The sequence below is a fragment of the Cupressus sempervirens genome, chromosome 5, assembly GCF_028749045.1.
Source record: "Cupressus sempervirens isolate cs-2001-9-10 chromosome 5, ASM2874904v1, whole genome shotgun sequence".
NCBI lineage: Eukaryota > Viridiplantae > Streptophyta > Pinopsida > Cupressales > Cupressaceae > Cupressus > Cupressus sempervirens.
The window spans coordinates 347,863,351-347,935,439 of record NC_143122.1 but is presented as its reverse complement, the minus strand read 5'-3'; the positions used below and the strand labels follow the sequence as shown (position 1 = coordinate 347,935,439).

Genomic DNA, 72,089 nt, shown 5'->3' with positions numbered 1-72,089 from the left:
TCCAATAATATGAGAATCATATTACTTATCATGAGAAAGCCTATTTTGGTAATCAAGTCACCTCTTTTAGTCACAAAAGTAAAAAAGAAAAAGATAAAAAATGAATCAACAACATTCCCTAGTGAAAACCTCTTTGAGGAACCTTTATATGAAGAAAAAGTAAAAATAAAGGATGTATCCTCTAGTGAAAACCTCCCTAAGGTGCTAGAGGAGGGAGAGGCTAAATTTCCACATCGATTTTGACCTCATGAGAAATCATCTATCCTAACTAAGGACATTATTAAAGTCAACATTGGAACTGAAGAGAATCCAAAAGTCATAGATGTAACAACATCCTTGAGCAAAAATACAAATAAACAATTATTAAGTTAATTAGAAAAGTATAAAAGAGTTTTGCATGGTCTTATAAGGATATGCCTTGATTAGGTTCTAACTTAGTTATTAACCATCTTGTAGTAGATCCTAAGATCAAGCCAATAAAGAAAAATAAATGTGCAAGATGCATCCTAAGGTGACATTATTAGTGAAAGCTTAACTTTAAAAGATGCTAGATGATCTAAATTCATCCACTAGGCTATCAATTATCCTGAATGGGTATCTAATATTAAACCAATAGATAAACCTATTGGGGGCATCTACATCTGCACTAATTTTTGAGATTTAAATAAAGCAGGTCCCAATGGTGATTTTTCACTCCCAAACATTAACATCATAGTGGATTTGACAACAAAACATGAGATGCTTTCCCTTATGGATTGTTTCTTTGGTTACAACCAAATCAAAATTACTAAGGAGGATTAACATAAAATTGCATTCATAACTCCTTGGGGTATATTCTATTACAAATTCATGCACTTTGGTCTAAAAAATATAAGTGCAATATATCAATGTGTAGTGACTACCATTTTCCATGATCTTCTTCATGACATCATAGAGGACTATGTGGATATTATTTTGGAAAAATATAAAACAAGGGAAGCTCATATCAATGTCTTGACAAAACTCTTTGATCAGTTGGAAAGCTATAAGGTCAGACTCAATCCAAAGAAATGTTTATTGTACAATCAAGAAAGTTGTCAGGATATATTGTATGTAGAAGAGGAATTGAGGTGGATCCCAAAAAGGTGAAAGCCATTTTGGAGATGCCACCTCCAATGACACTAAAAAAAATCTACTATTTACAAGATAACTTCAATCCATAAGGAGGTTTATATCCTAGTTGGTAGAAAAAACACATCCTTTTTCTCATCTCCTAATAAATAGTACCAAGTTTATATAACATTCCTCATGTCAAAAAGAATTTGATAAATTAAAACAATATCTAGAAAACCTAGAAATGTTAGTCTCAAGCCTCTCCCAGGTAGACCTATCATCTTGTATATTTCAAAAATATTGGTAGCACTTGGAGAAATGTTGGCACAACTTGATGATCATGGAAAATAATGAGAAATTTATAACTTGAGTAGAACATTTGTTAGTTATGAGTTGAATTACACAACAAAGACATGCTTGGATATGGTTTTCAATGTATAAAAGACGCAACATTACAGTCTTAGTCATAAGGTTCATCTCATTACTAAGATACATCTACTAAAATATTTACTTTCTAAAGAAGATTTGGCTCACAACATATTGCAAAATGGATAATGATATTAAGGAAAAGTTGACATTGAATATTTGGATTGAAAAGCAATTAAATGAAATGTAATAATAAATCAACTAGAAGAAGCTCCTACAAAATTTGATAATCCCATAGTAGCTGATCTTATAGATGAATCCATATTTTTTGACATACCAAGTATAACATGGAAACAATACTTTGATGATTATTTTGCTCAAAAGGGCTTAGGGGTAGGAATCCTAATCATTACAAAAAAAGGAATTTAATCCCTATGTAATACAAGCTCACTTTTTAGTGCACAAAAAACATTTTTGAATATGAGGTGTGAGTCAGAGGATTGCATCTCATGATTCAATAGAACATCACAATTCTCTTGGCTTTTGGTGATTCTTAGTTGGTTAAAAAAAAAGGTGTTGGGTGAATATCATAAAAAGATGAAAATCTCCTTCCTTATCGATAAATGGTCAAATATATTTATAAAAATTTCACAACATTGGAATTTCATCTAATCCTAAGAAAACATAATAAGGTAGCTGATTCTATGACCAATTGTATCTTTGGTTGCTATCCCTAAAAATTATAAATGCTATGAATTTCTTGTTGAGAATCTCATGGTTCTCACTTATGACTAATCAGAATTAGAGATGTTGTGTACAATTATTATTTATGAATCTCCTTGCTATAAGTAAATCTTTGACTACTTTTGAAACCAAACCATCCCTATCCAACTCACTCCAAATCAATGAAATACATTTATCTGTCATGCCTCCCACTATACTACAGACTCAGTGACACTCTATTTTGGGAGAACCTTGATAGAACTCTTCTTAGGTGTCTAAACTCAGAGGAATCTAAGATTGTGTTAAAAGAGGTGCATCAAGGAATATGTGGTGCTCATTCCTATGGTCTTACATTGGCTACTTCACACTAGATACTACTAGCTGACTATGGACGAAGATCATTTAACCTTGTCAAGAGATATGTTCCTTGTTAATAGTTTAATATATGCACTTTCCCAATAAATCCAACCCACCATATCCCCTTGGCCCTTTTCTCATTGGGGATTTGATCTTGTTGGTTAGATATTCCTTAGCTCATCTAATGGACTTAAGTACACCCTTTCTGCTACTAAATATTCACTAAATGGGTTGAAATAGTGTCTCTCAAGTATACTATTGACAAGTAAATATCCAATTTTATTCTAAACTATATAATTTTTAAGTTTGACATTGCTCATGATATTTTGATAGATAATAGACCCCAATTCAAGGATAAAAATGTCATCGAGATCTACAAAAATTTGGCACTACCCAACATTGCTCATCTAGATACTTCCCACAAGAAAATGGTCAAGCTAAGGCTACAAATGAAACCACCCTTCGGATTATAAAGAAAATAGTTAATGACGTTGGTCATGATTCACACCTTAACCCTAATCTTTCCCTTTGAGCCTATCACACCTCCATCAACATACCTACTAAAGCCACTACATTTTACCTTGTCTATGGTACTGAAGTCATTCTTCCTATTGAATTTGAACTCCCCTCGTTCAAGGTCTCTCTAAAAGACCAAATATGAAACAAAGAGTAATGAGTTTCTCAACTTCAAGAATTGCAACTCCTCTTAATGAGAGACACCCAAATTCCCTTAACCACCTCCATGTGTATCAAAATAATCTACATCTTCAATTCAATAAGAAGATCAAACCTTGTGAATTAAGGGTTAGTGATCTAGTGATACACCATAATATGAAGAACCTCTAGAATAGAGAAGAAGAAAGGAAATGTTGAGCCTAATTGGTTGGATCCCCTACATTATTAAACATAAGTATGGCTCTAGGGCATATCACATTTCTATTTCAGATCTAGTCAAATTTGCATTTGAAGAAGTTCTATGGCTGAAATTAGTAATAGTGTGCATAACTATTTATGATCCTGAAAAACACAGAAAATAAATCCAAAACCTTTATAATATAATCCTTAAAAAATCTTAAAAATTATAAAAAGTTTTAAAAAGAAAAAGATATCATAAAAACTCAAAAATAATAAAAAATTGTCTAATGGTGAAAACCTGACAAACATGCACCTTGGATAAGTGCCATTGTAAAATCTTGTTATTAGTGCCATCTGTAGTTAACCTAGATCCACCATCTATTAGGATGCTTCCTCCTTTGCATCTATTTATTCCCCACCCATGTATTTACGAGAAGCTAACCTAGTTCATCCTCCATCTCACTCTGTCTATACACACCCACGTGATGCCTCTTAGTCACCATAGTGTGAATAAGGATCTACATGTATAAATGATCAACTCTTTCTAATCTCTATCAATCATTAAAACCCTTTCAAATACATGTATCGTACTTGTGCTATATAAAAATCATGTTTAGACTAATTGTCCTTTCTCTCATTCGATCTATTGTTACTCTCTTGATCCATCCTAATGATATTTTCTAATCACTTATTATCTAAGATAGCTCATCACCATCGCAATCCTAAAACTGAGATATCAACTCTGTTTACGACAAGATCTTTGGACGAAATGGCCTCTTGGTTATAAGGCCTTCTTTATGATATTATCTTCCATGATCAATCAAACATACTCTAAATAGCCTTGATCTCTATATATTGATTTTTTTAGATGAGCCTTTGATCGTTTACTAATTTTTGTATGGTAAGATGCGTTTGTTTGCTTGAGCATTTGGTCTATGAAGCACGATTATCTCACCCTTATTTATCTAACATGTGGTGCATGATTTTGCATTGAGGTTCCTTTTTATTTCCTACCCCTACCATTTGTGTCCACTTCCTCTTCATTTTGAGAGAATACAATCATTCTCTAAATCTGCCTATCCTCTTGAAGGGGCATACCTCTACCTCCTCGTCGTCCTCCCATGTCCTTCTATGACTGGGGCATCTTTTTTTTTCTTCTTTGATGCAATATCGATTTTGACAGTACATCAAAGAGGGGAAAAATATAGAAACCTTAAATTATCTTTTGCACTCTAATATTAATTTTTATTAATATTTTCCCTTAATATTACAGTTGATTTTATTACTTAGCTATATTTTGATATTCTTCTATTTATTTAATAAAATTCTTAATTAAATAAATTCACTCCCCTCTTTGTATTTAAATTCAATTTAAATACTATACTCTCAATATATTAAATTAAATTCAAAATATAGTTCCTCCATCTCCTTTATTTAAATAAATTTTATTTATTTAATTTCGTCTACCTAACTAATATTCTTGTAAATCTATTTGAATTAAATTTATTCTAAATTAAAATTTTCTTTATTCACTAATTCTTGTCTCCACCTTAATCCTCTTCTTAATCTTTGTTAAAGTGCATTTAATCTTGTACTATCCAAAATCATGTACACAATCACTTCTTAGAAAGTGGCCACCTCTCCATCTTTTTTCTCATCCAATCATAGATCAAACTCTACTCTTTTATCCACAGAGGTGGAATATTTTACTTTTGCATATTTTTTTCTCTTAATCGTAACCACTCATTCTTTTTGCTTCTTTATCTTACCCTCTTCCATTTTTGCCTTTGAATTCTAGTCACTCATACTTTTTTTCCTATTAATCTTACTTTTGGCCTCTTCATCTTAGCCCTTAATCATTTAACCTTTTAATCTATACCGATAATTTATATCCATTTTATATAAAATTAAGCATCTCCTTCATTAGTAGGTTAGTAATCAATCATAATATTCTAAGCATAGTCATCAATCACTTGAGAGCACTCACTTGAGCACTTAGCATACTAGCCTTCAAGAATTAGCATCTTGGTATTTCAATTCCATAACATAGTTGTTGCACTTTCATTCTTACCTTAGATTTCAATTCTTGCATGGTAGTATAGTTTTAATTTCATATTTTAGTTTGAATCTTTCATTTTCATTCTTAGTATCTTGCATTGGATAACTTATTCAAAAATTTAAAAAATCCCACATTCATCTTGCTTGTGCATTGTTTTTTCATAGATCTTGCTCTTGCACATCTTGTGAGATTTTTGGCAAGTCCCTCATACTTGTCCTCAAAACCCTCAATTTTCATCTTGTAGTATTTTCATTTGTTTTCATTTCATTGTGCTAGGAGGGAATACCCACAATAATATTGAAGAGAATAGAAGCAAGGTTTTGGGTGCCCTAGTTCTAGCTCAATTGAAGGTTGTAGTAAAAATTATTGAATTTGTTGCATTTGAAATGGATAACATCTAATGTGATTTTTAAATTTTTTAAAATTTTTATTTTCAGAAAATAAGTCCTATTTTTACTACATACATTTTATTAGTTTCATTTTGTATCCTAGACTAATTCACATTTTGTTAGTTTCAATTTTCATTTCTCATCAAGGCTCCTTTTTATTTCCTATCCCTACCATTTTTATGTACTTCCTCTTCTTTTCGAGAAAATACTCATGTTATCTGAATATGTCATCCTCTAGAGGGGTCATTTCTCTACCTCCTTATCATCATTTCTCATGATTCCCTAATTGGGACATCTCATTCTCTCTTCTTTGAAATGATTCTGATTTCAACACCACATCAAAAAGGGGTAAAATGTAGATACCTAAAATTGGTCGTTCTATTTAATTTTAATATTTATCAATATTTTCTTTTAACATTATAATAAATTTTAATAATTAGTTGATTGGTTATATTCTTCTATTTATTTAATTAAAAAATCTCATTTTCTCTTTAGTAACTATTTAAATTTCATTTAAATACTACCCTTTCAATATATTAAATCTATTTTAATATATGGTTCCTCCATCTCTTATTTAAATATCTTTAATTTATATAATTCTCTCCATAAGGCTAATATTCTTCTAAACCTATTTAACTTAAATTAATTTTAATTCAATTTTTTTTGTCCTATTCACCAATCCTTGTCTACAACTTAATCCTATTCTTAATTTTAGTTAAATTGCATTTAAGCTTTTCTTATCTCTAATCATGTGCACAATCATCTTTTCCAAGGTGACCATCACTCTACTTGTTTCTCCTCTAATCATTTCAAATTATTTCTTTTCTCCATAGAGGTAGAACCTTTCACTTTTGTATATTGTTGCCTCTTAATCCTAGTCACTCATTCTTTTTGTATCTTTATCCTAACCTCTTTCTTTTTTGCCTCTTAATCTTAGCCACTCTTTATTTTTTACCTGTCAACCTTAACCTCTCCCCCTTTCTCTCTTTATCTTAGTCATGCATTGCTTTGCCTCTCAATCTCAACCGCTCACTTCTTTCTATTTTTTATCAAAAAGCCTCTCCTTTATTTATAGGCTAATCATTTGAAAATTGACATTTTCATACTAGAGTGCTTGAATACTTGAGAACATAGAGAAATTCACATACTTAGCATCTCTTACATTTCTTGCATAGCACCTTGATTTTATTTAGCTTAGAGTCATGGTATCCTTAGCTTAGTTTTTTTTCCCATTGAATCTTATTTGTTAGTCTTGCACATTCATTCCTAGTTTAGCTAGCATCTCATTTCTTATCCACAAAATCCAAAAAACTTGCATCTATCTTTCTTGTGAATTGTCTTTTCCATAGATCTCACACTTGCAGGAAACATTATGAGATATAGGGAAAGTTCTTTATAGTTTTGCTTAAATACTTCACATTTGCATTTGTTCAGTTTGCACATTATATTACATATTATTGTGTTGGGAGAATACACTCACAAAACAATCAAAAAAAAAAAAAAAAAAGGTTATTGGGTGCCCTTATTTTAGCTCATTGAGGTTGTAGTAAAAAATACTTATTTTTTTGCATTTAAAATGACTAACATTTAACATGATTTTGTTTGGTTTTTTGGTGTTTTTCATTTGTAGCAAATTGGTCCATATTTTTATTGCATACATTACCCATGAACATTTACTTATTTAGTAGGTCAATGACACCACCAAAATTTCTTTGACTACAAGGGATAATGAATACATTTTTTTTGGTTAAAATGATAAAATTGATATTTACTATAGAGTTTTGAGAAAGTATCAACTTGAAGGTGGAACAACCTCTTTGTCCTACTTTCAAGGGCACAAATATCATTAGATTACATTTTTCTAGTTGGATGATTTGAAGGGGTCCATATTTTATTTTGGGAATTTCCAAGATTACCATTTTATGGAAAATATTAAAGTCTCTTTTTCCATATATTTTAAGGTAGGAGCCTCTTAGATTGGGAAACATCAATTGATTGGGGAGGGAATTTGAGTTAATGTTTCTAAGGAACGATCCTTAATTTATTTCATACATAGGCACCAAAAATAAATCTTGCAAAGGTTAAGGTAAAGAAAACATTGGGTATGTTGAAGGCTACCAATTTGAATGTTCATTGTTTCTTTTAAATCTTTGGACAAGTCAATGCCACTTTATAAATTTTTTTAATGGATAAGCCTAGTAAAAAATATTAGGCTTAAAAATAGAAATGCATTTCCCAAAGCAAGAAACAATAGTATGCCAAAAATTCCAACGTGGAAGGGGTAAAGTCAATAACTCAAGCCAAAATTGAATGTAAAGCTTCATTTCATCTAAGATGTTGAGATCTTGTGTCTAAGTCTGTAAGACCAACAATTATGCATGGACATACTATCTTCCATTCTTGAGCATAACCTTAGCATGGTAGGAATTAGAAAAATGAGAAAATAAGAATAAGTTTTCAAAGTTAGAAAATAATATGAACGAAAACCCCTTACATCATTGAATGCTTTCTTATTAATTCATTCTTTGAATTGTGGGTTTAGAGGCAGTTTTTCCAATAAATAATCATATTAAAATAAAACTCTCTAACAAGGATGGTAAAAATTTCATTCATTGGGAAATTAGAATGCATGCCTCATGAAGTTTTTTAGAATAAACTTTTGTAGATGTTTCCTTGAAGGAGCCATTGTGTGAAGCTTTCATTTACCAACATTGATATGTACCACTAGGTTAAAGTTGTTTGAAGCTATTTAAATTATGAAATAAAAAATTTAAGAAATGTAGAAGATAAAATAGTTTCCTTTCTAATAGAAATTTTAAAAAATGAGAGCAAAGAATAGTAGAAAAGAAACAAATTGTAGAAAAGATAAAACCAACAAAACTTCCATTTTTTGTGGACATTCACCAAAAATAAAATTTATGAGGATTTCATGATAATTTATAGGACTTACAAAATTTTATGTCATCTTACTACATAATATTACATGATGTTCAAATATTTTTCTACATTACAATCATTTTTGAGAAAATGGATTATCCAAAGATTGATGGTTGCATTTGTTTTGTAACTTCAAAGGAATTCTTGTGCATGCTGCTTTTTTATATTGAAATATGAGTGAGATTTTCTTAGAATAAGAATAAGTAAAGAAAGATTAATATGATAGAAATTTATTTAAACATTATTACTTTTAAATTGTATATTATTGCTCTTATATTCTCTTTGTCTAGAAAGAACTTATATATATATATTTTAATCCAATTTATAACATATTAAAATTTATTTGAATGTATTATATTTGTAATACATATTAGTTTTTAATTTTTTCTTTCATAAATTACCATTATTTTTTTGACAATTCTCTAGTTCATGAAAAATGCTAAGAAAATGTCACAATTGAAAATTAAATTTAGTATCAATTTTGGTATTTCTGCTAGTTTGTAAATTGAAAGAAAAAGTCTAAAAATATCACTTGTTCAAATTTATATCATTTTTTCCCATCTAAAAGCCTCATCAACATAAACACTAGAAGCAAAATCTATCCCACACCTTCTCATCCGCTACCCTTTTGCGTCCAAGGTTTGAAGGGGAGTCCTTGCACTATGGGAAGTCTAGTGGTGTGCCAATGAGAACTTACACCAATTTTTTCACTGGGACAGGCCGATAGATCACCCTTATCTCAAAAATCTATGGTGAGTTATCCCCCCATATGTCTTGTGGAAAATCTAGAAGGAGCATAATAATAGAATCTTCAGGGACAAAGCCACTACCAGTTTGGTTGTGACCCAACAAATTATTGGACTCTTAAAGGAATGTAGTGGGATCTGGTGATGTAACACCCCCTCGAACCCCTCAAGAAGACTTGATATGAAGTGGGTGTTTTCTTGGGACTTAGGTTCAATGGTGGCACAATTTGATAATGCCAAAGTTATGGCTAGGCATAGAACTACGTGGCATCCCCATCCTGAAACTTAGATAAAACTTAATTTTGATGGGTCGGTCGTGGTTGGTAGTACTGTAGCTAGGGGTGTCCTCTAGAATAGTATGGGTGAGTTGGTGGTCGCTTACACTGGGAACTACAAAGGGGGTTCAAAAAATGAAGCAAAATTCGTAGCCCTTCTATGGGGATTGAGAATTATGAGAGTTAGAGGAATTAATAGATTAGAAATCGAGGGGGATTTGATGTTGATTATTAGCATAGGTCAAGGAGAGGGCTGAAGTAGTTGGAAGATCAAAATAATAATAGATGAAATTTTCAAGTTGATGGAGGGGTGCCAAGAGATCCACATGGGCCACATTTACCATGAAGGAAATAGAGTGATAGATGAGTTGGACAAATTTGGCCATAATACCATGCAAATTGTTGAATGAGAGGATGTCAGCCAACTTCCATCATCAACTCAAGTGATGATGGAATGTGACTACACTTCACACAAGGTAGTATGAGTCATTTCAAAAGGTGGTGCACCTTTATGAAGCCGGGTGGGCGGGAAGACTAGTAGATTTATTTTCATAAAGTTGATTTTTTTTAAAGATTGCATGAGGATTTTCTTTTATGATCCCCTCACCACAAGCTTTAATTATTATTAAAAAAGGATGAGTGGCGTGTATTCCTCCTCCTATCTCTTCTGATCCAGCTTGCCCAGATGAGAGATCTGTTCCTAATGATGCTTGTGGGGCATCTCAAGTTGTAGTATATCAGAATTGTGAGGTTCCTGTAGCTCTTGTGACAGCGGCTCTGGTGACTCCTGCAGTGTTGGAAGATGATGATGTTGTTTTGGCTGACTTGGTTAAGGATGTGCTACCATCAGGTAAGGGCAAGGGATCTCCTCTCCCCTTGGGGTTGCTGCCTTGACCCTTTAAGCGGGCTTCTTCTTCTCCCCCTCTAAGGAGTGGGTGCAAAACAGACCAAGAGAAGATTAAACTCACAGGAGATATATTGATTGAGTCTGGTTCAGTGAAACCTTTGGATTCTCATTTTCCCAATTCTACCCAATGATGATTATTCTCTCATGGAATGTAAGGGGGTTGAATAGCATCCCTAGACAAAAGGCTATTCATAACTTGGTGGTTGATCATAGTCCTGATGTTTTTTGTATCCAAGAGACTAAGCTCTCTGTGGAGTCTATGGTCCAACATGCCTCTAGTATTTGGTCTCGTGGCCAATGCCAGTGTGTTGGGGCAACATGCAGTGCTAGTGGTTTAGCTATATTTTGGGATCCTCAAAAAATTTCTCCTCTTGGCTGGATGTCTTCTCGCTCAACTCTCTCTATGGTAGCTTCTGCTCTAGACTCAGGAGAGGTAATCATGGTTACTAATGTGTATGCACCTGTTGATCTTGTGGGAAAGGAGGAACTTTGGGAACATATTCAATATGTTAGAAATTGTCATCCTTATCATCCTTGGGTGTTAGCAGGGGAATTCAATTCAGTTTTAAGTCTGGAAGAGAAGCATGGTGGTTTGGCTAGATTGGGGCCTTCTTCTACTCTTCTTCGGCAACACATATCTCTTTTGCATCTCTCTGATGTTAAGCCTTCTAATGGCCTCTATACCTGGAATAATCGTAGGACTGGTGTTGCTGTTATCTCAGAACACTTGGATAGATTTCTTGTTTCTTGCTTTTGGCTTAGTGGCACCCTTACTATCTCTTCAGAAATCCTTGATTGGAGGGGTTCAGATCATTGGCCAATCAAATTTTCCGCTATAGGGGCTTATGTTCCGAAGCATCCTCCTTTTAAGTTCCAGTTGATGTGGCTTCGTGACTCCTCTCTTCATGATTTTGTTTTTTGTTGGTGGAAAGATGGTGCCCCTGCATATGGTACTGCAATGTTCTCATTTTCTAAAAGGCTTCAATATGTTAAAAGGCAGCTCAAGATATGGAATAGGGAATGCTTTGGGAATCTTCACTTTATGAAGAGGCTTGCTCAAGAAAATCTTGATGTCATCACAAGGGAGATTAGAGATCAAGGTTTCTCGGAGGATCTTGGCCAGGCTGAATCCCTTACTTCTAGAGCTCTAGAAGAATGGGAACTTCGAGAGGAAATTTTTTGGAAGCAAAAGGCTCAAGTTGATTGGCTCCAGGAAGGTGATCGAAACACTGCCTTTTTCCATAAAACAGTGCAATCTCGCCAGAATTAGAGCACTATCTCTTCTTTGGTTAATTCTCAAGGTATCCAACTGAATTCCTTGCCAGCTTTGTTCCAGGAGGCTATTTCGTACTTCTCTACCCTCTTCTCCGAGGACTCTCCTCCTGCTGATAATGAAGAAAATATTATTTTGTCCTGTATTCCTTCCCTTATCACTCAGGAAATGAATGATTATCTCATGCGTCCTATCTCTTTGGAAGAGCTAGAGACGGTGGTCTTTGGCATGCCTAAGGGGAAGGCTCCTAGTCCTGATGGTTTTCCAGTTGAATTCTTTCAGGAATTTTGGGACATCATTAATCATGATTTGTTGGAGGTGGTTAAAGAATCCTATGCTAGCAAGCAGATGCTTCGAGCTTTGAACTCTACATTCTTGACTCTTATTCCTAAGAGAGAGGGTGCTAATCAATTGGAGTTTTTTAGACCAATTGCCTTATGTAATGTGGTCTACAAAGTTATTACTAAGCTGATTGCTGAGAGACTGAAAAGGTGGCTTCCCATTATTATCTCAGAAGAACAAGGTGGTTTTGTTGCTGGAAGATAAATTTTGGATGGGGTGGTCATTGCTACTGAGGCTATTCACTCTATGGCTACTTCAAGGGAGAGAGCCATGTTTGTTAAGCTGGATATGGCTAAGGCCTATGATAGAGTTAAATGGAGCTTCCTAAGGAGTATTCTTCTTTCTTTTGGATTTAGCTCTGACTAGGTGAGTTGGATTATGAGTTGCGTTACTTTTGCCTCTTTTTCTATTCTTATTAATGGTCAACCTTCACAACTATTTGGTGCTTCTAGAGGCCTCCGCCAGGGTGACCCTCTCTCCCCATATCTATTCATCATCATGGTTGAAGGCTTGGGTAGATTCATTAAGCATCAGGTGTCCCAGAATTCTATTCAAGGCTGGCGGTTGGGTAATGGCTTACCTTCTCTTTCCCATCTTCAATTTGTTGATGATTATGCTCTTGCCGGTCTTGCTAGGATCAAGGAAGCTGAAGCCTTTCGACATGCTTTGGACATTTATTTGGCAGCTTCAGGCCAGAAAGTTAATGAGCACAAATCTTTCATTTACTTTTTTAACACTCCTGATTCTATTCAGCACAGGATTGTTGGTATCCTACGGTTTCAGATAGGTTCATTTCCTCTGATTTATCTTGGCATTCCTATTGCTGTTTCCAGGCAGCCATGTCTCTTCTGGAAAAATTTGATTACCAAGCTTCAGGATAAGGTTAATCATTGGACTCATAGATGGCTTTCTACTGCTGCCCGAGTTATTCTTCTTCAAGCTGTTATCCAAGCTCTTCCTACTTATAGAAGCATGGTTCATGCTGCACCTATTTACTTTCTCAAGGAGTTTGATGCTCTTTCTCGACAATTCCTTTGGAGTGGTAATTTGCGTAGTACTAAATGGAGCTTGGTTAATTGGGCAACTGTTTGTAGGCCTAAAAAGGAGGGTGGTCTTGGTCTTCGTTCTGCTCTATTGAGTAGACAAGCTTTGGCTGCTAAACTTTATTGGCGATGGTGCTCTGGAAAGCATCAACTTTGGGATCATATTATCACTCATAAATATTTTCATGGTGCTGATCCTTGCTCTGTTTCTGCACTTCCTCTTGAAGGTCGCGGCTCAATGGTTTGGCATACTTTGAAGACAGGTGCGATGTTGGTGAAGAGGGGTCTGTTATGGATATGTAAAGGAGGTTCTCAGGCTTTGTTTTGGTCTGATGCTTGGGATGGATTCCCTTCCATTTTATCCATATACCCTCATCTTCAGCCTCTTTGTGACTCTTTTCTTGCCGCTGGATGGGATAAAGTCGCTCATTACAAGACTCCTTATCAATTGGGACCTGTTGTTGGTTATAGATGGAAGCATTCCTCTAATTGGCCTCCTGGAGGTACAGACATGGATCGTCAGGAGCTTTCTCAAATTTTGGCCTCTAGAGAGTGTTCCTCTTTGCTTGGTCCAGATGTATTGGCTTGGGGTGGTACCTTGTTTGGTAAATATCATGTCTCTGCTGGGTATCAGGAGATAACTAGACAATTATTTGGGGATGCTGAGGTCCCTTGGTGGAAGCAAGTCTGGAATAAAGTTTCTTGGTCCAAGTGCAATTTTTTCATGTGGCTAGTGGCTCACAACCGTTGTCTTACCTAGGATAATCTTTGTAAACATGGATTTCAGGGCCCCTCTTATTGTGTTTTGTGTGGTAATGGAGAGGAGTTTGTCTCCCATCTGTTCTTCCATTGCTCCTATTCTACTTAGATATGGCACCTTTGGTGGAGTGCTTGGGGTTGCTCTTGTCGGCATGCTTCCTCTTTGCCTGAGTTCTGGGCTCGCTTGGGTAGTGCTCCCTCCAAGTCTTCTTCTCTCCATGCTGCTTGGATTGCTGGCCCATCTTTTATGCTTTGGCATATCTGGTTGGAGAGGAATCGTCGCATATTCCAAGATGTTCAGCTTGGTGTTTTGCATCTTTGGTGGAAAATATCACATTCTCTCCAAGAAACTATTCTTGTGAAGTGTGCGCTTGATGGGGGTATGGATCTGGTTGATCTTGCTATCTGTAATCACCTCAATTTTCATCTGCAGGATGGGGTTGTAGCTCATAGGTTTCCTTCTATGTCCAGGAAGCTTCACCATCAGAGGAAGGGTCGGGTTAACTGGGATGGGCACTGGACTCCTCCTCCCTGTGGAGTTCTAAAAATTAACACTAATGGTTCTTCTCGTGGGAATCCTGGTCCGGCTGGTATTGGCGGAGTGGCTCGTTGTAGTTCTGGGAATGTTAAACTTTTCTTCTCAATTCATAAGGGTGATTATACTAACAATCTCATGGAAGCTCAGGCTATTTTATATGCTATGGAATAGTGTTGCTTGTGGGGATGGAGTAAGATTATTTGTGAGTCTGATTCCCAAGTGGTGGTGAACATGCTTTCTTCGCAAGAGCTTGAGGATGTTAGTTGGCAGCTGGCCACTATTGTTAAGCAAATTCTTTTCTTCTCTTCCTCTTTTCAGTTCATTAGGTTCAAGTATATTCCGCGAGAATGGAATAGACCTGCTGATTGTTTAGCCAAATGGGCTTCTAGTCATGATTCGGGTTGGAATATTAGGGATAGGGGGCAACTGTCCTTTGAGATGGTGCAAGAATTTGATGATCTTGTTGCTCAGGATCGAGCTCCTTGTTGAGCTCTCCTTATTGTATTCCTTTCTGTCTTAATAAATTTTTACCCCTCTTTTTGCATTATGTTTAGATGTGGTGAATCACAAAAGTAGGATGACAAGGATACTTTCACCAAATCCTAGTTTAACTATAGCTGGTGACAGTTTAATTTAGAGTGAAAGGTATTGATCACACATTCCATAGTGAGTGGTTTCTCATATTTAGGAAGCCTTGTGATCTTATGATGGGTTTCTACTGCCTTAACATTTTTATTTTGAGCTTTATTTATTTATTCTATTATGGCTGCCAAAATCTGCTCTGTACAAAGGGGATGTCAGAAAACTTTGAGAAATTGGTGGTCAACCTTGCTAGTGACTGCATTGAACCAACATAGATTGAGGAGTACATTAGGAAGAGTGAGGTTACTTGGGTTTATCTTTCGGAAGGAGGCCTACTTTTGTTTATGGAAGGTATGGAAAAGCATTACAAGAACATCTCGATGCAATTCATAAATTCTTGGAATGATAGGAAGGTTAACATTAATGTCCAATGTCATTTGAAATCATGGAGGAAATGGTTACTAGGGTTGGTGGGTTTCCCATGGAAGGCAAGAATTGGCATAAGTAGGCTAGGGTGGTAGATGAAACTAGTTTGAGTAAGTTTCTCAAATCAAATGAGGAGCTGATTCACATGCGTGGTGGGTTTTCCAGGGAGGATCTTCTAGTGCCTTGGGATGTGATATTCTATGCCATTATGAGGTATATTACCCTTGAAGACTAGTTCTAGGTGTTGTAATACTACTATTTCCCCATTCTCAACCATTTTAGGAACCATGATTTGATTTCTTTTCCATACCTTTTTCTGTATTCCATGGAGGACCATGCCTTTAAGAATAGGAAAAAGAGAGAAGAGGGCAAGCCCTTTCATATTATCCACCAGGGTTTCATGCAAAAACTTTACAAATACCACATTGCCTTAAAATCATCACTTTTGGTCAACCCGTTGGCTACTGCTATCCACCAAATATCCACAAACTCAACCCTTGGCTCTAGCCATAGAAAAGTCAAGAAAACCCCTAGTTCAGAGGTAAAAATTAGCCTTATTAAGTCTGATACTGACATAAGGAAGAGCAAGAAAATCACTTGGAGGGCTCGCAAATGACTCCAAATGGAGAAATTCAAGTCCCCCCCTAAACAAGACTTCAACTCTACGTCAACCCAGAGTGAGAAGAAACCCATCAAGATGAAGAGGCCTCACTAGGACATAAAAAAGAAGGTTGTCTCTAGCCCTCCTATCCCTTCACACATCTTAGACACCCTGGAAGCTATCCCTTCCCCAATAGAAGTGTTGGGGTGGGGGGGGGAGAGGACATCACCTCCCCCATGAAAGGTACTCCCAAAGGTGGGGAGAAAAAAGGGAAACATAAGCATGGTTATGGCCATAGCAAGGCGAGGCTGGAGAATTCTATGAAAGAGCTCATAGAGAACCACATTGGCATTTGTAAAAAAATTGAAACCTTGGTGGAATTATCCATGAAGGTCATGCACTCTACTACCACCACTCTCTATTTCCTACAGATGAACAAGGATGAGAAGGACATGGGAAAAGAGAGAAAAAACACATGTTCCATTTACAGCTTCTTGGCAGAGAATTGGCTCAAAAATCTCCTTCAGAAACCTATCAAAGAGGAGCGAGTGGACATAAATAGGGAAGAGCCTAAGGAGAAGTGGAATGAGGAAGGTGGAAAGAAAGCAGACAACTAACCCTAGTTCTATTTTTTATTGTTGTTTTGATGTTTTGGTCCCCAATGAACTTGGTGCCCTATGGGGTTTTGTTCTGTATGTTTTTGATAAAGTGTTGGATTGATAGTAGTAATAAGTCTATTAACTTCTGGTATATTTTTACTTTTTATATGCTTCTTAGAAATAGGGTGGATGGTAAGAACTACTCTGTTTTGGATCTTTTCTAGGTTCATTTTTGAAGTTTAAAATTTGTATTGGTTAGATAGGTGGGAGGTAACCTCCGAATATTTTGGTCAGTCCTATTTGTACTCTAGGGTCAACCCCACTTTCTTTTGGTTACTATCTAATACTTCAAAAACATAAACACTAAAATTAATAGCTTCATAAATGACTATATATATATATATATATATATATATATATATATATATATATAGAGAGAGAGAGAGAGAGAGAGAGAGAGAGAGAGAGAGAGAGATCCCTCCACAAGGCTAATATTCTTCTAAACCTATTTGGATTAAATTAAATTAAATTAATTTTTTTTTTCCTATTCACCAATCCTTGTCTACACGTTAACCCTCTTCTTAATTTTAGTTATAGTGCATTTAAGCTTTTCTTATCTCTTTAAATCATGTGTACAATCACCTTTTCTAAGGTGACCACCACTCTATTTGTTGCTCCTCCATTCATTTCAAATTCTTTTCTTTTCTCCATTGAGGTAGAAACTCTAAATCTATATTGTTTCCTCTTAATCCTAGCTGTGAGAGTGAGTGAGTGAGAGAGAGAGAGAGAGAGAGAGAGAGAGAGAGAGAGAGAGAGAGAGAGAGAGAGAGAGAGAGAGAGAGAGAGAGAGATCCCCTCCACAAGGCTAATATTATTCTAAAACTATTTTGATTAAATTCAATTCAATTCAAATTTTTTTCCTATTCACCAATCCTTGTCTACAACTTAATCCTCTTCTTAATTTTAGTTATAGTGCATTTAAGCTTTTCTTATCTCTTTAGATCATGTGCACAATCACCTTTTCTAAGGTGACCACCACTCTATTTGTTTCTCCTCCAATCATTTCAAATTCTTTTCTTTTCTCCATTGAGGTAGAAACTTTGAATTTTGTATATTGTTGCCTCTTCATCCTAACCACTCATTCTTTTTGCATCTTTATCTTAACCTTTTTCATTTTTGCCTCTTAATCTTAGCCACTTATTATTTTTTACCTCTTAACCTTATCCTCTCCCCTTTTCCTCATTATCTTAGTCATCCATTCTTTTACCTCTAAATCTCAACCACTCCTTTCCATTTTCTATAAAAAGAAGCATCTTCTTCATTTATAGGCTAATCATTTGGTATTCGACATTTCATACTAGAGCACTTGAATACTTGAACATATAGAGCAATTCACATTCTTTGCATCTATTATATTTCTATCATAGTGCCTTGATTTTATTTAGCTTAGAGTCATGGTACCCTTAGCTTAGTTTTTATTTTTTATTTGTGCATTGAATCTTAGTTGTTAATATTACACATTCATTTCTATTTTAGCCAACATCTCATTTCTTCCAAAAAATCCAAAAAATTATATCTATCTTGCTTGTGAATTATCTTTTCCATAGATCTTGCACTTGAATGCAACATTATGAGATATAGGGAAAATTCTTCTTACTTTTTCTTAAATCCTTCACATTTACATCTCTTCAATTTGCACATTAGATTGCACACCATCGTTTTGGGAGAGAATACTCAATAAACAATAAAAAGAGAAAACAAAAAAAGGTTATTGGGTGCCCTTATTTTATCTTATCGAGGTTGTAGTAAAAATGACTTATTTTATTGCATTTAAATTTTCTAACATCTAACATGATTTTATTTGGGGTTTTGGTGTTTTTCATTTATTGCAAATAGATCCATATTTTTATCACATACATTACACATGAACATTTACTTATTTAGCAAGCTAATGACACCACCAAATTTTTTTTTTGGCTACAAGGAATAATGAATACATTTTTTTTTGGTTAAAATGATAAAAATGATATTTACTATAGAGTTTTGAGAAAGTATCATCTTGAAGGTGGAACAACCTCTTTGTCCTACTCTAAAGGGTAGGAATATCTTTAGATTACATTTTAGTAGTTGGATGATTTGAATTGGTCCATATTTTATTTTGGGAATTTCCAAAATTACCATTTTATGGTAAATATTAAAGTCTATTTTTCCTTAAATTTTGAGGTAGGTGCCTCTACAGACTAGGGAACATTAATTGATTGGAAAGGGAATTTGAGGTAATCTTTGCAAGGAAACATCCTTGATTTATTTTATACATAGGCACCACAAACAAGTCTTGCAAAGGTTAAGGTAAATAAAATATTGGGTATGATGAAGGCTATCAATTTGAATGTGCATTGTTTCTTTTAAATCTTTGGACAAGTCAATGCCAATTATTTATAAATTCATTTTAATGGATAATCCTAGTAAAAATTATTAGGATTAAAATTAGAAATGTATTTCCTCAAGTAGGCAACAACAATATGCCAAAAATTCTAGTTCATGGAAAGGGTAAAATCAAGAACTCAAGCCAAAATTGAATGTAAAGTTTCATTTCATCTAATATTTTGAGATCTTGTGTATAAGTTTGAAAGAACATAAAATTTGTCATTCTTGAGGATAACCTTAGTATGATAGGAATTAGAAAAGTGAGAAGGGTAAAAGAAATTTTCTAAGGTTCTAAAATAATATGCAGGAAAACCCCTTACATCATCGAATGCTTGCTTATTAATCCATTCTATGAATTGTGGCATTAGAGGTAGTTTTGCCAATAAATAATCATATTTTAAAATGAAACTCTCTATTAAGGATGGGAAAAAATACATCCATTGGAAAATTAGAATGCATGCCTCATGAAGTTTTTTAGAATAAAATTTTGTAGATGCTTTCTTGAAGGAGCCATTGTTTGAAGCTTTTATTTATCAACATTGATATGTACTGCTAGGTTAAAGTTTTTGGAAGTTGTTTAAATTATGAAATAAGAGGATAAAAGAATTTTCTTCCTAATGGAAATGTTTGTAAAATGAGAGACAAGAATAATAGAAAAGAAATAGATTGTAGAAAAGATAAAACTAACCAAATTTCCCTTTTTTGCGGATTTTCACCAAAAGAAAAAAAAGAAAAAAACATTTATGAAGGTCTCTTGATAATGTACAGGACTTAAAAAATGTTAAGTCATCTTGTACATAATATTACATGATGTTCAAATTTTTTTTTATATTACAATCATTTTTGAGAAAGTAGATTATCTAAAGATTGATGGTTGCATATGTTTTGTAACTCGAAAGAAATTCCTTTGCATACTACTTTTTAAATATTGAAATATGAGTGAGCTCTTCTTAGGATAAGAATAAGTAAAGAAATATTAATACATGATAGACATATATTTCAATATTCTTACTTTCAAATTGTATATTATTGTTCTTATTTTCTTTTTGTCTAAGAACTTATATAGATTTTTTAAAATCCAATTTATAACATATTGAAATTTAATTGAATGGATTTTCTTTGTAATACATATTAGTTTTTGAATTTTCCTTTCATAATATCATTAATCTTTGACAATTCTCTTATTGTAGATCATGAAAAAGGTTAACAAAATTAGAATGCTGATATTGAAAATTAAACTAAGTATCAATTTTAGTATTTCCTAGTTTGTAAATTGAGAAAAAAAGTCTGAAAATATCACTTGTTCAAATTTAGATCATTTGTTTTCCTCTAAAAGTCTTATAAGCATAAACATTGAAATTGGTAACTTCATAGATGATCTAACAAATATCTTCCTCCTTACTAGCTATGTCAATGATCTAATTATTAGTTATAGATATATGTCTAAACATATTCCATTCATCACAATTTAAATTTTCCTAAATATAACACATTAAAAAATAAAATAAAAATCATATCCAAATAAATTTAGAAAAATTTTAGGTACTCAATTTTTAATCTCAAGATAAAAACTATTTACATAATTTTTTTTTGTTTTTTAGATTGGTAAAAGACCAAAGTCAATATTATTTATTATTATTTGTTGTGATTACTTATTTTGCAAGACCTTTCAATTAAGAGACTTACAATTTACTGTTACATAATTAAAAAAATAATATACAATTATTTTTAAACTTCATTTAATAAAAACTTTAAGAGCGAAAAGAGAAGAGGATCCATGCAAAAGCATTTATTGCACACAATACAGCCTAGCTTAAGAAATTTGAAACGTTGCATTCATCAGGACACAAGTCTTTCTTTCTCATAAACGATAGTAGTCGAATATTTCCAACTTTGAAAATTGATCCTTGCTCAATGTGCTTGTGACACAAGTCTTGCTTCTATAATAAAACTCACAAGAGAATAGAATCCCCTACTGCCGGAAAGAGTAATGCCGTTGCATTATGTAAACCTACAATTAATTTTTAACAGGTTCACACCAACCCAGCAAGACTTAAATGTATCTTCCTTTATAAGATTCAAAATATAGTAAACTAGAAGTCATTATGTTCAGGTTTCATTGATTGCTATTAATGTTTGCTTGTTTTGAGCTACCAGTTATATATTACTAGGTTGCAACTATATTTTGGGAGCATCAACTTAAGCCTTTGTCTCTCTCTCTCTCTCTCTCGGTTGATCTATATTACATTAACATGCCATAAATCAATGGTCCTGTAACTATCCACCAGAGGAGCTTTCAAAGAAAAATTAGTTCATGTTCAGGTATTGAACTAATTGGTCATGTTCATAAGTTAATATAATTTGTTTTCCTTATGCCATTCTTATAATTCTGACTTAGCTACCACCTTCAAATTCATACTTTCATAGTCTAAGAAAAATTTACATACCATTGCAAAATTGTCACAGTGGGCTGTACTAAGATTTCTTAGATTGTGATTTTCCTTTTTCAATATTATTGTGAAATTTTGATAAGGTAGCTGAGGTCTCATTTTATAAGGTAGCTGTCATAATTTAATGGGTTTCTTTTATTTCAAGATCTTCATAAAACTATTATATGGCAGGCTGATCTAATCTTACAATGGTAGAGATGGAGAAGACTTTGGTGATGATCTTGGTTGCTCTTTGGGGAATAAAATTTGTGAAATCTGCTGCTCCTGCTATGATTGTATTTGGAGATTCTCTGGTCGACCAAGGAAATAATAACTTTCTCCTCACCGTTGCTCGGTGTGATTACAAACCTTATGGAGTTGATTTTCCACAGGGCGCCACTGGAAGATTTTCCAATGGTCGACTTATCTCTGATTTTCTCAGTAAGTTTTTCCATATATTCGTATATGACCCACTTTGATTTGAAAGGTGTTTTGACTGTAAGGGTGTTTTAGAGACGAACATTGTCAAGCATGAAAAGTTTTTGGAAGTTTTGTCAAGGTTATTTGAGACTTACATTGGGTCTGGTTCAACTAAACCTCACTCAACAAGAGATACTCAACTGACATTGGGTCTGGTTCAACTACACCTCACTCAACAAGAGATACTCATCCTAATTTTATATTACGCATTATTTTCTATCGAAGTCTATGGGCCATGTTTGGGTTTATTCGGTTATGGTTAGTTTTTTTATTAATATAGATATTATTTTGGACATGCCAGTCTTATTTGATCTTCTATTCAATATATGATTACCACAGTTTAGTCTGAACAACCCACTTTAAGTTACTCAACTTACAATAATTTTTTCTGCAAGAAATAGTCAATCTGACTTTATTTTATACATTATTTTATGGTAAAAACATTTGATCATATTTTGGTTTATTTTGTCTTAGCTATTTTTTCAAAGTTATAAACTGGATTCTAAGGACAATCTTATAAAATCTATATTAATATAGATATTATTATTTGATCTTATATTCATTGCATGGTTATCACAATTTTGTTTAAATAACATATTCTAAACTCTGACTTACTTAAGCGACTGATCTCAAATTATAATATCTTTTGTAACAAGAGATACTCAATCTGATTTTAGATTGTGTTATTTTCTTTTAATGATATTTGACCATCTTTGAGTTACTTGCTGGTAGCTGTTTTCTCAAAGTTGTTATCTGTATTTCAATAACAATTTTCTAAAAGTTTGTATTAGAAATTATCCTAATGACTATCTTATTGTATTTGATATATATGATGATCATAGTTTAGTTAAATCAACACACTTCAAGTTTTGACTTGTCTAAATAGCTCAAACCAACTTTTTGACTAAAAACCATCTATTAATACGATTTTATATAAATTATCTAAATAGATCAAAACATATTGTTTAACCTCTCTAATGATCGATAGAACTTCAATTAAATTAAATTCAGATTAACTAAGTCCTATTAACCTTGTGGTCCTAAAGGTGATATGATGGGCACAGAGCCAATCGAGGCATGGCTAAGCCCTCAAATGAGAGGAAATAATCTTCTACGAGGAGTAAATTTTGGATCAGCTGGGTGTGGCATCCTGGATGACACTGGATCTGTGTTTGTATGTCCTCTCAACTTTCATCGTATCATGTTGTTTAAGACTAGTTTATTAATAAATGCAATCAATATATGTTTCTGAAATCCTTATGTGCAACTTCAATGGTCTTTATTGTGCAGATAAATAGACTGACAATTCCAAGACAGCTGCAAATGTTCTCTCAATATCAGAACTCTTTGAATGCATTGATAGGAGGGCCTGCAACAGTAGAACTGATCAGGAATGCCATATATAATGTCAATATTGGAGGTAACGATTGGGTTAATAATTACCTTCTGCCTACTGCAAATCAGTGGAAGGCTTATACACCCTCTCAGTACATCCAGATCCTCATTTCTACTTTTAGAGAACATCTGAAGGTATGGGTAAGCTCTTATAAGATTTTGATTTATTGTCTCTTATCTTTTTTATAAATTAATATTTTCAAATACAATTAGTAATGGTTGTACTATTAAAAAAAAGGGAAGCTCTGGTACTATTACCTGTGTTACTATTAAATTATTTTGTATTTTGTACATAAATTATTAAGCTGATAATGTTAGATTTATTACATTAATTAGGTTAGTTTCTAAGTTAAGTTTAAACAAATAAATTAGTTAAATGTATAGTTGTTGAAGTTATTCCCGTAAGTAGTTTTTGTAAGGGAAAATAACGCTATATAAAGATTCTCAGACGCCAATGTATATAATATTTCATTATCAATTCAGTATGTATCCGAATGTATGCCAAAATGTGAATCAATAAAATAGTCATTTTATATTTTAGCTCTTTTATTTGGTATCAGAGCCTATTGATCGATGGGGAGAAGAGTTCTTTTAATGGATTTTGGATGACTAGATTCTAACTTATTGAAGATAGGAGGCTGGAGGCAATGGAGGTTGGAGGATTTTTATCATCTTGAGTTAGCTTTTTGCTCAAAGATGATTACTGCTTGAGAAAAACCTATTTGTGTCCCTGTAAAGTCGGGGCTTGGCAAACTCATCCCTGAAGATAAAAGGGGACTTGATATATTTGTGTCCCTGGAGAAAAGAGGGGGCTGGGTTGCATGATTGTCCTTCTATGGAGTGAGAGGGGGCTTGGCTATGTGATTTTGCTTCTATGGAGTGGGGGGGCGGGGGGGGGGCAAGATTTGAAGAATGGCGTTAGAGACACTTGGAGGAGATGTCGACTTTCAGAGGAAAGGTGTCCATACATATTAGTGGTAATTGTTTCTATGACACTTGAGGAGGCGTTAGACACACTTAGAGGAGATGTGGACTTTCAGAGGAAAGGCGTTCATTTGCAACACCGGAGGAGGCATCACACACACTCCATGGAGATATGGAATTTTTGGAGGAACTATGTCTCATTGTGTAAGGGAGGTGGAAACAATGTTATTATGAGGAAAACTTTAGGATTTGTAGTTTGAAGTTGGGATATGAAGACAACTTTAGCATTAGGATTTCCAATTTGAAGTTGTAGAGAGAAAATCTACTTTCAAAGATTGGTGAAGGAGCTTCAGCAAATTCATCAAAGTGAAGGCTTTCACTTTTATTGGATTAATGTAATAAGGGGAAATGTTGGACTTATTACATTAATTAGGTTAGTTTCTAATAAGGGGGAATGTTAGATATGTTGGATTCATGTAATAAGGAAAATGTTAGACTTATTACATTAATTAGGTTAGATTCTAATAAGGGGGAATGTTAGATTTGTTGGATTAATGTAATAAGGGGGAATGTTTGATTTATTACATTAATCAGACTAGTTTCTAAGTTTAGTTTAAATAAATAAATAAGTTAAATGTATAGTTTTTGTAAGGAAAATAAGGCTATATAAAGATTCTTAGATATCAATGTATATGATAATTCAGTATCAATCCAGTATCAATTCTGTATGTATCCGCTGAAAATATGAATCAATAAAATAGTCATTTTATATTTTAGCTCTTTCAGATAACTCTGAATATAGTTTATATACAAAAGGGTTAATAGCAAACATGAAAAAGAAATCAGTCCACACTTGATTAGATTTTCTATTCAGCTTTTGAATTCTAAATTTATATTTTCATATTCCACAATCTATCTCAAAAATCAATTTACTAATTTCTTTCAATCATACTCATACAGGATCTATACACACTTGGAGCTCGCAAGATTGTTGTAAGCAGTCTAGGACCTATTGGATGTGCTCCTTCTATGTTGAACAGGTTTAGCTCTCCTGCAGGGCAGTGTGTGAGCAATCTTCAACAATATGCAATGACTTTCAATGGGGCTCTTAAAATCATGCTGAATCAACTTACTCAGCAGCTGCCTGGATCTATATTTGTCTACTCGAATGGGTTTGATATGCTCATGGATTACATCAGAAATCCCAAAGCTTATGGTCTGCATTCTTTAACTATCAACTTCATTTCTTCCTTAAAGGACCATGCCATTTGAATTAACCAAAAAACAATAATTTAGTTGTCATTGACTGAATTTTTGAAGTAGACAAATGCAGAGAGCTCTAAGCCAACCGAAGGTCAAATCTAGGTCATTTGCATATTATATATCAGAGTAAAATGAAATTTAATTCTATGAAGCATGGTTTTTTATTACTAAATGAAATAGAAGATTATATATCTTTATGAATTAAGTTTTAGATTCTCAACTTAAAATTTTAAAGGACTCCATTCTTTTCTTCTGTATACAGGTTTTGAAGTGGTGAATCAAGGATGTTGCGGACAAGGACAATACAAGGGTTTTTTAACATGTGTTCAGTTATCATCTTATTGTGAAAATAGAGAAAAATATGTGTTCTGGGATGCTTATCATCTTACTGAACTCACTAACAAGTTACTTGCCAAACGGATTTTTAATGGGCCTACATCAGATATCAGTCCCATGAATCTGAACCAGCTTATCAAAATAGCTATTAAATGAGCCACACCTCTATCTCACTTATGATCTATGAGACAAATTACGCATCTCTTGATAGCTTTGGTATTTGTTCAAGTGAATGCATCAAGAACTTTAAAATAAAACTAATGATGATTTTTCATCAAAAAGTTCCAATATAAAAATGTACTTGTTACTTGTTTATATTTATTTATTTATGTAAGAGAAATGGGTATGAGAAAAATATTATAATTTATAAATAATATGTTCTTTATAATTGATATCAATATAGTTTTGTTATTTTTTATATTTTTTAAATCTTATTAATAATAGCTTGACATTTAGGTAATGACATAAATGTTTTATAATGTTTAAGGATTATTATTATATTTATAAAGTTTTGTTCTAATTAGATAAAGTAGGATAGGGCCAGAACTCTTAAATAAAAAATAACACTAAAACAAAACAAAAAAAAACTAAAAATATAAATTACTAGACTAGTAGAAACTAATTAGAAGAAACCAACAACCAACATTAACCAAAAACCAAAAGACACACACCACCACCAACCCTACACAACAACCACGCCACTACACAGAACTACTACTTGCTCATCTCCTTGAGCTTTTCCAGAAAGGAGGGTTTCTTAGAATGCATTGACGTAACCACATTCCAGGGCCAACCTCTTGCTTTGAAACCAGCTAAAGACCCTTCTCTTTACCATGAATTTCCTCCTTCATTTTTCCTTCTTTATTTCCTTTCCTCCAGCCCATGTTGAATCTAGCCAATGGCCTTTTCCACTCGGTCGTGGTCAAATTATAAGGTTTTGTCATTATCTATGCAATAATTTTATTTAAAGATATTTTTTTTGAACTTAGTAATATTTTTTGTTTAACATCATTTGAATTACTTAGATGTAACAATCCATTTGAGCTCTACAAATTTTTGCTCTTTAAAATCCCACATATGTATTGTAACTTTTGGAATGAACAAGGGCTCTCCTATTGTTATTAATGGGGTGGAAAAAACCATTTCTATCCTTTCTCAAAAAGGGATGAAAGATTTTATTGAGGAGCTTCTATACCCATCAAAAGATGAATTTCCTTTACTATTTATTGGATCAAGTAAGATTGTGAACCTCTAATTTTCTTTGGTGGGTAAAGTCTTTTTTCCTTTCCAAGATAGTGTGGACTTGGTTAGAAAATGCTCTTTCGATTTGTTTGAAATTTAAGGGCATAATTTTGATGAGCATTTAGAAGGGCTATTTCTTTTTAAGCTCATGATTAAGGAAGACATGGAAATTTTTTTTGTCTTAAGATCCATAATTTTTGAAAAGTGACATTGGAATGTTCCCTACCTTTTAAATTAGAAAGAAGGGTTTGATCATGAATTGGATCTAGAGGCAGGGTGACCTTGTCCAAGACTAAACATCTAGGACTCCATCTTGAGTATTGGAGACCTCATACTCTCATACTCTTTTGGCTTCTTTATAACCATTATAGAGCTATAATTAAAAAACAAGACTTGTTTTTGTCAAATATTATTTTAATGTGGAAATCAATAAATGCATTCTATAGAATATTAATATTACCCTAAACTCTAAGTTTTGATAAAGATACAAATCTATTGTCTATAAAAATGCTAAGCTATTTTGCAAAAAAAAACTCTTAGATATGGACATATCACTAATGAATTTAATATTATTAAGCCATAAAATAAATAAAGTAATGATAAGAGTTACATTCCTATTTGTTACCCACAATGTAATGCAAGGGTAGTGCCTTAGGTAGGGTCTTGGGCCAAAGCCCAAGGGGCTATCCCTATCGCAATATAGGGAGGGGTTGAGGGGCAATGCCCTCAAGGTAAAAAATGACTTTATTTCTTGATTAAGGGAAAAATAGGATTTTTTAAGGGGACCCAAAACCTCACTTGTTTTATAGAAAGATTAAAATAATTAAAGACCCAAAAAAAATAGTATTCTAACTAGCAGACACACACACTGCCATTTCCAACAAAACTTGGCTAAAGCCAACACCAAAACCAACAACTAAGAAAAAGCAACTCGCAACCAAATAAGATCAAATGAAACCAAAAAGAGACAAGAAAGATGAGGAACTAGCTAGGCTAGAGCTTCCACCTTGTCTTTTAGCTCCTGCTGCATAAATGTTATCTTCTTTCTGACCTATTTGATGTCTTGCTGGTCAAATCCTTCTTCTATTTCTTCTTAGTGTTGGGTCAAGTTCATTTACTAGGACCAACTTTTGATTCATCCTTTTTAGCCTCCTCTAGATCAAGCACCAACTTCACCTCCTTTCATTGGTTCGATAGGCTCGACACTCTATTCAAGCACTCAATTGAAGAGTCCAACAAATTCTGCCATTTAGTCAACACATCCTCATTAACCTTTTCCATTTTATCTATCTTCTTCAAATTAACATAAAAGATGCTAGGAGTTATTTTTTCTATTGGAACACATATTAGAGTCCTATTTCATAACCAACATGAGTCTTGTATAAAATGGCTTAGGGTTAGGGAGATATGTTGATTTACTGGCTTGTCATAATGGTATTGAGTTGCAAGGGATTGTAGATTGTAATCAAGGTTGAGTAAATGGATAATAATATTGGACTCATTTTTTTGTGGATGTAGCCTAGAGATTGGGTAAACCAAATGAAATATTTTTTTCCTCTATTTATTTATATGTGCTTTATTTCTTTGTGATATTGGTTATATTTGCATGTAACTGTTATTTTATATCTCTCTAAACCTAATAGGGACTTCTGAGGGTCATAACCTTTTAGTCAGATTTGTGTTTTCCTTAAAATTTATAGGTAGCTTCATTCAAGAGTAGCTTTAAACAAACTAGATTTCTAGGATTTATTTTGAAAAATTACCCAAAATGAAAAAAATAAAAAATTGTCAAAATTTACTAAACAAGGGAATTTTCTGTCTTTTGACCATTTTTTTTAAAATTTAAGGATTTTTTGAAGATTTTAGAGGTAGTTGTTGATGAACCAAAAAAATTGAGTTTATGAAATCTACGTATTATATTTGGTTGTACTCTTAATAAATGAATTAGTGTGATGATTCACATGTGCTTTGCATGATTTGCTATCAAAGCAGGAATATGACTGGGAGAGGAAGAGGAAGAGGAAGAGGAAGAGGAGGTCTCACCCAAATGCAATGAGTCATACAAAATCTACAAAGGAAAGTTGAAGTACTTAGATAATGATTAGAAAATCAAGGAATACAAGGAAGGAATGGATATGATGACAGAACAAGATCTTGAAAGAGAGAATGCTAGGGGCCTTAGAATGAAAAAATGAAGGGATCAAAATTTATGTTTCATACTATACCAATAGTTTTTAACTAGAGGAATTGATAGACTACCTGAATGAGCTGGGATTTTTTTTGTAAAAAAACCTATGATAGAGGAAAAGAAGATGAAGTTTGCGTGCATAAAATTAAATGGACATACAATGATATGGTGGATTCCTCTCTAAAAAGAACGAAAAAGAAAATGAAAGAAACATACCAAGACATAGAGTAAGATGGAGAAAAAGAAGAGGGAAAAAGTCTTACCCATAGATTATTCACAAACCCTCTTTCAAAGGTTCCAAAATTTGAAGCACAATTTTTCTTCTATGCAAGATTACACAAATGAATTCTAAAAGTTATCCATGCGTATAGAGAATCAATAAAATGATGAGTAGATGGAGCTATTAGATATATGAATGGATTGAAATATTTTACTCAAGACGAGTTGAGCATGCATCATGTTAATAGTACAAAGATGGCTTATCAATTAACTCTAAAGGCTAAAGAAAAATAGAATAGACAATACATTTAGAGGAATAGAGGAGGTAGAAGGGGTATGTCAACTTCATTTTGAGGAGGTGTAAATTATGGCCAAGAAAAGTGCTCCCAAGGATTTGAAAAAATAGTAGATGCTAGACAAGATCCTCCAAATAAAGAAGAGGAAGGGGGTTTTTAAAGAGGATGAGGTTAGGACACCAAAAGAGATTGGAAAAACCAAAGAATGCCTCTCACTATTTCAGGTGTAGAAAAGGACACAAATCCTTAGAATGCTTAAATTATAAGATGCTTGAAAGAAATCAAGGAGGAAAGCTTAGAGTGAACTTGGTCTAGGAAAAAATCACAACAAAAGGGGTAAGAAAGAAGTTTCACCATATTTGGGAGAAAAACTCATGATGAGGAGATTGATGATCATCCTAGAGAAGGAAAAAGTTCTCACAAAGAAAATTGATGATTCGTGGCTTCAAACCAAGATCTTTAGAATTAGATTAACTTCAAGTGAAAAGGTATTTCAAGTTATCATTGATTGGGGTAGTTGTGAGAATATGGTGTTTAGAGAAATGATAGATATATTAAAATTTACAATTTTAGAAGCATCCCTATCCTTATCGTATTGCATGGTTAAAGAAAGGAAATAAAGTCATTATTGATAAAAGATTTAGTCATGTTTACCATAGGAATACTATATAAGGATGAAATGTGGTGCATGATATTATTTGTATGGATGTCTGCCATATATTGTTGGGAAGGCCATGGAAGTATGATAGGAAGATCATACATGATGGAGAGAAAAATGAAAATACATTTTCGAAGGATGGTTCTATAATGACTCTTTTGCATCTTAAGGATGAAAAGAAGAGTGAGATCATGTTATTTTTAAAGGAAGTTGTAAAAGAATTGAAGGTAGAGGTCATTTTTATGCATTGATAGTAAAATGAAAAGAACATGAAAGATTAATACCATGTGATGCCATATAGGTACTAGAGGAGTTTGATAATGTGGCATTTGATGAGTTACCTAATGGTTTACCACCAAAAAAGGGATATTTAACACCATATTGATATGATTTTTAGAGAAACTCTACCCAATCAACAACTTTTTGGATTAATCCAACACAACATGTAGAGTTGAACAAACAAGTAATAAAACTATTGAACAAGGGTTTTGCTAGAGAAAACACGTAAGCCCATGCACAATACACGCATTGTTTACTTCAATGAAGGATGAAACACTGAGGATATATATTGACATTAGAATAATTAATAAGATTATTACTAAGCACCACTTTCCTATCCCTATATTAAGGACATATTGGATGAACTAGTAGGGGTCAAGTACTTTGACAAGATTGATCTACAAAGTGGACAACACTAGATCCACATTCATGAATGAGTTGAGTAGATGACAACCTTTAAGATATGAAATGATTTGTATGAATGGATGGTTACACCATTTCAACTTTCTAATGCTCCTAGTACATTCTTGGGGTTGATGAATATTGTATTTTAGCCTTACATTAGTGAGTTCGTTGTAGTTTATTTTGATAATATCTTGATTTTTAGAAAAAGAAAAGAAGAACACTTAAAATACTTGAGGATCATCTTGGATTAATTGAGGGACAAGAACCTCTTTGAAAATTTGAAGAAATTTAGAATCATGCAAAATAATTTGACTCTTCTTGGCTTTGTCATTTCTGAAGACAGTGTTCAAATGGATCTAGAAAAGGTCAAGAAAATCTTAGAGTGACCTAGTCTGACATAATAGAAGTAAGAAATTTTCATGGGTTGGAAAATTTCTATCTAAAGTTTATTTGAAATTTTATTAGTGTTATAGTTGCATCAAAATGAGAAAATGGAAAGTGTTAGTGACAAAAGAGTAGACACAAACTATTTTGAGCATCTACATTTATATGACTTCTAATAAAAAGATTGATGGTATTGTATAATTATTCACTTGGCATAATCATCCTCTAGGAATAAAAAGTTAATTTTAGTCAAGTAATTTGAAAGTTGTCATGCTTGACAGAGAATGCTAAATATTTCTATTTTATACAAGTTTTTGTGAATGACCTATTACTAAAAGAAATTGATGTCAATGTAGAATTATGCCTCTTAACATTACAAGTTACTTTTAGATGGGACAAGCTTTTTAGAAATAATAATTTTTATTTAGGACTAATTTTCCATCATTAGATGTTTCTAGATTATTAGGTTTAAGTATTTGGTTGTGTCGGCTATAGAATTTTCCAAAAGTATGTAGATATTTTGTCTTGTCAATTAACGCTAGGTTTCTCAAGAATATTGTACACTTTCTTATAAAAGGGCACTATGAATTCATTTGAAATCATGGTGAATGGAATAAAATATATTTTTATTGTGCCACAACATATTGTGTTTGGTGTTTTGATTTTCTAGTGCCTTTGCTCATCCATCAAATTGGTATCATAGGAAGGTTGAAAAAGAGGAGTTCAGAGGATTGTGCATAAGGAGGATTGTAGAAAAGAAAGGGGATTGAAAGTCATACAAATCATTTCATTGTGAGATCTGTAAGTTTTTTGTTGCCCTATTTAGGGTTTGGTATAACTATGTATTTTTTAAAAAGTTTTTATCAGGCATGGCTTCAAAGTTTTTTCAGCCTTCAATTCCAATATTTTCTAGAAAGAATTATGATGATTGGGATTTTTGAATGAAACTTATATTTGATTCCTATGAGTTATCAGATATAATCTTAAATGGTTATGATGAATATATAGATGAGTCTACTTTAAATGCTAATAAAAAGAAAAATCTTGATGAAAATAGGTAGAAGAATAAAAAAGATTTGTAGATTATTGGACAAGCACTAGATGAATCAGTTCTTGGAAAAATTAAGCTAGCCATTATAGCCAAGAAATCTTGGGACATTCTTGAGATTGCATATCAAGGTACAAGTAAGGTAAAGATTGTTAAATTGCAAGCACTTAAAAGAGAATTTGAGAATTTACAAATGAAGGATTCTGATTTTGTAGAGTAGTTTTCAAATTGTGTTATGAATGTGGTTAATCAAATAAGGATGAATGGTGATGAACTTACTGATCAAAAGGTTGTAGAGAAGATTTTAAGAAGTTTTCCTCCTAAATTTCATAATATTGTGGTTGTAGTTGAAAAATCTAATGATTTAACAATATTATCTATAGATGAGGTGTTTGAATCCTTGTATAATCATGAAGAAAGGTTGAACAAACCTAATGGTAATAACCTGGAGAATGCGTTCAAAACACAAATGACATTTGGTAGAGGTAGAGGAAGAGGAAATTTTGGATTTATAGGAAGAGGAAGAGACAAATATAAATTTCAAAAGGAAGAAGTAAAGAGTCCAGATCTAGGAGGAAGGATAAATCAATACTTCAAATCAAGGGGATGCAATAATAGGTAGACATCATAGAGGTATGATAAAACAAAATTTCAATGTTATTACTGCAAGAAGTTTGGAAATTTTGCAAATGAGTGTACAAAGAAACAAGCTGAACTGAGTAAGCAAAATACAATTGTTTCTGAGAGTAGTTCAAGGACATTATTCATTACTTGCAATGTAGCCCAAGAGAGTTCAAATGATTTTTGGTTTCTAGATAGTGGTTGCAATAACCATATGACAGGAAACAAAGATTTTTTTGAAAGCTTGGATAGATAAATTAAATCAAAAGTGAAGTTGGGAAACAATGAGGTAGTGGAAGTAAGTGGAAAAGGTACAATCAAGGCCATAACAAAGCATGGAAGAAATCTATTTCTGATGTATACTTGGTTTGAAACATAATCTTATTAGTGTGGGGAAACTTAGTCAAAAAGGTTATATGGCTATTTTGAGAAAAATGTGTGCACTATATTTGATATGCCTCCTAGTAACTTGGTGATTGCAAGGGTAGAAATGACATATAATAGAATGTTTCCACTTTGGATGAAGAACAATATGATTAATGAAATTGTAGAAAGTTTCAAGGCAACAAGTCAAGATCAAACATGGATATGACACTTGAGGGATGGCCATATAAATCTCAAAGGATTATCTTTATTGAAAAGAAAGGAAATGGTAAGAGGCTTACCCTGAATTGAAGCATCATCAAGTCCATGTGCAAGTTGTATTTTGGAAAAACATCATAGAGAGAGTTTTCCAAAAGGGATGTCATATAGAGAAAAGGTACATTTAGAAATTGTGCATTCAGATATATGTGGTCCAATGAAAACACCATCATTAGGGGGGAGCATTTACTTCTTAACATTTATTGATGACTTCAGTAGAAAGAAATGGGTTTACTTTCTTAAATATGAATATGAAACTTTTGGAAAATTAAAAAAATTCAGGGCTTTTGTTGAGAAACAAAGTAGTTTACCTATCAAGGTTTTGAGATCTAATAGAGGTGGAGAGTATGAGTCAAATGATTTTTTAGATGATTGTAAGGATCATGGAATCAAAAAGCAATTTACTACCAATTACACACCACAATAAAAATGGTGTTGTAGAGAGAAAGACTAGAACAATAATGGAGGTGACAAGAAGCATGTTGAAATGTAAGAAACTTCCTAATGAGTATTGGGATGAGGTCATTTGTTGTGCTATTTATATCTTGAATAGGAGTCCAATAAATATTGTGAGGGACATGATTCTACAAGAAGCATGGAGTGGTATATTTCATAGTGTTTCTCATCTCAAGGTATTTGGTTATATTGCATAAACACATATTCCTAAAGAAACTAGAAGTAAATTAGATGATGAGAGCAAGAAATGCATTTTTGTTGGCTATGATGAGAAATCTAAGGCATATAGGTTATTTCATCCTATCACCAAAAAAATCATTGTGAGTAGGGATGTTGTATTTAAAGAAGATGAATCTTGAGATGGAAACATAGATAAAATTGTTACAGGTGTTGCAACAATACCATATGATGAGAAGGATAAAAAGGATCATGAAGATCAAGAGGATCAACCAAGTGACCTAGAAGGAACTCCACCACAAAGTCCACAAGGTGATCTCTTAAAAAATGAAGTTCAACATAGAGAATCTTCAAATTCACAAGTAAGTAATGATTCAAATCCTATACTTGCACAATTGATATCAAGGATTACAAGCAAGAAAACTAGAAGCTTTAATGAGATTTAAGATCAAGGAAGTAAAATAGATTTATAATCAATTTTTTCTTTATTTGCTCAAGATCCTATATATTTTGAAGATGCAATTAAGGAACGACATTAGATTAATGCAATGAATGATGAAATAGAGTCAATTGAGAGAAATGATACATGGCAATTAATTGATTTTCTTAATGACAAATATTGCATCGGTGTAAAATGGGTTTATAAGAACAAATTTAAAGCTAATGGAGATGTAGAAAAATATAAGGCAAGGTTAGTTGCTAAGGTATTTTCACAAGAATATGAGATTGACTATAATGAGACATTTGCACCTATAGCAAGACTTGATACTGTCATAATATTATTAGCTATTGCAACTCAAAATAAATGGATAGTTCACCAAATGGATGTCAAATCAGTATTTTTGAATGGATATTTGGAAGAAGAAGTCTATGTACAACAACCACCAAGATATGAAATAAGAGGATATGAAGAAAAAGTTTATAAGTTGAAGAAGGCACTCTATGGATTGAAGCAAGCTCTAAGAGCTTGGTACAAAAGAATAGATTCATATATGATGGAGAGTGGACTTAAGAGAAGAACTAGTGAACCTACATTATATACCAAGATCAATGAACAAGGTTAGATTTTGATTTTTTTTTTATATGTTGATAATTTGATCTTCATAGGCAATCTATCTATTGGCATGTTTAAATCAACAATGAAAAAGGAATTTTAAATGAAAGATCTAGGATTGATGAAATATTTTCTTGGCATTGAGGTTACTCAAAATGATAAAGGAATTTTCATTTGTCAAACTAAATATTCAAGATATTTTGAAAAGATTTAGATTGATAAATTGTAGTTTAGTTTCTACACTTGGGGTAGTAGGCACCAAACTAAACAAGGAAGATACTGAGAAAGGTTTTGACACAACTTTATTCAAAAGATTGGTTGGTAGTTTGATGTATCTCCCAAAAACTACATCAGATATTATGTATGGAGTGAGTTTAATCTCTAGTTTCATGGACTCACCTAAGAACTCACATTGACAAGCAGGAAAAATAATATTGAGATATATTGCAGGAACTATGAATCATGGCGGTGTATTCTAATTTAGATGATTTTAAATTAGTTGGATATATAGATAGTGATTTTGTAGGGAATATTGAAGATAGAAGGATCACATCTAGATATGCATTTCATCTTGGGATAGTTGTTGTAGCTTGGGAATCAAAGAAGCAACCTGTGGTAACTCTTTCATCAGCTAAAGAAGAATATGTAGCGGGAACAACATCAACATGTCAAACAGTATGGATGCAAAGGATTTTGAAAGACTTAATGCAAGCTCAAGATGGACCTAGTACAATTTATTGTGATAATAAGTTGGCTATTGCACTTTCAAAGAACCATGTGTTTCACAAGAGGACAAAGCACATTGAAACAAGGTATTACTTCATAATAGAGAAGTTCATCTCCAACATTGTAGATTAGAGGAGAAACTTGTAGGTATCTTCACTAAGGCTTTAGCACAGGAGTAATTTGAGATTTTGAGGGAAGCATTGGGAATTCTAAATATTAATGATGTAGATAGTAGAAATTAGGGGGGAGTAGGGGGGAGTGTTAGAAATAATAATTTTTACTTAGGATTATTGTCCATCATTAGATGTTTCTAGATTATTAGGTTTAGATATTTTGGTTCTGTTGGTTGTAGGATTTTCTAGAAGTATGTAGATATTTTGTCTTGTCGACTAATGCTAGATTTCTCTAGAATATTGTACACTTTCCTATAAAAAGGCACTATGTATTCATTTGAAATCACAGTGAGTGGAATACAATATATTTTTGTTGTGCCACAACACATTGTGTTTGGTGTTTTGATTTTCCTGTGCCTCTGCTTATCCATCAAGGCTAATCTCCAAACAAAATACACTAAAGAAAAAACAAAGTCAAAATTTTCCCCTAGACTCACATTCAAATGTAGTGATTTTTTTCCAATTTTTTTTGTTGTTTTGGACAACAAATTACGCAAATCATGAAGATCAAATGCTGAAATTTTCAAAAAAATCAATGATATTTTCAATTTTTTGAAAATTGGTCAACTGCACAATTTGATAGCCATGTCCCTTTTAGATGAGTATTTTGAAATTTAACAAACTAATTGTGGAATTTGAATTGTTTCTTTTTACAAAGTATCTCTTGCCACCATAGATTACACCTCTTGACATAACAAGTTAATTATGGATGAGTATTTGGAGAGTTGCCAAATTGGCTACTGATCAATACAAACTATTTCTTTTGGTTAACCATTTTCTTAATTACCTCTCATAAAGAGATTGATAGTACCATAGAATTATGTAAAGTTACTGAATAATTTTATTTTGTATAGCAGCAGAGTAACATTTTCTATACTCTTTGTTTATGCCTCTGCCCATTGTCTACATCATTATATATATATTTTTGTGTCGAATCTATATAGAATTTGGTTATGGAGCTAAACTTTGATTTCTACTTGGAATTTTCTATTGTGGGTAATAAATTAGTTATGGAAGAGAAAGGAAAGTTCAAATTGGTGACTTCAGAAAAGGTGGAGCTTGAGGTGGAGTATAACATGGCTTTGGAGATGGGGAGTGTTAAATTTTTTATACAAGTTGTAGGCAGGGACAACATTATTGTAGATTACTGTTGCTTGACTCCAATTCCATCATCAAGTGTGATCTGGTAGTTCATTGTACAACAATAAGGAATGAATAAAGAAAATGTAAATCCAAGATTATCTCCACCATTTATGCTAGTTAAAGTATCAATTAGAAAGAGTTGTGTTTGAGTCTTCTCCATATGGCACGCCCATGCAAGAAGATGAATTTGAGAATGTAACAATTTGTATTTTTTTCAGCTGCTTCCAATGGAGTGATATCCATGATTGTAGAACTAGACAATTAGTTTAGATGAGAAAATTAGGTTAAATAATATGAAATCCTTTGTAATATAAAGAGGTAATGTAATTAGATTAATTAGTCTCTATGGAATAAAAGAAATTGGTCTCTACTTAGTAGAGCTAGGCTTATGTAAAAAATCTCTATTTTATCCTATTTTCTTTGTGTGGTTGAATTTAGTTTCTAGCTTTGGTATCAGAGATGTAGATACTTGATCTTGGATATGTGCATAGAAGATTGAGATGAAGCAATGAGAGAAGGCAATCAAAGGTCCATAGTTGAGATTGGTTATTTTGTTTGAAGAAACTACGATTGCAGCTCCAAAGAAAAATTGCAGCAGAGAAAAGGTTGTTCCCAAGTAATTTATTTGTGTAAAAAAATTCTTTGAATTAATAGGGAAATCAGGTAAAAAGGTTAAGAAGGAGAATGGAAGCCTTATTTGTAAACAAGATATTTTGAATGATGAATTAAGATAGTTAGAGAAGTGTAATTCATAATTCTTAAAGGATTTTAAAAAGTTTGGGAAGCAGAGATATGAATATCTATGTCAAATTGAGAAGCTTGAAAAAGAATTAGAAAATGTTAAAAATGGAAAATGTTGAATTGAAAAAAAATTTAATGCTAGTTGTTAAAATCGAGAAAGAGAATGAAGATTTGAGTAAGAAGTTAAAAGTTTTGAAAGAAGAAAAAGAAATGTTGAAATCAAAGCCATCTATTTGTAATGTTGTTTTTAGCACACAAGATTTAGTTTGTTCTCCTATTTTGTTAGTTGAAGATGAAGGTAAGCAACCATCTACAAGTATGGATGAAATTTTTCTGGATAGTGATAAATGTTGTTTTATGAATAATATTGGCTTGAAGATTATGCAGAAAATGGGTTTTCAAGGAAGTGGATTAGGAAAGCATGGGCAAGACATAAAGGAGCCTATCAAACCCATTTGGAGCCTTGGATTTGGTAAAAGAGAGAGATTTGATATTGCTCATGATAGATCTCATGTTGGTAGTATTGTAGGTACGAACAAATCATTTTTGAGTAAGGAATCTATTTCATGTTTTCATTGTAGCAGAGATGGACATACAAAGGATAAATTTTGGGATCTTCAACCTTTTAGCATGTGTGGGTTGAAGAGTCATAGTGAAGATTCATGTTAGAATAGGGATTGCGGTGGACAATCTTCAAAAGGTTATATACAAATTGATTATGGATGGATTGATGGATCCTATTTGTAGAAAGTGACAAAAATGTTGAGAAGGTTGTACAAACCTCCAAGTTTGCATGTTAAATGTGATAGTGGTGGATCAAGGTTTATATATGTGGGTGAATTAGTTGATGACTACTTGGTCAAAATGGCACATGGATGTGCACGGGTATTTTCTATGTTAGTGACAAAAAAAGAGAGAAATTGATAAAGAGATGGTTTAATTCTATTAGAAGTACCATGCAAGTCTATAAGACTCTAATGAGAAAGAGTTGCATTATATGATGCAAGAGTTGAGTTTAAGTGCCTTAAGACCGAATTGAGAGTCTTAGAATCAAGAGCAAGTATGTAGATTATTATTGCTTCACTCCAATTCCATCATCGAGTGTGATCTAGTAGTTTACTACACAACAACAAGGATTGATTAAAGAAAATGTAAATCCAAGATTACCTCCACCATTTACACTAGTTAAAGTATCAATTAGAAAGAATTGTGTTTGAGTCTTCTCCAAATGGCATGCCCATGCAAGAAGATCAATTTTAGTACTTAGCAATTTGTATTTGTTTGAGCTACTTCTAGTGGAGTGATATCCATGATTGTAGAATTGGACAATTAGTTTAGATGAGAAAATTAGGCCAAATAATATGCAATCCTCTATAACATAAAGAGGTAATGTAATCAGATTAATTAGTCTCTATGGAATAACAAAAATTGGTTCTACTTAGTAGAGGTAGGCTTGTGTAAAAATCTCCATTTTATTTTATTTTTTGTGTGGTTGGATTCAATTTCTACAATATTAACAAAAGTGATTGAATACACCAAATATCATTTGGAAGGCCAACAAGCTAAGAAGTTAGATGAAGAAGTGAATAATTGGGATAAGTAGTTTGTGGATGTTGATCAACAAACACTTTATGATGTTCTTATGGTATGTTTTGACATTTTGTACACATTTTGTATTGCTCTTTGAATTTCTTAGTTGTATATAAACTCTATTTTAAACAAACCTTGAAGTTTGTTTGTTTAGTTATTTATTTATGTGGAATGCATAGGCTTTTGATTACTTGGGGATAAATGCTCTATTTGAATTATTATGTGAAACTATGGTAGAAAGAATAAGAGGTTTTATACCAGAGTAGATGCAAGTGTTATTTGATATAAGAAATGAGTATACTAAAGAAGAGGTGGAAAAAGTTATGCATGAAAATGCATGGGTGCATGATTGAGAACTTTACAATGATAGATTAGTATTATAAAAATAATCTACTATTGCAATTATGTTTTTGTTGATTTGACTTGTCTCTTTGCTTCAATCGAATAAGTTGTGGACCTTTCATGATTTATTTTTTCCTATTTAGCTCTATAGATCTATTCTATATGAATGAAATTATCTTTGAATAAATGTTAAGAGATTGCATTAACCTATCATGTTGTTTGCATGAGCCGAACATATTTGTAAGTGTTTGTTTTGGAAGTAGTTGATAGTAGCCAAAAAGACAAGGGGCTAGCCCTAGAGTACAAAAGGATGAGAATTCAACTGGAGGTTACCTCCTAGTTATCTAACCTATACCAACTTTAAACATAAAAACCATAATATGTTTAGAGCTGAATTTTCATTAGCCATAATCCTTAAACAACTATGTATAAGAAACTGAATAATAAACCAACAACATTTAAAAACTTCATTGCTATTGGTCCAAGTAAGTGACATAGTCCAAAAAAGCCCATGGGGTGTAAAGTTTAGAAACATAATCATAAAAACAACTATAAAATAGAAAAAATCCCAAGCTAGATGCCTTCTTCCTTCTCCTGGTTACCATTCTTCTGAACCTCAAGTGCTTCCCTTGCCATATCCTTTGCCTCCACTTTCATTGGTTTGTCTAGGATGGTTTTTAGTGAGTCCTCCTCTAGGAACCCATAGATGGAATGGGTTGTATTAGTTGTCTTTCCCAGGTCCTTTTCCTCTTTGTTAGCCTATAGGAAGTAGAGGGTTGTGGCCACAGAGTGCATTACCTTGGTGGAGAACTCAACTAGGGTTTCAAATATATGGTAGATAGTGGTATGGTTATCCATCAAGTCATTCATGGCCTTCTCAAGCCTCTCCACCAACATCTTGGTGTGGCTATGTTTACCTTTCTTCCTAGTTCCCTTGGGGGTTTCCTTCCTAGGAGAGGTGATGTCTTCCCCCCACTATGAGCTAGGGTAGCTTCTAGGGTATCAGAGACATGGGAAGGCCTAATAGAGCTGGGGTAGGTTTAATATCTTGGTGGAGCCTTTTCTTTTTAGTAGGTTTCTCCTCATTACCAGAAGAGTTAGAGCAAGAGTCGTACTTCAGGGGGGTCTTAAATTTATCTAGCTAAAGATGCTTTTTGGTTCTCCTAGCACACTACTTTCCCTTCTTGGTGTCTGAATCTAACTCAATAATGCTAACTTTAACCTTTGGGATAATTTTGACCTCGGTGGCATGGGATTTCTTGGATCTCTTAAGAGTAGAGCTAGGGTTGGGATCCAGGGAGTTCTGGGGGATGATAAAGGCCAGGGGGTTAATTAGGAGAGGGGGATTTTGAGCTAGGTGCTAGATGAAAATTTTATTCATGAGGACCTGGTAGATAAGGTAGAAGGGTTTCCCCTCCTTGTGTTTCCTTCTAGCCTTACAAATGCTATCCTTTAGCGAATGCAATAATATAATTTTGGAATTGTCAAACTATGCCACCATCTCCTTTCTTGCAAATATTTTGGAATTGTCAAACTGTGCCACCCTCTGGTCCACACTCCGAGTGGAAGCAAAATTGATATCAGTTTCACTCGGGGGATGGGGGGGGGGGGATTCCAATGCCAGATCTCACTACATTGTTTTAGTATCCTGATAACTTATTAAGCCACCCCCAAGCTAGTTGTGGCTTGTTCCTTGAAAATCATATTGTTCATCTCCTTCCAAATTTTCCATGAGACATAAGGTGGGAGAATTGACCATAGGTTTTCAAGGTAAGGGTGGGAAATTAGACCATCCCAGTGGAAAAATTGCTTCAACTCATTATCCATACACCAACTAACCTTCCATATAGCAAGAATCTCCCTCCTAACATCCATGGCAAAGGGATAGTGGATGAGTAGGTGCAGAATAGATTCAACATCTTCAAGACATAAAATGCAGAATTAGCAAGTTGACAACCCTAATGGTGAAGGTTGTCAATAGTGAGGATCAACCCATGCAAAGCAGAACACCAAAATAAGTTTGTTTTTTGTAGTATCCAAAGGTGCCAAGCTTTATGCCAATCTTCTTGTACCCCTTTGCTTGCTAGACTGTAGAGATAAGAAGACTTGACAGTGAACTCCCTCAAGGGTGTGATTTTCCAAACTAAGGAGTCCTCATTTGGGATGAGGGGAATCCAATAGTTGTGTAAGAGATCTTGCAGTTCTCAAGCTAAACTTAATTACCTTGGTTGGAGATTCTAGAAAGTAATCCACTATCCATCAGGGGTCATAAAATGTTGAGTCCGAGGGCCATACATTCTAGTGCACATCTCACATAGAGGAGAAAACTTAGTTTTCCTGAGGGGGTCATTGTGGATCTATTGATCTTCCTAGAAGTCAATTGAATTACCATTCCCCATGATCCAATGACACCCCTTTCTAAGGATCTTTTGGGTGTTAAAAATGTTATTCCAAATCTTGGAGCCCTGGGGAAGAGCCCATGGCCACATAAATTGGTGGGAAGACGATCCCCCAAAGTATTTTTCAATTATGATCTTACTCAAGCTACCTTGGGAATTTACTAGCTTCCATCCAATTTTGGTTAATAGGGTCTTGCTTAAGTGTCCAATTCTTCTTAAATTCAATCCTCCATGATCTTTAAGTTTGTAGGCTTTCTCCCAACTAACCAAGCTCATTCTATCCTTTTCTTTAGTTCCAAACCATAGAAAATTATGCTAAATTTTCTCAATGATGTCTCTGAATATGCTTGGAAGTTTCAAAAGAGATAGGAAATAGACTGGGATGCCTTGCAAGGAGGTTGAGAGGAGTTGTAGTTTCCTATCATTGTTCAATATTTTTCCTTTCTAGCCTACCAACTTCCTTTGTAAGCATTCCAAAAATGGTTGGGGACCTCTTTAACAATGAGTGGTATACTAAGATAGGTCTTTGGTAGGGTAGCCTCTTGGCATCCAAGGGTACTGGTAACCCTTTCCTACAAACTAGCACAAGTGTTAAAAAAAAAAACTTTACTTTTTTGGTAGTTTATACATTGGCCAAAGACTAGCACATACCTATTCAGGGTGTCTTTCCATTCTCTGGCTTCATGAATGTAGTAGATACCAAATAGGAAAGTATCATCCAAAAATTTCTATAAGACTTGAGGGAGGTATTGTGATGTAGGCTTGATGCCCTTAATTCTACCAGAATTAGATAGCAAGACTAGATTTTTGCTTAATACTTCCACAACAAAAATAAAGAGATAAGGCGATAGGGGGTCACCTTGATGAAAACCTTGAGAGGAAGAGAAGAAGTTGCCCAAGGCACCATTAAAAATCACCAAGAAAGTAATAGAAGTCACAAAATTCTTTAAATTTTTTAGAACCTTCTCATTAAAGCCAAGTTTGATAAGAATAACAAATAGGAAGTCATGTCTAACGTTATTATAGGCTCTAGATATATCTAGTTTAAGGGCCACACCTGGGTTTTTAGATTTATCCATAGAATGTATCACCTAATGGGTAGTTATGACTGCATCAAGAATTTGTCTCCTAGGCATAAATCCATTTTGATGAGGACTAATTAATTTGTCTAGGAGGGGCTTGAAGTGACTCACCATAACTTTAGCAAAGATCATGTAGATAGTGTTACAAAGACCAATGGGTCTAAAGTCCTCCATCCTTCAGGGTCCTCAGTCTTATGGATGAGAACAATGAATTCTTGATTGAGCTCCTTCAACAACTTCCCCATTATAAAAAAGTCCCCAACAACATGAATAACATCATACTTAACAATGCCCCAGAATTCTTGGAAGAAGACAAGGGGGAACCCATTGGGGCCAAGGGCTTTGTACTGGTTCATACTGAAGACAACCACTCTAACTTCTTCCTCTTTGACCTTACACATAATCCCCTCATTCATCTGGTTAGTAATCATTGGTTGAAAGGTTCATAGGATATCACTCTGTAGGTTGCTATCAACTTGAGCCAATGGGGGATTATACATTTCCTAGAAATAGGAGTTGGCTCTTTCTTCTATTTGTCCATTCTAGTAACCTCCTAGTTATTATCATCCTCTAACATGTTTATGGTGTTTCTCTTTTTTTCTTCTTGAGGTCAATCCATGGAAGAATGCCACATTTTTGTCTCCCTCCTCCAACAATTGGACCCTAGATCTCTATTTCTAGAAGGCTTCTTCCTTATTCAAGAGGGAGTTCCATTTTTTTTGGCACTCCCTCTCCTCTTGATGTTGTACCATTTGAGTTCCACTTTGCGTGATTTGATTTTGGAGCTCAACTAACTTCTTTTCTGTATCCTTCTTTTCTTTGGATAAGCTCCCAAATGACAATTTACACCATTGCTTAACCTCCTTATGGACTCTCTCTAGTTTTTTGGCAATTCAAAACATGGTCATACCTTCCACTAGGTCCTTCCACCAATGTGCAATATAGTTGTAATACAAGATGTACCCTACTGTGCTAGACCTATCACTATGACAATGTATGCATGTGGACTATACTGATGCAGTAACCTCTCGCTATAACTGTCGATAGAACCCCATGTATCTAAATCTGTTAAAGCACTATCACTGGTGTCACTATTAGTTTCCACAATGTATGAAGTGCGAAGAGGATTAGAGGATAAGCTAGGTAAATTTTCCTCAAAGTGAACATCCTTCTCCACAAAGATTTCGTGAGTCTTAGGACCCATAAGTTTGTATGCCTTAACACCATTTCCATATCTGATGAAAGTACAAGGTCTAGGTGGTGGTGCCTTGCATCCCCTGGAAGATATATTTTCCCATGCTAGATAATTGAAGACTTTGAAGTGTTTCACAACTAGTTTTCTATCACACTATGCCTCAAAAGGAGTCTTACCATCTAAGGCATTATGAGGAGACCTATTAAGTATGTGATTCCCACTGTTAATAGCTTTGACTTCAACTGTTGGATCAAGAGACTTGGCTTGCGTAATGCAACTTGCCATGGTCTTAAGAGTTCATATCCTCAGTGATACACCATCTGTCTTGTGCGGATTGAATGCTAGTGAATTCTAAAGATTAATTCCCTCAAGTTTGCAAAAGTCTTTAAGTCTTCTATTCACATATCTACTTTCATTGTCCATCTGTAGAACCTTGATGGCTTTCCTTGATTTTTGTTCAACATGACTCTTGAAGGCTTGAAGCTTTTCAACCACTTCATTCTTATGATGAAGAAAGTAGACCCCTGTGTAGCGTGAAATGTCATCAATGAAAGTAAGGATGTAGCAGCCTTGGTTGATTGAAGTCATTGCAAAAGGACTTGCTAAAACCATGTGAACCAATTGAAGAACAATTGGTGCTCTTGAAGACTTCCCTTTATCATACTTCTTCTTGAGATGCATATCCACTGAACATGATGAACACTCACCCTTAGAAAAGTTGATGTTAGGTAGACCTTTGACCATGTTTTCGGAGCAAAGTTGCTAAAGATAGCGGAAGGCAAGATGACCAAACCACTCATGCAATAATTTGACTTGTGAATTAGATTGAGTTAAAAAGGCATGTGAAGGAGACTTAGGCACAAAATGGGAGAAGGAATAAAGCCTCTTTTCATGATTGACTTTTCTCACTGCAACTAATAATCATCTTTGAGACTTCGCACCATTATTGAATTTGGAAAGAACTAAACTTTTTTTCCATCTCCAAGGTGAGTGATTTGGTAAATTAAAAGAAGATTAGAGCTAAGGTTTAGAACATAGAGAATGTCTTTGAATTCCCCATTTTCCATCTCTACATCTCCTTTCCCTTCAACTTCCATTTTTGTATCATCTCCCACAAAGATGTGCCTTGTGACTGCTTCAATGAAGAAAAGTCTCCCTTTGATGAACCCATATAATAGGAGGAACCTGAGTCAATAATCCATTCCATTGAAGAACTTGTGTTTGCCATAAGTTCTTTCCCTTTTCCCTTTGAAGTGGTTGGAGTTGAATCCTTGGAAGCATTTGGCACTTGAATTTTTTTCTTCCTAAGTAGGTTTTCCAAATCATCAATTCTCTTAATCTTACAATGATGCTCATCATGATTCAAATTTTTACAATATGCACAAAATTTTTTATCCTTCTTTTCATTACTTCCCTTCTTGTTGGAAGAAGATTGCCTTGCTGTGAGGAGGATTGTTGTGTCTTAGATTATGATTTTTGCTTCCACTGCTTTTTCTTGTTATTGTTAGAACTTTTTCCTTGTTGAATTGATTGGTTCTCATCACTAACCACTAATGCTTTGGTCTTGGATGACGTGAGAAGTCCCATATCTATCAAGTGGGATTGTTCAAAAATCAACATTTCTGCAAATACATCAAAAGTAGGCTTTTGGAAAGCACTTCCCATGGTCAACTTGTGAGTATTATAACTTGAAACAAAGGAAGCATACTCTGAAGGTAGGCTCTTTAGGATATGATGAATTAGCTTTTCATCCTTCATGGGATTACCAAATCTTTAAGTAGTGATCTAAACTCATTGGCTTTGTTGATATAATCTTGAATTTTGTCAAAGTTCTTTGGATCCAATAGAAGTAGATCGTCCTCAATCTAGAATCCCTTTTCCTCATCCACCTTACCATACAATGCTGCAAGTTTGTCCCAAGCAGGTTTAGATTCCTTGAAACTAGAAATGTGGAAGAAGAGATCTCTATGTACACAATTCTTGATAATTCCTAAAGCCTATTGGTCTTTATTTTGCCAATCAATGAGTGTTGTAGCATTAGTGGGTTTGAGAATTGTACCATCAACATAAAGACTTAGACCATTTTTCCAGTAATCTACTCCATGTAATATCTTTCCATGTAGAATAATTGTGTGAAGTTAGAAGTGGACATTCAGATGAACCCATGATGCAGAAAATGAAAAGAGCACACAAGAGAGACACACAACATAATACACACCCCCCCTTTTCACTCAATCAAAAGACCCCCCCCCCAAAAAAAAAGATTCTTTTGGCACTTTATATGTAGTTCGTGTATAGTAGGCCACTTGTCAAAATGGACAAGGTGGACTTTTGATTTTTCTAGTTACAGTTACCTTTTGAGGCTCAAATTTGTCACTAAGCACTGTAGCTCAGATGTAGAATAATTTTAAAAAGTAATCAAAGCAATATAATGAAAAAAAGGCCCTAAGTCTGAAAGTAATTTGATTATAAATCTAGAAATTAGACAAAAAATAATGCACTTTCAAAAAAAAATGAACCTGAAAATGTGTCCAGATGAGCTCGTATGAAGCGTTTCAAGTTGCAAAATGCAGGATTAAATAGGTACAATTACCAAAAAATGCAATTTCTAAAAAATCCATGCACCAAAACTAGAAAGAACACCACCACTCAAAATTTTAGGAAATTCTACTCAAAATCAAAAAAAAATTGCACTTGATTTGGAGTTTGGATGACAAAGTTATGACCTCCCAAAGTTGGATTATCAAATTAAAACTGCATTTGGAGAGGGGTATAGGCAAAAAATTGTGTGCTTAAATTTGATAGTCAAATGGCCATCACAATAGTATAAAAATGCCTAGGAATGATTATCAAATAATTGTTAAATTTAATATCGTGAAATGGTGATGCAAGCAAAAAATCAACCTCCTTTATTGACGTGGCAGGTTGACAAGGCATAAGAACCGATATGAAAATGATGTGTCAGGTTGGATGTGGCTTACAAAAAGTGTATGGTCAGTCCACATGGTGAATGTATGGCCTAGGGGGCAAGGGTATGTGTGTACTACTGAGTTGTGGCAGTCTATCAACCATGGCAAATGAGTTGGTAGGAGTGTTTTGCAGAGTGACACATGTTGGTCTAGAACACGTTGAGCTGGATGATTGAGCTAGCAAGGTAGGTAGATGTAGTAGGGTGATCTATCCACATGTTCTACCATGTGGTAGGGTGTGGGGGTCTCTGATCATGTGGCAGACATTGTGCTGAAAAAGATCGTGGGTGCCGTGAAACGAATGCCAAGCTGCAAAGTGTAAGTCAGCCGAAAAAGATAGGTTGCCACCAATAGGAAGTTTGTGGGTCATTGGTTTTTGATTCAATAATCCCACATTAGTGGGGAGACAAGACTGAGCGCTATTTAAAAGGAACACTGGCCGACTGTAAAACAAAGCCATAGTGAGTGGGCCAGTCATCGGGTATTATATGCTCAGCTAGAAATGTAAGCCCCTTGTGGGTGTGAGATAGCCAATCGTGGAGTTGGTCAGACTGTGATAAGTTGTGCCTTTTGAATGTTTAATGTGCCCAAAAAAAAAAAAGGAATATTCATGTAGTATGAAAAATATTCTACATAGGGTGCAGGGTCGGGGTGTCATTGCTTAGTGCCTGTACAATTTTTTTTCTTTGTTGGCCCAACTAGGCTGAAAAAATTCTAAAAGCATATAGAAATATTGTGATAGAAATATAGAGAAATTAAATAATAGATCTAAATTAAATTAAATTATAGATCTAAAAGATCATACCCAAACTTGCAAATTGGGCCTTTGGATGCCGATTTGCAAAAATTCTTTTGCCTCAAAATTGACTTTGGCCTAGGGTAGGAAAATTTATAGCCAATTTTCACTAAATCAACATTCTAGATGCAATGGGAGGTCTGTTCTAACTCTAGATGCTCCCAATGACTATGATACTCTAGATCTGGGCACAGTTGCTAAAGCAACAAGATGGTCTCAAACAACTATGTGAAGAGAAATTCTCCAAGCTCTGATACCATGTAAGAATTTTCCTTAGGGAAAAATTCACCCAAGATCAAAGAACTCAAGCACAAGCACACTAGTAGACCAAAAAGAGTATGATTAGAATATTGATATGTATTTGATTCAATGTGAAATTAAACTAGGAGTGCCTATATATAAAGGCCTCTGGAATGCTTCTAGAATTCATAGGAATCAACAACATGATAAGTCATAAAAGTAGGCACATGTCCACCAGGTGTGGGTTATCCTCCATTAAGCACATGAGTAAGCACGATAATGAGAGGATAAGCCTACAAAGGTGTAGCATGCAAAATAATGTTGTAGACACCATGTGCTAAATTAGGAGTGTGAATAACTATGTTGTCTACATGAAAACTCAGTTAATGATGCAAACTCCAGTGTTGTAGACACCATGTGCTGAATTAGAGTTTCTTACTTCTATCTTGTTAATATGACAACTCATAAAAGCAGGCAAACTCCTAATTGTCTCACCAAATAAATAATAAAATAATGCATTAACCTAAGTAAACTTAAGTAATTTGTAAATAGTAAATATGTATTTACACCAACAATAGTCTCTGAAATCATTATGCAAGTGCCACATAATCTCATATTTGAAAGGCCTCCGTCTAGTTAAATTTTGTGTCTAGGAGAAAAGTAGCATTGAATGGTCCAAGATGGTCCTAGGGTAAGCCTTTAGGCTAGTATTAAAGAATGTTCCATCTAGTAGAGATGAGGTCCCTACCAAACTTGACCTTGATCAAGTGTTTCCCAAGTCTGTTGTTAGACTAGGTGAAGGCTAAACCTTGGAGATCAATATCTATTAGATGGTTTCTTCTTAGGAAATCCTCTAGATCCTACATAGTATCTAAGAAATCCTCCAGTCGCCCCATCTTCTTTGACGGGTACAAAGGGGTGTTGAAATCCCCCATACATAAGATATTTCCTAGTCTTATGGACTCAGCCATAGTGGTGGCCTCATCCCAAACATCAAGCCTACCATTACAAGTATTAGGAGCATAAAAATTAAAAATAGTCTAGCTGCTAGTTTGGTTGGTGAATTTGGTGGCAACAAAATGGGTGTTGGTTGAGATGACCACTCCCATCCCTCCCAAGATTGAGAGGGTATGTAAGTGTTTGTTATCTTTGAATAAATGCTAGAGTTTACATTATGCTATATAGTTTATGTTATATGAGTTGAAAATATTTGTAGCTATTTGAAATAATGCATTTGATACATTTTTATATTAGTTTAGCATATTTATTATATTCAAATGCTTTCTATTATCCATTCTTAAGCTTTAATATTTTTGATAGTAGTTATTTGATATTTTATGTTTACTAGGGCCTTTTTATATTACTGTAGCATGACATGAAACTACATAAGTCATAATAAATGGTCCTCAATTAAAAAAACTCCCCTATTAATGCTAACCTCAAAAGTTTTTAACAAATTGAGGAGGCTCTTCTTGACTTAATTTTCTAAGATAAGTTCTATAAAGATTATTTCTCAGCAGTCCTAGAAATTAGATGATATTCTAGTAGGCATTTGAACCTTAGATAAAGGAATTTATGATATCAATAAAGACCATGAGGATTAAATCTACATTCTGCAGATTATTTTTGAAATTCAAAACAAAATGTCCAAGGTTGTGAATGTTATCAAGATCATTTTGAGAAACAAGCAATGAACAAGAAGCTAAAAGTCCACATTAATGGGGAGATTCAATAATGCTTGTCTTACTGCAAGACTAAGGGAAGTTCCCCATGTAGCTGCTAAGCTTCTCAACAATTTTACCAATAATATGGGGAGCTAGTGGCCCCATGGTTATTGTTTTTTATTACTTATTGATTAACACACTTCTAAAATAGAGTGTTTAAATAAAAATCTTAATAATGAACTTTCTAGATAAATTTCTTGAAAAAAAAAGGAGACAATAAAAAATAGGAAAAAGCGTGTGTAACCACTTATCTTTTTTCTCAATAAGCTGTTGCTCCAAAAAAAATAGGGATAGATTCAAAATTTATCCCTTTCCCATGATTAAAAAATGGCATGGGGACTGTTGTTCCTTGAGTCTTTGGTGTCCAGTTACTATTCCAGTCTATATTATTTTATCTATTTTCACAAGTTTTTTTTGTTGTTGTATAGACATTTGATTTCTGGTCCCATTAAAACCACTTTTCATCTAATAAAAAATAAAAGAAATTTTATATAAAATGAATTACAATAATTAATCATATAAAGAGGATTACAATTTAGTTATAGTTATATGAAAATACATTTTTATTTTATTTTCTACTTGTAACAATTCACATTAATATTTAGGTTTAAACATTGTAATAATGAAGATTGGGAGAATATTAAGAAAACTTAGTTTCTTTTTCTATGTTTTTTTTTGTTTTTATTGTTGGTTACTTGTTTTCTTACAAACATTTCTATAAACTCTCAATTGTAGAGAGGTTTATGTTGTCTAATTACTCTGTTTATTCCCACTGCTCTTGGGGTAGTAAGTCTTTGAACATGGTTAGTAAGTTTAGTAGTTTAAAGTTTAGAGTTAAGTTAGTTTTAGGTGTGGATGGTTTAAATTATGTGAAGAACATGGATGTTTTTGATTAATTTTTTTTTGTAAGTTCTTGGTAGGACTTGTTTCATTTCCATGTAGATCTTGTTAAGGAAGTTAATTAATAAATGACTTTATTTCTACCATTAGAGACATAACTATTTGAAATAAAGTATTACTTTTTTTGAGTAGATTGAAAATGAAATGGAGCAAAATTGGGTGAAGGGGAAATAGGGGATCAATTGTACATGAGGAGGGTTTATTTGAAAATAGTTAGGAGTCTTGAAAAGTGGGGGAGAGAAGATGGAAGGGGAGATGGCTAAGAGCTGGTGGATGGGGGGAAGCGAAATTGGGGAATACTATTGGTAGCCCATCTGATTGTCAAGAAATTGGTAGATTCAGTTGCATAGAGAAGTACGAGAGGAGCCTCAGTGATTGAGGAAAGAGGAAGGCTTTTGGAAGCAAGTCTTGAAGGAGTTTTGGATAACATCTAAATATCCAAGTTCCTTGTTTATTTTCTTTTAAATTCTGGTGCAGTGCTATCATTAGAGATTTGAAAAGCATGGGTTCTTTGTTTTATTAAATTTTTTTATACTATTTGTATGAATATTAGCGTTAGCATATAACACTGTGAAACTCTATCATGGTTATGTGTATGCCTAGATTTGGAATGCCTCAATAGGGAAGGATATGATTATGTGTTGGATGAGCTATATCATTAGAGGCCATCTCAAATTTTAGACCAATGTTTCAACCTAATACAAAATAATTTGAGTTCATTCTTTATGATTATTAAATGTTGCAAGTTAGTCTATGTCTCTTTGATAAACTTTCTAAATATTTAGCACCACAGATAGATGATGCCTTTATGAAGGACCAGTGGGTCAAATCCACTAATTCATAAGGCACTACCCACTTCTAAACCCTTTACCAAGAACAAAGAAAGAGATCACACACAACTTTTCCATACTCAACCATTGTAAACAAGCATTGGAAATGGAATGGAGAGATAACATCGAGTTGTAGTGAATCATTGACAAGAAAGAACATATATTGTTGTTTGATTTGTTTATAAGGTGTCATTTATTTTAAATCTTCTTGTATCTTCTTGATACTCATTCACTTCTATTAGATCATAATTTTATATCAATGTAGAAAGGAATGTTTAAAAATCAATTCAACTAATGCTGAGGGTACGGTTAGATGCTGCTAATGGCAACAACCACTTATAGGATGAAAAAATTTGTATTCCCTAATAACTATGACAGTGAATTATACTATAGGAAATGTGTAGAACAAAGAGGAAATCAATGCCAAGTTACATTTAAATGGAACACCATTGAAATATCAGTGTCAACACCAACGCATGACAGAAAGTACAAAGTGAATGCTAGGATGTTTGATTTCATTGCTGATGTCAATGATATCTTTAGTGTTTCAGTTTAACTTGAAACTGATACATTTACATAGGAAACACAACATAAGTGGAGACTTAATATCAAACCAAATTTCAAAGGAAAACTAAAAACATGACCACAGCTAGAATCATAAACTATTCATCAAAAAAAAAATAAGGCACCCTCAGGCTACCAAAGCAATGCCAGCCGAGGGTGGTGGATCATCTTTATCTTGAAAAACCCAATCATCTTTAGGATTGAGGGGTGGGCTGAGAACAATCCAACCATCATCACCAATAGCAGCAATAGTGGTAGCCTCCACATCTTTAACCTTTGGCCATGGAGGAGAAATTTCTAGGTCCAGGCGAGGCCACTTCCCCAACTGTGTACGATGAGAACTAGGAGGAGGAGCCAGGGACCAACCAGTACCACGAAAAGATGGAAAAGTTGAGCAACACCTCCATTAACCATCATCACCATTGGGAGAGTGATGGTGGGAAGCCTGAGAGCGTGGGGTGTACAAGTGGTGGCTGGAGGAGTGGTGCCAAGGATGACGGCCGCGAGGCGTCGAGGTCTCCATTGAGGCATCGGGAGAAAATTTGGCAATAATACAAGGAGCATTTCCCTAGTGATTGAGCAGCTCTTGTAGGTGAGAAACTTTGAGTGCAACTTTATTAGCTTGCACTTGAATCTGCATAATTACATTATTACAAATGCATGCCTTAGTATACATAGCAATGTTAGCATCTAAAAAACTGTGAAAAGAACAACATTCTTATCTTTCCATAGAGAAAATAGGATCTCCAGCCTGAAGGTGTGCCAAATCTGGGTGAACTCTGAGGAAATCTAGGAGAATCACCCAGTAAAATCATATGCCAAGAGAAAGACTCAGGTTTGAATGGCTTGAAAGAATCATGACTCAATGCCAATAATTCTGAGCACACTTGCAGAACCAAAAAAAATGCAAGAAAGACTTTGGTTGTCCACAAAAGGGGCATCTAGGGTCGGGAACCCCAACGTGTTTGAGCTGAGGCCCTAGGGGAAGACCTTGGAAGGCTAGTCACTAAGAAAAATGTGCAATCTTGGGTTCAATTATGGCATTCCATATGGTGTCAAAGCATTTTCTCCATTGAGAAAGAGAAGATTGCAAATGCCATCTATGGTTTAGTGTATCCACCATGGGAAGATGAGGCGAAAGCCATCTGTAACCCAAACTTGGCTTGTAATTAGAAAAATGAGTGGTAGGAAACCACCTCCAATCAATCCACCAAGGGAAAAGAGATTGAATCCCCACTTTATAACAAAGTGAACATGGATGGAAGAAAGTAGAAGGTCAAAAGTTTGCCGATCTAAATGGACAAGGCTGTACTATACTTGCATATCTTCCTAGGTCCTGAAACTCATGGTGACTTGTGAAAAGAGGTCCTTAGGAGTTTTGATGCCACGTTTGAAAAAATGTAGAGCACTGGCCCCTTGAGTCTTGGTGAGGAGAGTACCTTGAATGGAAAATAGGGGTGACCACCATATGTTATGCTGATTCAAGGAGAGGCCATTGTGGAATTCATCTTCAGCCCATCAAAGCCAGGGCTTAACAACCTCCTAGGCTTTCCAAATGCTCTTGATGATGAAGGAGCCCTGAATGACCATGGGCTCACACATAATAAGAAGGGTTTGGAAACCAATCCCCTTCCAAGTAGGCCTATTGACAGGGAAGCTAGAATAAATGCAGTGCTGAATCAAAATCTTCCAAGGTTCATCTCTTGAGAGAGCCCTAATAATCCATTTTGCACAAAGAGAAAGGTCTTGTCTTCGAGTGGAAAGCAAGCCAAGACCACCAAAATCTTTTGGGAGACAATAGAAATCCCAGGCCACTATATGAAAGCCATGGTGATCAGAACTAGAGGCTCAGAGAAAATCCTTGAGCAATCTTTCCAGCTTCATATAAGAAAATTTGGATGGAGCCCAATAGGAGGAGTAATACACATGAGTGGCCACAAGAATCTTAGAGAAAATCTAGAATTTTCCCGCGAGGGAGAGTGGCTTTGTGATCCAATAGTCGAGCTTTTTGCTAATCTTAGCCAGCACAACATTCCAAAATTCCACAGGTGATGCCTGGAACACAAAAGGAATGCCAAGAAAGTGAAAGATTTCTCCGTGAGCAACCCATTTCCACTCAAACTAGATGAGCCAAGGTGGAGCTAGCAGAAAGGACTAGTGGAAGCAGAGCATTTTATGCCATTGAATGGAAGAACTAGAAGCTTGACAAAAGGTGTCCAGGCAACTTAAAGCATTATTGATGTTTTCTTCATCCTCTAAAAGAGTGAGAAAAGAATCATTAGCAAAGTGTCCACTGACTAATTGGGAGGATGATTCAGGCAAGGAAATGCCATGAACTAGTCCTAAGGACACATAATGCACAAGTAAATATCCAAAACCTTCTGTAGCAAGGATATAAAGTGCAGGAGCTAGCAGACAACCTTGTCTGATGGAATGAAAAATTCCAAAATCCTTTGATTGCAAATTTTTGATGGTAATGCAAGCATTAGCATCCCCAAAGAGCATCTCCATGGACTAGAGGAAGTTGGGGCCAAAACCCAAAGCCTAGAGCATAGCCAAGATGAAGGGCCATTTAATGTGATCATAAGCTTTAGCAAAATCTATCTTTAAAAAGATAGCCTTCTGATTGGACTTGCAAGCACATTCCATTCCCTCCCAGACAACAATGATGTTGTCAAGAATATATCTAGACTTGATGAATCCAATTTTCTCTGGTCGCACAATTAAGGGCAACATGTGCCTGATTTTGATAGAGAGTGCCTTGGCAATGATCTTGTATGACATATTCAAAAGGGTAATGGGTCTCCAATTACATAAATCCTTTGGATCACTAGCTTTAGGTATGAATTTGATATTTCCTTTGTTTATAATGGTTCCTAAGCTTTTAGAGTGATAGGCTTCAACATAAACTTTGTGCAAATAAGGACCTATATGCTGCCAGAGGTGTTTGTAGAATTCACAAGGGAACCCATCACACCCAGGGGACTTGTCATCCACCATGGAGTAGACCACCTCTTTAAGGTCTCCGAGGGAAAGAAGTTGCTCACAGAAAGTGCATTGCTTAGTTGTTGGACAGTTTGGAGTAACAGAAATACAATTTTTGAGAGCTTCCTCCTGAGTAACCAAATTTCCCTGTGAAGCAAACATGTTCTAATAGTGATGAGCAAATGCTTGTAGGATTGTTGGGAGACTAAATAGAACAAAATTTCCTTGTTTGATTTTTTTAATCCCAACATTGGTATGATGGGCATGAAGAGACTGAAAAAATTCCTTCGAGGCATTGTCACCAACCTCCAACCAGTGGAGGTGGGCTTTGATTTGGGCTCACCGCATAGCATAATTATTAGCAATTTTTTTGTCATGGTGAAGCTTAACAAGCTGAATTTTCAAGTCCACATCAAAGGGATTAAGGGTGAGGGCCTCAGAGGCTTTTTTGAGGGCAAGCGTGTTGACTTCATATGACTATTTATGGAGCATAGCCAATTTTTGCCCATAAATGCACAAGAACCAAGCAATTCTGGTAATGGCATCATTCCACCATTGAATCCATCCCCTTTGAGAATGCAGACATGGATCCAAGTTCCAAACACATAGGATGTGTGAAATGGTGGAAGCATACATCAACATAGACGTGTTGAGGAAGAACTAAGACTTGGCCACCTTTGGGATTGCTGTTTGCCAAGAAATGACAAAATAAGTAGGGTAGTGGTCAGATAATGTCACATCTGGTAGGGGAATGATAAGCAAATCTCAATCCTTAGACAAAGAAAAATAAGATTGTGTAGTGATCATAGCACGACCAAGGAATTTTAATATGCGGTTAGAGCCATCTCGAAAGTTGGACCAAGTGTGTCAAACCCCACTATCCTGGTAGTGGTTGGTATTTGGATAGAAAAGGCCCAATTTATTGCACATGTAATACTAGCTTGTCTTTCCTTAGCTATCCAGTGAAAAGGTAGAATTTCATCTTTGTCAGAGGCCACTTCAACCATATTAAAGTCCCCACACATAACCCAAGTAGCTGGAGGCAAGTTGTTAGCCAACCTGACCCACATTTGGGATCTTTGCACAACATCATTGGAAGCATAAACATTGATGACTCCAAAAGAATTATTGTTAATAGAAAAAAAAAGCCAAACAATTCTATGCATGGGGTCAGAACCATGTGAAATAACAACAGAATGAAGGCGAGGTGACAGGAGAGTAACTACACCACCTCAGAAAGCTTTGTGCTAGGAAGAAAACCTCACGCCATCCTACCAAATTATGTGGCATGCTGAAGAAAGCATGAAACCAAAAATTTTAACTTCTTGCAAATAGAGAAAATCTAAATTACCAAGTCTATGATGGACATCCCAAACATAGTTCTTTCTAGTGAGGTCTGTGAGACCTTGAACCTTTCATGATAGGAAGTTCATGAGAACTCTTCCATATCATCTTCATCCTCAAGATAGGAGTAACTATTCGTCAAGAAGGTAGAAATATGGTTGAAGTCAGATAGAAAACCCTATGGACTTACAGCCTAACATTTCACCTCTGGTATCTCTGCATGTCTAGAAGGATTGTGAGAATTTCGTGTCATTGGTGGTGCTATGGAAGAGGTAGCAAGAGGAGTTCACACCCTAGCCAAGGCAGAAACCCTGGTAGCTACCTTAATCCCCTGCAAGCCAATAGGGTTTAAAACCTATGAAACTTTGGAAGTAGTTCCTTTGTCTGCTGCTTGCATCCCTATGCTATTGGAATTGATGCTCTTGTAGGGATAGGAGGAACTATGGTGACAAAAACATAGGACTGCTTGGGGGGCAAGGGAATCAAGGGAGCCTTTCCCTTATGTCCAACTGTAACCCATTCTTCTTTTTCCCCTTCAACCTGCTTGACAAGTGCCTCTTTAGGCATGGGCTTGACCCTAGGCATAGCTAGAGGGTAGTCCTTGATCTCGTGTTCCATATATTAGCACCTATAATAGGTGTTGGGGAGGTTCAAGTAAAGAACCTTTTGAGAGAAGGTTTTAGTCCCAATTTGAATTTCCACAGAATCCTTAAGATCCTTGGAAAGATCCACCCTACGCAAACACATCGTTGCAGGCGGGCATTGAAGAATTTCTCAGGCTCCTTGGTGACAAATTTTCCAAGGTCTTTGGAAATGGACTCAATGAAAGGCCAGCAAGGTAGGGGTAAACCTGGGAACTCGACCCATACAGGAACCCTAAGCTTTTTATCATCCGAGATTGTGAAGTCTCATGACCATTTTTGAAAAATGAACAAGGAAGAACGCACAAACCATGGTCTATTGTTAAAGACCACATCTGCCTACAAGGGGTTAGTGAAGTGAAATAAAAAAAAAAACCTTGGTAAGGTTTTGCACAGCATCAAGGTGGACTCGATGAGGAGTCCAGCTCTTGTTAACCCATTCTCGGAGCATAGCTTCAAGGGGAGTCCTACCCACAAAATAACCTATCAAGGTGTGCTATTCTAACCAATCATATGCAACATCAAATTATTGTAAAGGAAGAATAATGTTAGGATTACCTCGTGAAAAACCTTCAAGAAAAACTTGTGCGAATGTTTGTTCTATAGAGGCACCATGGAAAACTGAAGCAATAATGTGAACACCAGAAACAACTAGTTCACTGTTGGCTGGAGCCATTATATCCTAGCCTAAAAAACTCCCACAATAAATGCGGTGTGACAAGTGGAGCTAACAAAGGGAAAGTTTAGATGAAAAGCTGTACTCAAAAAATTGAAAGATCACATGAAGCAAGAAACCCTAGCAGAGTGAAACAACCAATCTCATTGAGCTATTTTTTCATTTTTATGAAATGACCATTAGGATAACCTTAAACTATCAGATGTAAAATGTTTATAACCTTATGATTATTTTCGAGTGCTTGTATTGCTATGTACAATGGAGACTTCACTAGAACAAAACTATTCGATCAGTTTGAATGTAAGTTTTAAGAGGATCTTTAGGCTTGAGTATTGTTTAACCCCATATAAGTTTTCTTTATATAATAGGGATACTTTATTGTAGATTCTCAAATTATGATGCAAATTATTTGGAAACATAATCATAGTTGTGTAATGTTCCCTTGATGGTTTACAAAAATATGATAAGCCTGATCCTCATTATTACAATATGATATGTCCATTAAGAAGTCAATACTTTCCTCAGAAACTCATTTGAAATGCTTAGACCGATATTGGGAACTTGGTTCAATTTTAAACTAAAAGTGCTCCTCTCTAAGTCGCAGAACATTTATTGCCTAATGTTGATTATTGAAGAAGACTTTCTAAGTTATATTGTAATCTGGGTTACATGTTGGTTTCCTTGATATGTGATTTCCTATTCTGTCTTAAGTGTTTTAACTTACTCTTTTATGGGATGGGTGTAATGAGGAAAAAATGGAGGGTTAGAGATGGATACATTATGTTTTTGTTTATCTCTACCCACCAATTCTAATAGAAAGGTTACATTATGCTTTGTTTCTTCTTTTACCTAATTCGGGCACGTAAAATGCTTGGCCAAGATATTTTACTTTACCGCATAAGTGTAGATATGTTTCATTTTACTGCATATGAGTATGAGTAGATATGATGCTATTTCTTGTGTTGCATATGTGTAGATATGCTAGTTACATTTTTAAAAATTCCCTTGCTGCATTATGTGATTAGACTACTTAGACATATGTGGAAAGAAGTGTGTTTCATGACTGCACTGGATCCATCCGATCCTCTTCTTTCGAGTTGCTAGGCTTTTTTTGCCAGGGTCAGATGTTCTTCATGTTAGGAAGGACCACAGGGGAGATAAATACTCCATGGTTAGCATTGTAAAAGCTTTGGGCCATGCTTTTGTCTCATATAGTAGATGGACAATGTATGATGATTGTGGAGGTTGGGACTTGTTGATTGACATATGTTCGAGACAACTTGTTGAAAACTCCATGTGATGAATGCATGGAATCATCTTATATGACATTATTGATGTATTTAATCATTTTGATAGGATATAGTTATGCACTAATGCACTCATTTGTATATGTACAATCTTACATATGGATTTTATGATTATGTTAGGGATGTATGATGTGTAGGTCAACATCATGTAAGTGATATTCTAATTGCTTAATTAATAAGTAATAATATTTATATTGATTTTGGTTATTGAACATGGATACTCATTTGTTAATCCTTGATTATGGTTAATGAAATGATTTTTGACTATTCAAACTAGGGCTTTGTTGTTTATTTCCACATTTCTAGCAATTGGATGATGTGGTAATTGTTGAGTACAGCATGGTTTTTATAGACTCTAGTTAATGGGGTTGGCGTGTGCTTCTCTACTACTTATGGCCCAGGACAAAGATGGTTTATTTACTTTGCTATTATCTGGGTTCAAGACCCTCTTCCTACCTTTTCTAATCAAAACAATTCACATTAATAAATTTTTTAAATGTAAATATTCAATTTATAGAAAATGAAGTTACATTTGAGTACACAAATCATAATATTTTAAAAGCTTGTATTTGTATAAGCTATTCGGCAATTGAATAGTAATTATCACAGATTTCATCTTCTCTTTCATGTAATTTTTTTTTTCTATTGTGCTCTAAATTGTGATTATTATTTTTCAATGATAATAAAAAAAGTTGTTTAAAATCAAAATGAAGGATTTTTTTTCAAGGAATTGTACACCCTGCAATTGGCCATGACAACTTCATTTCAAACACTTCCATTTACTAAAGCAACCAAATGCTTTCCATAGAAATTTGTTTGCTACACTATTCTAAAACTCGAGAGTATAGATCTTTTGTGTTACCCATTTACCTCAAGTTCGTACACAACTATTTCTAAAGAGGAGTCTTCAAATATTATCACTCCCTTGTTAGATGTCCATGCTCTTTTATGATTGGTAAAGTATGCTTTCCCTGCAAAAGTTGGCTTGGAGTTTGGATATTGATTTTCTCATTTAGTTTTGTGGTTTTTCTTATCCAGAAGCCTAGAGAGTTTCAATGTTTTTCTTATTTACCCCTTTTTCAGTTGATCACTGTAATTGCTTTAATAAATATATGATTTTCTTGGTAAGACCAAAATAAGTTCCCATTGTTTGGGATTTTAATTGTATTTGATTGTCAACATGACACAACTATGAAATATGTTTGTTTACTTTTCAATTTTATTTAGAAATAGATTTTAAGCACAAGGACCAATATGAGAAATGAAAAGAACATTTTGACTTTATAGAGTGATTGACTTTTAAAAAAAAAAAGAGTGAGGCTTGTTTTTGTTTTTTTATATTTGAAATATGATGTATTTATTATTTTATATGTCGGTGGCATGTTATTTATTCATAAAGTAAACTACATGTATATAAAATTTAAGCCTTTTTTCTTAGCAAAGTTTGAAATGAAATATTTTTGAGGATAGATTAGAAGAGATGGACACAATAGAAAAAATTGGCTAGACCAATTTTTCTTTGTACTATTCTAGGGTCCATTTGGTTTGTGGAATTAGAAAAAATAGTTTTTGATTCATATCAAATTTTTTTGTCAAAATCTAGATTTGAATTTCAAAATCAGGTCCTGAGAAAATAGATGGTTCAGTTTGGTTCAACTGAAAGATGAGTGGGAAGATACATCTTCTACATTTGGTTCGTCAAATTAGAATTGGAATTAGATTTTTAAATTTTTTTTCCACATATTACATGCTCGATACAATGCAGTTTTCACTGATGATCACCTAAGATTCATAGTCACCTTCAGAAATCCAATGGTTCAATAGTAGACAGATTTACTTTGCCTTCCAATGTTTCTATTCAATTTTAGCTTAATTAATTTTTTTATTTTCTCTCCATTAATATTTCTCAAAAATTATAATAGTGCAAGTTTTTAAAGTTATGTACCTTCAATTTAATTTAAAAAGAAAATAATCTTCTATTCTAATTTGTCTTTGGATGATATTAAGTCATTTAATACTTTCTACACTATAATTGCTAATATCAGTAAGTTTTACATTATAGAATTCAGTTATTTTCAAAACTATTGGATGTGCTTCTCGAGTTTTTAAAGATTTTAGGGATATTCTATTTAACAGGATTGGTCTCAGATCAATGGAAAGAATCAGCGCACAGACGCCAAATAGTACATCTAATTTTATCAGGGCAATTTATATGCATGAAAAATGAAAAATGAATCCCAGGTTCTTACTAAATAAATTTAATTTTTCCCATTGCAGCATGAGTTTATTTTACAGTTCCATCCTTAAATAGTTATTAATAATTGATAAACAGACGTCATTTTTGTTTCTAATAAGGATTTTGTTTAGTTGTGAGAGTTTTTTCTAGTTACATCTCGTGTATATATGTAGAAAGATGAGGTTGTCTTCATTGGCAGTATTACAATAAATTATACAAAAGTGAGAATATTAGAATGTCAGCTAAGTGGAATAGCCATGCCCATGGTCAAATCATCAAATTATATGAATTCTCAATGAGAATGAAAGCCAAGCTCGATATAGCTCGCAGATCTCCTCCCTTACCATTCACTAGTAGGGCCAAAATATAGCCTACCCAAGATATCTCTAGAAGACTCTTCCCAAGGTCCACATGCACATACGATAAAATGGTAGAAATAAAGAGAGGTTCAGAGTGGTAAAAAAAAAGGGTTCTCATTCTATTTCAATAATATCAGACTTCAAAAATAATAGTTTTTAATTTTATTTATTCCTTAATCTTCAAAAAGTAAAATTGGAAGTCAATTATTAATTCCACCTATATGGATAGAGACTGGTAACTTGATTTTGGGGCAAAATTAGAATTCTAAAAGTCTAATTCCACTTTATCATTTTGGACACAAACAACAAATTTGATAAAATCAGGTTACCACTATCCCAGATCCGATCCAATTCCATGAAATAAACAAGCCCCTAAGAAAAACTAATATGCACTATTATATGTCATTTTGTATTCCTTTTATAATTGGAATGAACCTTTTTATTTAAAAATATCCTAGATGGCCAATATAGATGGAATAAATGAGTCTAATACCTTACAAAAATGATGTTGGAAGTTTGGTGTATACTACAGTTTGTACAAGACTAGACATTTCCCAAGAATTAAGATTTGATTCTTGTTACAAGTCTAATATATCAAGAGCATATTGGGATGTAATAAATAGGGATTTCAATTTCTTGTAGAGTACCTTAGAGTACTCTATATATTTTATTTCAATAGGAAATAACATTTCTTCGATATTTGAGGCTATGTGGATTCCAAATGGGCTAGTGATATTGATAAAAGAAGATCTGCTAGTGCATACATGTATTTACATTATTTAGTGGCAAAAATTGGATGAGAAATAGATAGGTTATGGTCACTTTATCTACTATAGAAATAGATTATACGAAAGCTTGAATCATGCCTATAAGGAAGCTATTAAGCTCAAAAAATTGTATTCATGTATAAAGTTTAAGTAGGGTGTAGTGGTAATAGATATTGATAGCCAAAAGAATAATATACTTAGTGAAGAATCCAAAATTTCATGCTAATACCAAGGAAATTGATTTGAAATATCATTTTTGAGACATATGGTTGAGGATGGAAAGGTAAATATAGGGAAGCTAAATTTTGGTAAATGTTATTGATTCATTAACTAAACCCACGTGCATGGGGAAGTTTAGATGGTATTCAAAGTCTATTGGCCTCCTAGATCCAATAAATTAAGTCAATGATAGTATGGATCACCTAAATCATGAAATATATTTGATAAGTGGGAAATTATTAATAAAACTTGTTCCAAATTTGCAAATAGTTCCAAAATATAAATTACTTTTTCCAAGTATGACCACCTTGAGAAAGGAAATATTAGATGTTAAAGATTCTTTGTCCATTGTATATTATGGAAGGGCCATTTTTAGATATTCTATGACACATTTTATGGCATCAATAAGGATAAAAAATAGGGTAAAACTATTTGAATATGAGTGACTATTTTAAACCTTGATTCTTTAGTATCTTGGGAAGCACATGTTAAGGATGGGAAAAATATTTGAACAAAGCTTAGAATATGGTTTTGTAAATCATGATTTACTATAATTGGTGAGAAGCCTATAAATGAGGGCTTCTTGAGGAGTTTGTGTCACTGTATTATTTTTGCAAGCATAGATGCTAACAAATGCTACTATAGCTCCTCCAAGAATTTTCATAATTTGTGATCCATGTGTGTTGTAATTTTTCAAATTTATTTGATAAAGGTTATGAAGTACGGGATTTATCTCCCAAAAGAGTTTTTCCCATGGAAATCATCATTTTATGTTCTTGTTGATATTTTAATGCTCTTATGTGTTTCTTCATATCTTTGTAATAGCTATTTTAATATTTGTATAGTCATCCTCTAAAAATTAGTGTAGAAAGTTTCCACACACCTTGTCCTCATGACAAATACAATACCATCCATGGAAAACCCCAACTATGTAACCCACACACAATAATGGGGAATAGGCTAAGCCATGAAAGGTTTGTTCATAGTTTCATTTTTTTCAAGATAGGGAATACTATGCATGATGAAAATAGTTTCCCCATTTGCAATAGTTGGATGATGACAAATAATAAAAAAGTAATAGTGCTTTTAAATAATTTTATCAAAAAAATAAATTCACAAATAAGAAACATTTCTTTTATTGGATAATTTCATCAAAAAATATTTAAACCATAACTATCAAAAATAAATTTAAAACCATGCAAATGCATTACAACCACTCACTTAGAACTAATGAAAATGATAGAGAAAAAAATCCAAATACCACAAATGGAAAATGAGAGAGGAAGAATAAACATAGCAAGGAAGTATTAGGAAATAATAAAAGAGAAAATAAATATAGACATGAGTTAAAACATAGAATACAATGAACATACAACAACAATATGAGAATACACAACATCAATCTACAAAATGGACAAAGCCCACTCAAGAAATTGGTGAATTTCTATTAACAATTCACCAAAAATAATCTATAGTATCAGATTTCATCCATTACATTCACATATATTGATGGTATAAAATACAAGAGTAATATAAATAGGCCACCAAAAACCAATTTGAAAGTCCAAATTAGGCACTAATAGTTGGAAGCTTCATAAAATCAAACTTTGTAAGCCATGTTAAATAGAAAAATAGGCGTAACATGAAGGTTATCCAAAAAAAATTAATGTTTATGACTTCAATTACTTTACACATAACATTCTCCCACTTGAAGCAAATGAAGTAGGACTAAAAAAACAATAGTAAACTAATCACCCTAGGCCTATTAAATCTTTTCGAAGCTCATGTTTTTCTCTGGGCAAAATTTTTGTGAACATATGAGTAGGGTTTTCATCTATATGAATCTTTTCCAAGTTTAAAAATCCTTCCTCTAACACTTGCCTAATCCAATGTTACTTCAAGTCAATATGCTTGGTTCATGAATGAAATGTTGGATTTCTTACCAAATGAATGGCTCTCTAACCATCATGATGCAACACATATTTGTCTTATTTTACTCCTAAATCTCCAAGGAATCATTGTATCCAAAAAATATCTTTGCAAGATTCTATGATAGTTACATATTTAACTTTCATTGTTGAAAGGATTATTACATTTTCTAGGACCTAGATAACCATGATATTGACACACTTAAGAAAGTGTATAGATAACAAGTGGTAGAATTTTTAGTGTCCACATCTATGTAACCTTTAAGAACAACATTATGATAAGCCAAAGAAAACAATAATGATTGGTATGCTTAAGATACCTCAAAATCCACTTTACTTCTTCCCAATGTTGCTCATTTGGATTTCTAAGAAACCTACTCACAACTCCTACTTAATGTGCAATTTCTAGTTGAGTTGTTACCATAGCATGTATTAGGCTACTAACTGCTAAAGTATAAGGATTTTTACTCATTCAAATATTTTCTTTTCATCACTATGAGATGTATCTTTACTCAATTTGAAGTGAGATGCAAGAGGTGTAATAATTGGCTTCACATCCTTCATATTAAACATGTCAAGAACCTTCTCAATATATTTTTCTTGCGACAACCATATTCTCTTTTTCTCTTCATCATGCATAATCTTCATACCAAATATATGTTGTCCTAGACCCAAATATTTTATTGCGAATTGTTTACTCAAATCCTTCTTCAAATAATTAATCATATTTTTATCATGTCCACAAAGTAAATAAAAATCCTAATAGAAAAAATTGTGTGTATCCATTTTTCTTTTTCCTCAATAAGTAGTGACTACTTATTCTAGCCCTTGTTTGTTTCAAAGCTTACTTTTAAATTTTAAGTAGTGGCTGCTCCAAAAAAATAGAGATAGATTCTAAATTATCCCTTTCCCATGATTCAAAAATGGCATGGGGACACTACTGCTGCTTAAATTTAAGCACAAATCTCCCTTAAGAAGTCACATGGGGACATGGGGTAAGGAGCCAAAATTAGGGTATTTCCATTTGAATAATGTTATAAAAATGGACAAAGAAATTAAGAAAAATAAAGTTTTATCTCTAGCTTTGTAGGCTTGTTTTGGGACCGTTATTCCATAATTTTTTTTCACTACTCTTGGTCTCTTTGGTGTCCAGTTACCTATCTAAGTTTGTATTGTTTTTATCTATTTGCACAAGTTTTTTTTTTTGTATAGACATTTGATTTTTGGTTCGATTGAAACCACTTTTAATCTAATAAAAAACAAATGAAAAAAAATAAAAAATAAAATATATATATATATATATATATATATATATATATATATATATATATATATATATATATATATATATATATATATATATATATATGAATTACAATAATTAATTATCTAAAGAGGATTACAATTTAGTTATGGTTATATGAAAATACATTATTTTATTGTCTACATTATAGGAATTCACATTAATAGAAAAAAATTTCAATGCAAATATTTATTTTATAAAAAATAAACCGTTACATTTGGGTACACAAATCAGAATAAGCTTGTATTTGTATTGATGTAGCCCAACCCTTAATAGTAATAACTTAGAAAATCACACAACACATAAATTACAGAATTCTAGATTGTTCTTTAAAATCCTCCAACTCTACTCTACCTCTATGATGAAAGAAAACAACTACTTATTACAATTTCAAAAAATTACCATATTTGGCAGATTTTTAGAAAAAAAGATTTTTCCATTTTTGGTAATTTTCAAAACCCATCCTACGAATCTTGATTTTTCCCAAGAAAATCCCTCAACTAAGGAAAGATGAATTGCCAACTAATTGACAAAATCAAGAATATGATTTCTAATTTATTAAAAAAACAACTTTCTAAAAAACTGAAAAAAACACAAAATTTCAAATTCAGAGGTCAAGATGAAATTTTAGGCTCTCAAAAAATGTCAAAACAGCCATCTATCAAGCTGAGCTTGACCAAAAATCTGAATAAATCCTCACACAATTGCCTATAAAATTTCAACCAAAACCCACATCTGAGTCAAAAGTTATGACCCCCAGATGCTCTTGCATCATGTATAAGCTATTTGGGAATTCAGTACTAATTATCACAACTTTCATCTTTTCTATTATTTAAATTTTTTTCTTCTAATATGTTCCAAATTGTCATTATTATTTTTCAATGGTAATAACAAAAGCTCTATTTATCTTTGCTCGAAACTATGCCAAGGGGAGGGGTCAGAACCGATCTCATATAGATTGATAAGTGAACTTAGGGTTCAATTGATTTGAGGTGCTCAAAAATATGGTCATAGAAGAGGGCATTCATATAGAGGCTTAGTGTGGGGTTATTGTCTCAAAGAGGAGGAGTTCTATTCTTAGTGGTAACCAAGATGTTGTAGTTTAGTAGAAGCCAGACACTTCTATTGGTCTTGAGTTTGGTGCCCTTGTGGTTTCTCCTACTCCATAGGAAAAGGATAATCTTTTGGCAGATTTGGTCAAAGATGTGTTTGCCTCTTGTAAAGGAAAGGGATCTTCTCTTGCTTTGGGCTTGATGTGAAGACCATTTAAGAAAGTCCATTTTGCTACTCCCTCAAGAGTTGGGCAAAATTAGGATCAGGAAAAAATTAAACTTATAAGAGATTTACTGGTAGAGTCTAGGGCTGTAAAGGCCATGGATGAACATTTTCCACACTATACTTAATGATTATTCTCTCATGGAATGTGAGGGGGTTGAATAGCATCCCCAGACAAAAAGCTATTCATGAGTTGGTGGTTGGGCATTCTCTAGATATCCTTTGTATCTAGGAGACCAAGCTTTCAGTGAATCCCATGTTTAGATGTGCTCCTAAAATTTGGGTTTTAGGGAAATGTTAGTGTGTTGTTTCTTCGAGGAGCTCTGGTGGTCTTTCCATTTGTTGGGATCCTAGGAAAGTTACACCTTTGTACTAGATCTCTTGTCACTTGGCTCTCTCAATGCTGGCCTCTTCTTTGGAAACTAGAGAGCTAATTCTTCTTACTAATGTGTATGCCCCTATTGATCTCCCTAACAAGATTAAGCTCTAGGCACATATTAGGCATGTCAAAAGCTACCACCCTTTCTTGCCTTAGATTGTGGCCAAAGATTACAACATTATCATCAATCTGGAGGAGAAGTAGGGTGGGCTAGCTATCTTGGGTCCTTCTTTTGAGCTTCTTCAGGAAAATATAGATCTCTTATGTCTCTCTAATGTTAAACTTCTTAATGGGATCTTTACTTGGAATGATAGAAGGGTTGGAGATGATGCCATCTCAGAATGCTTGGACAAGTTCCTCGTTTCTTGCTTTTGGAATTGTGGCTCTCTTTCTCTCTCTTTTGAAATACTTGACTAGAGAGGCTATGACCACTGGCCTATCAAGCTCATGGCTAGTTATGTTGATATCCCCAAGAAGCCTCCATTTAAGTTCCAACTGATGTGGCTTTGAGACTCTTCTATCCATGGTTTTTAAATCACTAGTGGATACAGGGAGGCCCTGCCTATGGTACTGTTATGTTCTCCTTCTCTAAAAAATTATATTATGTCAAAGAGAAGTTGAAGAATTGGAACAAGAATTTTTTTTGTTAATCTCTACATTATGAAGAAGAGGGCTTAGGACCATCTTGATGTTATTACTAGGCAGATTCAAGATTTGGATTTTTCTGAAGCTCTTGACATAGTGAAATCCCAAGCTTCTAGTGATTTAGAAGAGTCAGATTTTAGAGAAGAAATTTATTGGAAAAAGAAGGCTCAAGTTGACTAGCTTCAAGAAGGGGGACAAGAACACTGCATTTTTCCATAAATTTGTGCAAGTTTGACATAACAAAAGTTACATTTCTTCTCTTGTTACTTTTGATGGAATGTATCTAACGTTCTCTCAAGTTGTGTCTAGGGAAGCTGTTCAGTTTTACTTTTCTTTGCCTCCAGCAGAGATTGAGGAGAATATGATCTTGTCCTATATTCCCTTTGTTGTGACTAGGGAGATGAATGACTCTCTTATGCAGCTGATTTGTATGTTTGACTTGGAGGATGTGGTATTCAACTTGCTTAAGGGAAAATCTCTAGGGCCTAATGGCTTCCCTATTGAATTCTTCTAGGAATTTTGGGATATTATCAATCATGACCTTTTGGATGTGGTTTACGAGACCTATTCCAAAAAAGATATGCTCTAGGCCTTGAATTCTACTTTCCTAGTCCTTATTCCAATGAAGGAAGAGGCTAATCAATTGGACTTCTTTAGGCCCATTTCTCTTTTTAAAATGGTTTATAAAATCATTACTAAACTCCTAGTAGAGAGGCTTAAAGTTTGGATTCCCATGGTTATCTTTGAGGAACAAGGGGGTTTTGTGGCTCGAAAATAAATTTTGGATCCTATTTTGAAGCCATTCACTCTATGTGTACTTCTAGAGAATGTACCATGTTGATCAAGCTTGATATGGCTAAGGCTTATGAAAGAATCAACTAGGGTTCCTTGCAAAAAGTTTTGGCTTTTGGCTAAGTCAGGAATGGGTTAGCTAGGTTTTGAGTTGTGTTACTACTCCCTCCTTCTCGGTCCTTCTTCCATCAAAGCTTTTTGGGGCCTCTAGGGGCCCTTATTAGGGAGATCCCCTTTTTCCTTTTTTTTTTATCATTATGGTTGAGGGACTTGGTAGATTTATCAAGTCTCATGTTTTGGGATGGCAATGGGGAAATGGTCTGCCCACTCTTTCCCACCTCCAATTTGTTGATGATATGACCCTTGCTAGGAGAGCTTAGATTTGAGAAGCTAAAGCCTTTTGGCTCACCTTGGATACTTATTTGGCTACCTTTAGTTAGAAAATCAATGACCACAAGTCCTCTATTTTTTTCTTCAACACTCCTAAGCCTATCTAGTGGAGGATTGTTAACATCCCAAGATTTTAGATTCTATCCCTCTATCTTACTTGGGGGTCCCTATTGTGGTGGGAAGAAAACCTATGATTTTTTGGTAGAGCTTTCTTGACAAGCTTTGACAAAAATTCAATCATTGGACTCATCGGTGGCTTTCTACTACTGATAGGGTGACTCTCCTACAATCTATAATTCAGGCCCTTCCCATAGATAGAAGCATGGTTTAGGCTACCTCAACATATTTTCTTAAGGAAATTGATGCTCTTTCCCGTCAATTTATTTGGAGCGGCAATTTGAAAAATACTAAATGGAGCCTCATCAATTGGGATACTGTCTATAAGACAAAAAAGGAAGGAGGCCTCGACCTTCATTTTTCTATCTCTTGTAGTCAAGCTCTTATTGCCAAACTCTATTAGTGTTGGTGTTCTAGTCAATCTCTATTTTGGGCCCATATCCTGTCACATAAGTATTTACCTGGCATTGAACCTTCAAATGTTTCTAGGTTTCCTCTTGAGGGAAGAGGCTTTATGGTGTAGAATACCCTCAAGAGTGATGCTCACCTAGTGAAGAGATGTCTATTTTTGATTTGTAATAGAGGCACTGAGGCTCTAGTTTGGAGTGATTCCTGGAATGGGAATTCTCCTCTTTTGTCCTCTCATCCACACTTACAACCTCTTTGTAATTTTTTCCTTTCTACTAGATTTAGTAAGGTGGCTCATTATAAGGAGGCTCATAACCTAGGCCTTGCTATTGGTTATAGATGGAAGAATTCTTCTGATTGGCTGTTGGGTGGCTCTCTAAGGGATTAGTTGGAGCTTTCTCAAATCTTGGCTTCTAGGGAGTTCAACTCTCTGCAAGAACCTAATTTTTTTGGCTTGGGGAGGTTCTTCTTTTGGAAAGTATTTTGTTTCTTTAGGGTACCTTACATTGACTAAGCCATTGTTTGGCAAGGTGGAGGTTTCTTGGAGGAAGAAAGCTTGGAATAGATTTTCTTGGTGTAAGTGTAACTTTTTCCTCTAGATTCTGGTTTACAATCATTGTCTTACTTGGGAGAATCTCTACAAGAGAGGCTTCCAAGGGCTCTCCTTCTATGTCTTATGTCACAATAATAAAGAGATTATTTCCCACCTTTTTTTCTAGTGCCCTTTTATCAAGTAGATTTGGTACTTCTAGTGGAGTGTGTGGGGATGCACATGCTAGCATGTTTCTTCCTTGTTCGAGTTTTGGGACTATCTGGGCCATCCCCCTTCCAAGACCTCTTTTCTTTAGGTTTCTTAGACTATTGGAACTTCTCTTATCTTATGGCATGTTTTTCTTCAGAGAAATAGGAAAATCTATCATGATGTGCAGTTGGGATTAGGCATATGTGGGGGAAAATTTCAAACTCTCTTCATGAAACACTCCTAACTAAATGTGACTTTGGTGGGGGTTTGGACCCTTGAGATGTTAGTATTTACTCATGCCTTTCTTTTCCTCTTTAGGCTGACACTTCCTCTCTCCCCCACAAATACTCTAGGAATAGAGCTAGGCAGC

At 34.2% G+C, this 72,089-nt stretch overlaps 1 protein-coding gene across 1 annotated transcript; it reads left to right on the top strand.

The window, feature by feature from the left end:
• The first annotated feature begins 21,934 nt into the window (after positions 1 to 21,934).
• LOC149556138 (GDSL esterase/lipase At5g18430-like) lies at positions 21,935 to 26,279 on the top strand. The gene is made up of 5 exons (XM_089829720.1): positions 21,935 to 22,166; positions 23,252 to 23,379; positions 23,496 to 23,735; positions 25,485 to 25,740; positions 26,050 to 26,279. The coding sequence occupies exons 1-5, from the start codon at positions 21,935 to 21,937 to the stop codon at positions 26,277 to 26,279; spliced, it is 1,086 nt and encodes a 361-aa protein (XP_089685846.1).
• Positions 26,280 to 72,089: the final 45,810 nt, after the last annotated feature.

Bases quoted from the DNA above. Each gene is read 5' to 3' on its own strand.
- LOC149556138 (XM_089829720.1), top strand. From the start codon at position 21,935: ATGGTAGAGATGGAGAAGACTTTGGTGATGATCTTGGTTGCTCTTTGG. The intron at 23,736-25,484 runs GTATGGGTAAGC...ATACTCATACAG, and splicing joins CTTTTAGAGAACATCTGAAG to GATCTATACACACTTGGAGC. The intron at 25,741-26,049 runs GTCTGCATTCTT...TTCTGTATACAG, and splicing joins CAGAAATCCCAAAGCTTATG to GTTTTGAAGTGGTGAATCAA.